Source organism: Clinocottus analis, unplaced genomic scaffold, assembly GCF_023055335.1.
Source record: "Clinocottus analis isolate CAN_PGR_092001 unplaced genomic scaffold, fCliAna1.0.p SCAF_1, whole genome shotgun sequence".
NCBI lineage: Eukaryota > Metazoa > Chordata > Actinopteri > Perciformes > Cottidae > Clinocottus > Clinocottus analis.
This window is the reverse complement of record NW_027175820.1, coordinates 4,531,984-4,604,072: the sequence shown is the minus strand read 5'-3', so window position 1 is coordinate 4,604,072 and position 72,089 is coordinate 4,531,984. Positions and strand designations below refer to the sequence as shown.

The following is a 72,089-nucleotide window of genomic DNA, read 5'->3' as shown; positions in this document are numbered from 1 at the left end:
CCTCCTCTGCCTGTGTGTCGCTTTAAGCCTTTGGTAACTTGAGTTCCCAAACTTTTTTATTTATTTATTTAGTGTGTGTTGACCCACTTAAATGTAACTGTAAACCGACAAACTGGGTTGTACAGTAGAGAAGGGGGGGCAATTTCCAATGAATTTTTCTGTCAGTAAACAAGGTTGTTTTCATTGCTGCATGGATTCCAGCTGCTTGACGCCGAGCAGGTTGACCGCACACACTTCAGTAATGAGCTCTATTTCCGATGCACTTTGAAATGCGAGGCTGGATTTCCACCCGTGTTAATTCCATGAACTGAAGTTAAAAGAGAAAGACCAGACGTCAAACATCAAGACGGCAGTAAGCATTGCCCCGGAAAAGTGCATCGTCAGCAATCGGCTGCTTGATGAAAGATATTATTGTAATTCCTCCTCCTCCTCCTCCTCTCCCTCCAAAGAAATAAGAAGCTTCTGCTGACTTCAGGTGAAAACTAAAACACCCACCTCGCCGCGTGTATTAAGAGTATAAATGGAGTCCTCTAGGAGCACGAATAAGATTTGGAGGTCATTGGCAGTCCTGTGAACGGCGACGGCGTTCTTAAGCTGTCCTCGGCGCATCCCGTGGGCCTTCCCGGAAAAGTGCACATCCCGCATAACAGATCAGTTGACCCTGTCAGCTGTGCCTCGCGATGATTGACACGGCTCTCTGCGAAAGCTGCAGCCTCTTACTAGTGCTGACAAGACAAGGTTTCGCTCCTCCTCCCCCCCTACACACACACACACACACACACACACACAAGTTCCTCTACCTCACCGAGTGTGAAGACCCTTCAGTCTTTTCATGTTGCGATCAAGTGCGGGGAGACGTGTGTGAGCCCTGATGGATAAGTCTTCGTTCCTCGGTGAGCACTGGGCTGGAAATTTAATACAAAAATCCTGGAGAGGAAACAAAGCAAACATGAACCATGATATAAAACAACCATTTTTGATTTCTATATAATAGAAACTTGACGTGCATTTCACCGCCCACGTTCAAAAACCCCGTGGCCTCGGAGCAGCCACTTTATACCGACTCTGTTTTGAGGCAAGCAACAGAAACAATGGATAATATTAGCCTTCCTCTAAACAGTGCATTTGTCTCAGAAGCATTTTCTATAGGCCTTAAATTGTCTCACCATTTCTGGATGTCTTTATATGATGTTGAATAGATTCATTTACAAGAGATATTCTTTTGATAACCCAGCTTTATATATTTACTACTTTATAAACGAGACCAAATAAATGCATTGAGGCGGCGTTAACAGGCTATCTCATTCTTTTCATTTCATCAATTAAACATTAAATATTTAGGCTTTCCTTTTTTTTTTTTTAGCCCTCTCAAACACCAATAAAAAGGCAATAAAATCTCCCCCACCGAGTCTCTGGGAGGGACTGGTCTTTTGCACATGGTTGAACAGAAGCACATTGTCGTTGTGCAGACTAAGCTTGTGCCAACTTGGCATTGGCGATCCCCAATTGTTCTTTTCCCAATGCCCACATAAAGGAACCATAATTGTTATAGAAACCCCAAATCTGCTCCCTCCTGTGCATTTACCGCAACATTGCTCTGGCACGTCTTGATGACGATCGTTGTTGGTCAGCACGTGGGAATCTGCTTCTTAAATTTCAAGCAACACGTTTTTGTTTTTTTTTCCATCTGCCCGTCCTGGCAAGTGTGCTGCGCCATTGGACAAACCTCATCATTTGGTAGAGCGGGTGCTGCATTAACGACGCCTGACCGTCCTTACTGCGATGGCTCCAAACCCGACCCGCCTCAGCTGTACTAAGAATAGCCGAACAAGTTGCATGCCATTTGCTATTGTCTTAACAAATACAGAACTATTGCTTTTTTTCGAGTGTCTGAGAGAAGGCAGACGAACCTCTGACCCACAAAATACCATCAGTCATGAAAGTTCCACATGCAGATGAAATCACTAATACCCTGTTTTACAAAATGAACACGATGATCTGATAATACAGACAATTTTCCAACCCCAGACACAGCAGGTTAGGCTAATTTACTGTGTTTCAGGGCTACACGCCTCTGTGTCTCTCCGGAGTCCTTTTTAATCTTTCCACAACACACCTTTGTATTTTTCTTTTATCAAAACACTGCTCTCGGGTAAATATGTATTAATGAAAAGGCCCAAGGAGACAAAATGGAATGTTGTACATTAACAGCTTTGTATCACAACATGCGGCTGCTTTTTCTAAAATCAAGTCCCTTCGCTCCATCAAGAACTTTAATGCCATGCAAATTGTCAAAGTGTGTCTGCACCCCATCGCATGACAAAAAACATTATTTCCAGTTCCCATTGCCCTCTGAGTGCAACGGTACGAGGCAGCCTTGTGAGTGAGTGACTCCCCGAGTTTCACACTTACCCGTTAAATCACATCTTCTGGCTCGGAGCTTACTCCACTCATCTCTTGGAAGTCAGCCACTTTCAACATTATATCCTTATCTTAGTTAGTGGAGCCCACCAGGAAAAGCTAAGACTGGCTGTTTTAGGCCATGGAGACTTCCGCAGTCGGATGTAAAGTCGTCGAGAACATCTTCTAACTCCAAAAAAAAGTTTATTTTATTTTTGCAACGCCATACAAAATACTTTTTTTCCCTTCAATTTGAGCCTCATGTCCCTTCAGCCTTTTGTTCCCTTAGCTCTTATAAGTTCAGTAACAAGCTGTTCCAATATGGTGTCAGCATGTGTCCCTGCAGTACATGAAAGGCACAAAAATACTGAGTTTGACTGACAAAATGACTACGAAGAGAGAGGCTCGATGCAGTGAAGTTGCAGCCTTTAGATCGGTTCTAAATGACAACGCCATAATTGTTTTACTTTAATAGAGAAAAGTTAAAGGCAGCAGCTTTGGCTTTATCCCTGAGGGAATGTCGAATAGAAGATTCTCTGTGTTGCCATCCCAAATTTTAACAGCATTTACCTCCAGCGATTGTGTATGGTGCTGCATCTGCAGGGTGTTGATGAGACAGACATGAATATGTCATCATAAAGAGACTCAAAGACCACGCACAAATCAAATGTCCTTTCTTACTCTTTATCCAACAGTCAGTTGTATCCTGAAAGGTATGCTGCAATGCCACACTGTATCAATGTTCTGCCCAGAAAGATGAGATGGTTGCCTCGCGGGGCAAAACAACCATTTAAATCCAACATTTCCACGGACTGGTCGGTTGTTGCTTTTGTAGACACGAAGGTTACAAATCCCGTAACCCCAGTTCTATAAGCACAGGCGGAGCCATCTAAAGGACAAGAATAACTGAACTTGGTAGAGGGCTCCATCTGGCCCCATAGAAGTAGAGTTACAATGTCATAACCTCTGATTTCACTTACACAGAAGCCAACTGAACTGGGTAGAGCCCTGGCCACACCCTGTAAGGGTCAACACACAAGGAGCCAAGCTGAGTCCAGTGGAGGGCGGAGCCTTGAGTGAGTTGACACAAACAGTATATATTGAAAGAATGGCGCAGTCGACTCCTGACGTCCGTGGAAAAATTGGATTTAACATTGGCTTCACCTCAAACAAATAATCAGAGATCATTAAAACATCATATTAGAATACCATTAGAATTACCCAATTACCTTAATGCCAGGCACTTATGTGAAAGTCATAATTCAAATGATTCCTTATTGCGCATAGAGGGCATTGAACACATTACACTTTTTGTCAGGAGGAGAGACAGAGTGCAGAATATTTCCTTCCTCGTCCATACTTGTTGTAGTGTTTTGGAGCGCATGGATTGTCTTCCTGTTTGTCCTGTACATCAGCGGTCCCCAACCTTTCTTGCGCCACGGATCGGTTTTGTGTCACTCAATATTTTCACGAACCAGCCTTCACGGTGTGGGCAATAAATATGACCTAATAAAATGATACGACCGGCATAAAGCAATTATAAAGAGCATAAATATCCAACTCACCATTACGCAAAATTAGTCAGAGCTGTGACTTCTCTGCAAGGAGCCGGGTCAGGGTGATGGGAGACACTTGACGTGTGTACTTTATATTTACGGTCTACTCCGTAACTTAGACCTTTACGTCCAGTCTACTGCTTAACTTAGACCTTTATGTCCGGTCTACTCCGTGACTTGGACTTTTTCCAAGTAGCTAAAATGACGTGGCCCAGATCCGGCTTCAGTCCGGCACGCCGGAAGAAAGACGGTTGACGAACCTGTTGCCAACTCGGCATGAATAACGCCCCAGAATTGGGCTGAGCACACTGGCCCGATTCCGGCGGCTGACATCGCCGTCACTGGGCCGTAATCAAAACTAACCAGCCGGCGCGCCAGAACAAACACGTCGGCCTGGGTCCGGTTGCCCAACCTGCGGAGATTCAGTATGAATGACGCCCCAGAATTGGGTTGAATATTAAAAAGTATTGTTTCTGTGTCATGATCTGAAATCCCGCTTCACAGAGACAAGATGTTGAAATGGAGGAAGGTTTCAGAGCTTTTTTGGCGATCTCAGGATATTCTGCCTTGATTTTAGACCAGAATACCGGCAGAGTTGAAGCAGACTTTTAACTTTCGTTTTAGGGGTAACGTAACAAGTTATGTCAAAAGACTCAAACGCATGGATGGATGTATCTGGTCCTTTTTCAAAATAAAACATTTTCCTGATTTCTTCAAAATAAAACATTATTTATGTATTAATTTAAAATTAATTTATTCTTTCTGTGGGTTCTGGGGGTTGGGAACCGCTGCTGTATGTGATAAACACTACACTGAGCAACCAGTTATCTCTGTCTTCTACCATGAAAACATCATTGGTGATGGAATATGATCTATAGAGCACATTTATTTAATTACACGCCACACAAAATATAAGAATATTGGCATAAGCATAAAAACGTAGGTGGCATGAACAACGATTTTGATTCTGATTTTCTTTTTTTAAATGACTAAAAGGAGCTCTCAATTTCCACTTATTGTTATTGTAAAGTACCCTACTGCCAACTAGTGGATCTTATTTTTGATCTTTAACAGTTGGTTCCCCATTTGACGGGTTAATACATATTTAATGTATGAATATAGTGTGGTACCTCACGCCCTACAAAATATTATGCTTGATCCCAGCTAACTGAACCTTAACTTATTGCCTTAAATATTTCCTATTTCCTGTTTTTTTTTACATTTTAAAGCCGTAACATTCACCGAGACTCTCGGAGGAAATAGGATTTTGAAAACATTACCTTTATTGTAAGTGATTAATCGTTCCGTAAATCGACTCGAAACAGATGTTTTTGTCAGATGACCTCCGGAGGCTTTAAATTTCGAGGCATCGATGAAAGGAGCACAGAAAAGAAAATTGGCACATAAATTCCAGTGTTTGTACAGAAGAAATTCTGATGGCAGTAATGCTGGCATTACTGTAATTAGTCTTCAGCAGCACAGCAGGTATGTCTGCCTCTTCAAACGACAGCTGTCCCTTCTGCCGGCCCGTAAATGTCTCACCCATTACATCGCTGCTGCGTCTCAGTGGCACAGCGAAAAGTGTTGAATAAAAAAACATTTGGAACTGTTAACCACAAAGAAATGTGGGTCTTTGTTTCTCAACCTAAACAAGGACTTAACTACACTTTGACTTCATTGCGTTATATTTCAGCAATTCATTTATAATTCATCCTTAATTACTCAGGTAATCTAATTCAGATCCAGGTCTCTCGTCTTCTTTTTTCTTTTCTTTTTTTGCAGGAGAGTACACTAGAGGGAACATGTAGAGGGAGAGAGAAAAAAAATCACACACAATCACATGGCATCTATAAATAAGTCAACAGTTCAGCTACCCATGGGTAAACACAGATGTCACACTGCAGAGTGTGTTTAGAGTTAACTAGTCTTGACACCGAGTCTGGCAAATAGTAGCTTTAAAAGATATGGCTGGAAATGTTCTGTATTTTTTCCTATTTATAGCAAATCCCAGAACACACTGTAGCCTGTTCATCGGGTGCCAAGTACCATGGACCTTCAATTACGGGGGAAAAAAACACATAACTCAGCCACATCGTTGCACCGGTTGACGTTTTCTTTTCTTCAGTACGATGAACTGCAGTGTATTTTCAGTCAACGCTACATTGGCCTTCCTGTTGCTCTAAATACTCGGTATAGTGCAGTGAATGTGTTTTAATTCAAGGCTGATAGTAGTCCACAACAAATGCAATATTTACTCCTCTATGAGTAACATTTGCTTAAAGCTAAAGTGTCCAGCTTTTATTTACATCTTAAGTAAGAAAGAATGGGCTCGTGGCTGTGCTCGAGACGGAGCGTGGAGAAGAAGTCTGGAATTACTGCGAGACGGAAATAAACATAGTCGGTTTTAGACTTTTTAGTTCCTCGTGTTGACAAAAGAGACAACTCTTAAATACGGCAAACAAACTTTCAAAAGAGAAAACCAGGCATCTTGGACAACATTAAAAGTGGGAGAATGTAGTCTTGCCGGAAGAACAGCTCACCTTTTCTTATATTAAACCTCATATGGATCTGCAATAGTAGGCTTATGTGTAGAAGATATGTGTAGTAAACACATATCTAATAGTTTATAGTAGTTTGATGCCACATATTTACCTTAAAAAAACAAAACACTTTTATGAAGTGGTACTTTGACACTATGCATATTTTTTTTCAGGGCAAGGCGACCGTGTGTGTGTGTGTTTGTGGCCACATTTACACATAGCCGGGTATTTAAAGAAACAGATATTTCTGCCCCTTCGTTTTCAAAAATAACATCGTACACACAACATCGTTTTCCAAAAAGTTTCTGTTTACATGAACCTGCATAAAAACGCCACCGAGTGCCGTCATAACTATGCCGAACCTGTAGGCGGCAGTAGAACGAGAAGGGTAAAGCCATGTAAACCAATCAGAATCCTCAGAAATCTGTTGTTTGGAAATACAAACAGGTCAAAAGGGTTTGCATTAACGCATTAATGAGCACTAGCTAAATAGCATCCATGATCAGTAAGCAAACTGTAAACAGAGGACGCTCATATATGACATGATGCATTTTTAGTCGCATACGGTGACGTTTGAGGACCTAAAACTCCGTTTGACCTTGTGCACATGCAAACACAAAAACAGAGTTTTCATAGCTCTCCACTTGGGCCTGAGTTTTTAGAAATGATCGTTTTCCGTGATAAAAGCTCCCTTTTCGTGTAAATGAAAGGCCAAACCGCATGAATATATTTGCGTTTCCCCCCCGTGTAAACGGGGCCTGTGTGTGTGTCTGTGTGTGACTCTGTCTGTGTGTGTGTGGGTGTCTCGTCTCCCTTGTTTTTCTTCTTCAGGTGCCAATCAAGTGATTGGTTGCCACCTGTGCAGACCTGTCATGCTGCACCTGCTCCTCAGCGTTCAGTCTGGCCAATCAGCAGAGTGGGGACCGGTTGTTCGATGCCCGTTAACACAATCTGATGTTGTGATGGTTGGTGGTGAGAGGTTGAGGACTGCACTCTTTGCATTGTTTCAAACACAAAGCTATTATAAAGTCTAGATACACTAGGTGCATGTGTCAGCGCCCCTTTTGTGTTTCCTTTGATTTGTTTTCAGAGGTAAGTAGTCAGGCCTTTTTATATTTATTCATATTTGTTTGGCACAACCACACATGTGCCATTCTCTCCCACTTTATTGAAGGACCTGTTGTTCCCTACACTTAAGAAATTGTATCTTGTTAAACTTTATTCCTACCTCTTTGATTATTTCCTCCTTTTTTTATCTTCGTTTGTCAACTATTTGCCTATCGTGGCTGCAATTAACCTCTTTTGAAGTGAATATAAGATAAAAGTAATGTTAAACTTGTGCAAAACAAAATAAGTGCAGATACATGTGAGGATGGTTAAAATGCAAAGAATTATTGCCCCATTAGGATTATAAAATCAAAAACATCTCCCCCTGTGCCCCAACTGTAATACCTCCCCGCCCCACTAGAGGGGCGCGCCCCACAGTTTGAGATCCGCTGCCTTAAACTAAACAAAAGGTGAGGTAACACAATTGGGGGCTCGTCCGGGATATTCCCTGGAGAAAAAAGAGAAGTCAGTCAAAGGTGATGAGTCATGAAGAGCAACCGTGTTTTGCAAGTTTTGACTTGCAGGACTTCATTGCGAATCGAAATTTGAAAAAGTTGATTTCTGCCACCAGGATGATGTCTCGTGCATTGCATCACACCTTAACATTTCAGGTCAAAAGAGGTTTGTATCCTGATTCTTTTTCCCCAGTATTCTCAGTTCGAGCACATTGTTGTGTACCACATGAAAGCAGAGCTTTAAAAAGAAACAGGAGGAATGCAAAAATCTTTTTGAGACTCCTTTCAAAGGCGGGAGGGGCCCCTCTCTTCAGTGCATGGTCTTATGCCCACTCGGTTTCAAACTCCTCTATTATGCTGAATCGCAGAAAAAGGATTGCAGATACTCCAGTTTTTTCATAAAGATAACTCCTCACTTGGTTTTTACCTTGGAGGTCTGAACATTACAGGGAGTCTCAGTTAAGAACAAAGTGTGTGTGTGTGTGTGTGTGTGTGTGTGTGCGCGTGTGGGTGTGCTTTTCAGTTAAGTTTTCACCTTCAGTCTGAGTGCGGCCACTTGGGAGGATGGCTAATGTATTCATCCTCTGTCCAAGGTGTCTATTTAACATACAGTCGGCATACTGCTCACTTTTGCATCTTTAATTAACAATCTGCTTCGAAAATTCTCTCCATTTCTGACTTATCTATGCTCAACCATTTTTTTTTTTTCACCGAGCAAACAGCTTGTTAATCATTCCAAAAACCACAAAAAAAAAAAAAAAAGTTTTCTCATCGGCACTCAGCGTTCCCGTCCTCCTACGTAAATGTCAACATCCACAGCCTGTATTTCTGCTCAGGGAATGAAGAACAGAGCAAAAGGTGCCAAACCGTGTGCGTCAGTAAATAGCGCACGCCTCTAGATTATTCTTTTGAGTTCGGCGGTAGCGGTACTGTACTTATCGAACAAAAACAATAATAATTGATGATAAAAAATGTGTTTTCTTGTTGGAAGTTTCCAGAAAAAGTTGAAGGGATCAGTGAAGATCTCCCCCGCATGCTCAGAGGTGTTGTATACTTTCAGTTGAAGGAGGAAGTCACAGTCTTCCCTTCACAATGTGATGCAGTGCGGTTAGCTCCCGGATTTGGCAGAGGCAGTGGGAGAAGCAGGCAGTTATGAAAGAGGTGGTGATTGATTTTTATTATATTGGCTGTGTAGAATCACACCGCTATAATATCCCTGAGGAGGGCGGACCTCGCCGCCTGTAGGAGGAACGCGTATACGGCGTATCCACGGCAGGATCTCCCAGCTTTTGGAGGAAATGGCTGAACTCCTGGAGGAAGGAGTGGGGTTTTGTGCAGAGGTCGTTGACTTGTATTGTGTTGCAATCTTTACACTTTGGACAAGTTTAATTCCAGGGTTTTCTGTCGCCGCGACACATCTCGGCCGCTCTCTGCCAGCGGCTCATTTTTCATTTCCACCTAATCTAAACCGTATCGTTGGTAAACTTCAGCCGTGTAACTGGAGGATTCTCTAAAACCTCTGCGAGGGAGTGGTATTGAACGCAGATAAGGTTCTAGCTTAAGATGAGTTATACGCCCCATGCTGTGGGACCGCACGGCCCGTTTCTGTCCCTCGACCAATTATATGTACTTTGAGTGTAAGTCAAGCTGCTAAATGATTGAGATAAAGTTGTGCAAAGAACTGCTTTTCTGAACGTTGCGTCATAAAACTGTTGACTCAAACTTGGAATGCCGGTGTAAGAAGAATAGTTTGTTTTATTGTTACTCTTTTGAATCCCCCATCAAATATTTGCATTTAGAGAAATGACGACGACAATAACCAGACCAGTAAGTAAAAGCATATATTTTTTTCTGCCTTTTCTGTCTTTAATTGGACACGGAGGCGGCAGTACAGGCACAGATGGAGGTGTTTGACATGCAGAAAAGTTGCAGTTGCATTGTAACGAGGATGATATGACGATGGCGTTATTGTTATATATTGTCTCTTTGTCCACCTCTGTGCAGCGCAGCTATAAAGCAGCTGCCACCTTGTTTCGATGTTCTCCGGCTGAAACTGGAGAACTCTCGGCTCCGGGAGAGATGCGGCTCGTGTACGTGGGCAGGCCCTTCCAGCTTTTGCTGTAAGTAAAAGCTGTACAGTAAATGGTAGAAAGATTGCTATTGACGTATTTATAAAAAAGGAGATCGAAGCTTTTCGCCATCACGTTTGACCTTTCACGAAATTGAAGGCCGAAGTAATAACGGTAATATTCCACAACCTCTGGAAGGCCATTACCTCTGTTCTGAAGCTCTCCATTGGAGAAACTTTTATCTTTTGTTATATTTAACCTCTTAAAAAGTCTACACGGCAGCATACTGATGATCAGCTCAAGTGTTTCAAGTGTACTTGTTAGTCTCTCGCAGGTGTCGGCGCTCCCGTAGTCCGGCCTTTTATCAAACCGAAGTGTCCATACTGTCCATACTGTGGATACTTTATAAATGCTCGAGCCTCTTTATTTGTCTCCGTAAACCAAGCTTGCGGAAGTTTGTGTTGTCGAAGCTTTCATCACACGCGGCATGTTGATCGTCGGTGCGTTGCTCTTCAGGTGTTAATTATGTTCTCGCTTCAGGCGCTCGTCGTTAGTCGAAGTTCCTCCGAGTGGTGAAATGATGGGACCGGAGGTGATGAAGGCTGATGAAGACCTCTTTTCTCAGGCCACTTGTGGCGGCGTCACAGATGTTGCACCTGTTAGAGAGCGGGCTGCACTATACTGCAGCGCGTCAAACCAAATGAAGTGCTTGTTAACCGGTTCAAACTGGCTGGTTCATTTGCATATGAGCTCTTTGGAAACGGCAACATGACATTTAATTAATTCTATGGAGAAATCTTTCACTTCGAGGCTGTGACTTCCATGTACCCGTACGTGTGCGCGCAAGAGAGAGAGGAAGGGAGCGTTCAGCCACGCTGGGAAACAAAGTGCTGTCACATACGATGGCGCGCGCCAGTAAGCGTTGCTAGGGTGCCATTAGGAACCATTTTGAGAAATTGACAACCAATTATTGGCTTTTGGTTGCCATCAGTGGCAACTATGACTGGACAAATGTATCAATATTATGTTGATACTGTGATGTGAAACGAGAGATCGTCTTGGATTTTGAATAGTCAACTTTTCTATTGCATAACAATAAAGTGGAATATTATTCTGAAAGTATCACTGTTGATCTATTATTTGCCTTAACCGACTACCCAGTCATTTTATCCACATTTCAAGGATTATTTTCTAAAAGAAATCTCATTGTATACACCGGACAAAAAGCAGCTCTCGTCCTCATTGATGAAGGAGCGATATTAGTTTTATGCATTCACAATAGGAAGTGTTGCAAATATTCGCTATGCTTGAATGTGAAAGCACCATTAGATTTTGTCATGATTATGAACTTAAATTCATCATATGTAGTCATGATCAACTTCTGCTCATCAGCAGAAAAAAGAGACAGTCTTTCGCTGAGTTCATTTGCCATTTTAGAAAGGCAACATCATGAATTTGGCGTTCGACTTTTCTCCCTTCTGAAGAGGAGCGGGCGCACGCAATTATCTTGAGGACTGACGTCTGGTTAGAATGAACGAGACCGTTTGAGGGAGGATCCACCTTAGTGGAACCGACATATCCTGTGGTCAATCATCTCGTCATGTTAAGCTGGATAATAGGACATTTGATCGGCTTTGTTGAACCACGTACGTGGAATAGGGCCCAGGTCTGTCCCGTTGAGATACATTGACCTTTTTTCCAAGCAAAGCCTGGCCGAGACAGCAGCATAGAAAAGTGTCAACAGTCACAAGACACACAGAAATCACATAACACAGGTAAAATATTAAAAGATAAGGCAAAAGGACTCAAGCTCTGGATCCACACCAAAACAAGTGCTTCATACTGCACCAAAACAAGTGCGGTATGAAGCCGCTCCAATTTCTCACACACGAGTCTTCAAAGTATCAAGGTTGATGAGCCCCTTTAAATTTAAAGTTTTTTGCAGTGCATTCCAAGCAGCAGGTGCAGCGAACTTAGAACCAAATTCAGAGTGAACTTTGGGCATAACTAATAAATAAGACTCATTAACTGCTCTGGGGAGACCCAAGATAGCCTTATGAATAAAAATATGCCAATGTATAAGGCGGCATGCTGCCAGAGATGGCCACTCAACTCGATCATATAAGATGCAGTGGTGAGTGAGGGCTTTATAACCAGTGACAAACCTTAAGGCACCATGATATACAGAGTCTGGGGATCGCAGACAGTTTGCAGGGGCATTCAGATATAAGGGATCACTGTAATCACGTACAGGGAGGAAAGTGGTAGCAACCAACTTTTTTTCTGGTAAAAAAAAGAAAAACATGATTTGTCACTTCATTTTTTTTTTTACCATATTTTCTACTTTGAGAGAAAGTCAATCATTAATTAAAATGCAGAGATACTTGTAACAGGTCAGAAGTCCAATTTCATCCCGGCGCAAATGCTGGGTGGAGACACAGGCACTTTCCTGCCATTGGAAAATATCAACAGTTTGGTTTTGGCGGCATTCAAGATAAGTCTTAGTTCAATGAGCGGATTTTCCACAAGGTTAAAAGCAATTTGTATGTTGCCAAGGGCCCCGGCAGCAACGCTTACGGCAACAAGGTCGATTATGACGAATGATTCTTTCAGCGGTTTTTATCTATCTCGTATCTGTTGCCAATGCAACATGAGCAGGAAGCTCATTGACTGCAAGAGCCGGCACCATTGACCGGCTGATGGACCCCGCCATTATTAAGATGTATCACTAAACATTACCCAAAATATAAGATTTCAGGGTCAACCAAAAGCTGATGCCTGGTGTTGAGCCCAAAAGAAACAACAACAAAAAAACAAGAATTGTAATGACCAACAACATCATTACTTAGGCATATATTATCACACAACACTAAACAAACAACATCAAAATCTGAAAGAAATGCATGATTACCAGCCACTTAGCCGGTCTGGCTGCCAACAATTGAGAATGCAAAATGCGAAACATAATAATTATTGTCTCTACGGTTAATCATCTCATTGCTTAGCACATCAGCAGTAAAAGCAGCATGTCGGGTTGTGTTAGTTACACTAACTGTGTGCCCCCTAATGCGTTCACCACGCGACGACAAACAGTTAACAACTGGCGAACTGCAATTATCTCGCCAACGGTGCCTCTCTGAACCCCAGGATTTCCTCCGTCTCTTTTGGGAAAATGAGGGAAAACAGACGAAGCACTTCAGAATAAAAGCCTCGGGAGATAACTGCACTGTCTCCTTCCACTGCCACAGATAAGAGCTCCGTCAGGAGCGGCAAACCTTTTCCAACCGTTGACGAAAAAAAAAAATACATATGAAGTCGGTCCTCGCTGCAGAAACCTGCACGGCACCCGCACCGGCTTCTCACAGGCCACATTTCTCACTCGTGCACGTCTCACCGGTGATGAAAATTGGTTTTCCAAAAAATGTGCAGCAGTCGGGGGGGAACTCAACAATCATACTAGCAGTTTCTGAATGTGATTGAGCATTTCCTCCACCCCCTATTATTTTTTTTCTATGCTGCACAACATGCTAGAGGAATCAAGATGATGCTTTTTCTATACGTACAGTCTGTTCTCAATATCAGACAATATACAGCAGCTTCATATTTGTTTTCTCTAAGATTTCATTTAAAAGTGTTGGCACCAAAGTTCTTATTAAAATGAGAAAATAATCATTTGTTGAGTGGTTTATGAAAATAGGTTTTACTATGTGGTTATTTCATATAGAAAACATATTTTGATATATAACACAGGGAGGTCCATAGTATGTCTGGGTGCAAGATTTGGGTCATATCGCCCACAAGGTAATAATTAATAAAGTTACAAAGATCTTTCTAATTGGCCAACATCAAATTATGAAAACCAAAACAAATCAATTCCTTTTTCTGGTCTCTTTATGTATGCTATGTGACAAATTAGATCACATATGTTTGAGGAATTTCAAAAACTCTGTTTAAAAAATGTTCAAAATGAGAGTAAGTGAGGTAGAATCTGTCAAGAACAACGGAAAACTAACACATTGTTTTTTTTATTTCATCCAGAGCTAGAAGGCCAAAATGGCCGTGCACTGGTGATGTCTGCCTACCCACATACCCTCCCACATAATTTGCATCATTAGAATTACACACAAAATTGGAACCGAACACCTTTTACCTGCCAATGGCGATAAAAAGAAGCGCACCAAATCTGCCAGCTGTCACCTCCGCACACACCGGCTCAAAGAAGATCGGTATACGGGTGATATTTTTCTCTCCAGGGCCATGATGCATTGCAGCACAGATTTATTTTTCTCAAGGTGATCACACTGAACCTCAGCGCCGCATGTGCACTTGGCGGTGGGGAAAAAAAACAAAAAACAAAAAGAAGAAAAAACCGCCAGTAAGAAAGAAAAGGGAGATGTAATGTGTATGTATACAAATGTCAAAATGTCAAGGCATGTAATCCTTTCAAGAGGTGATGAGGTCTTTGGTTAGAGCTTGGCGCCACTCCAGACTTTATAACAAGAAAAGTGCTTACTCCAAGTTCCAGAGGTGAACGGCGAGTTCTGATTCCACTCTCCTCTCACTTTCACTCTCCTGTGCACTTACTGTCCTTGTATCTCTCTCTTGTTCCCTTTCTCTCTCTCTCTTGTTCTCTCTCTCTCTCTCTCTCTCTCTCTCTCTCTTTTTGGTATCACTACATATGGATTTACAGTTGCAGTGTACAGTGCATCCACAGTGGCATCCTCCATTTTATTTATTACAAACCTTAAAAAAAAGGTGTTTTCCAAAGGATGTATGAGTGCTGAGGTGATGCGTGTGTGTGTGTGTGTGTGTGTATCATTCAGTTTAAAGTTGTATCGCAACAAATCCGTGATGCATAGGCTCCCTAATGAGAGCCGCATCCTTCACACAGACACTGTCAAAACATTTTAAAAGCACGGCGCTCTCGGAGAAAGAGGCGTCGAGTAGAGAACCCAGCTAAACAGCAGAGCGTTCGTACTGAGGCGGTGTTTGTACGGGCTGCAGTACCTGTGATCGCTCTTCTAAAAACCCAACACATTTGTAATTATTATTTGCTCTAAATTATAATTGGATTATTTTTTTCTCATTGAAAGACTCGCTCAAGTGTGTTAAACTATTGTATTACATCAGTTCGAAGGAAATGTCTTTTGTTTTATTCGCTCTAGAATTAAGGTGGGAGAGACTGTCCATATATGAGTACCCATATGTGCTATGTATTTCATTCCAATGTTAATTTCCCTGGTTATTTTGGCATAATTTCAAGTCCAATAATTCCCTTTTGGTCTTCCTTTGCAAACTATTCTTGATAAGCGCACACTTTGTTTGATATTCGATGTATTCCTCCACTGCCTTCTTTTTTTGGCGGGGTTTATATTCCGTTCGACGTCTGTCCTCCCACCACAGATCTGTCTTCTTCCACTTACAGCGACTGTTGCTAGGCAACAGCTCATGGCTGCATTAAAATATAAATATTTACATAAAAACAATATTACATTTTTTTTTTGGGGAAGTAGACTATTGGATATAAGTTGTATGTGCGGTGCGTTCAAGGACATTTCCACCGATGCAGTAACTGTAATCGGGTGCTTCCGTGTGGGAAATGTAGTTTGATTACATTTGCATGTGTGTGTTAGTAATGTGTGTTAGTAAAATACTGATCATAGAATATGGATTATAGAATATGATTCTATTATCTACTGATCATAGAATTTGCATTACTGTGCAGGAATACAGCATGCAGCATTCATAAGCGTATGCTTATGGAAATAGCATACGCTGCTATTAGAATGCCTCCAAATCCCACATTTTCTTCGAAAAATTATTTAAAAAAATAAAATGTAAATTGTCTCTCGCCCCTTTCATGCTCTACACTTCAGCGCCTGTGTTGAAGTTGAACATCACTCGGGGAAGTTTTGATACGTGACGTCAGATCGACCTGCCAAGAAACCGATGCAGCCGTGTTTCTTTTAACAGAAAAGATTGCAAAGGTGAGGTGGTTTTTTTTTCTATTTTATCTCTGTATTGTTTGACATCCAGTGTGGCTTTGTGTCATCTTGCCTTAACTTGTGTAATCCCACCTGCTGTAGCATAGCAGTAGATTGTGCAGCCTCATATTACCACTGTCGTTACGTTTAGACTTTATCAGAATCAGAATCAGGTTCAGAAATCGTTTATTGCCGGGAATGTTTTCACAAACGAGGAATTTACCTCGGCGGAAGGTGCAACATTAGACGTGAGACGTTAGTCGAGGCAAACAACAATCAACGGCCAAGGACAACACGGTGCAATGTGTATTACATTAACAATGAGTTTAGAATGTTTTGTTGTTGTATTTTACAGAATTCTCGACAAGAATGGTCCATTTCTCAAACGTTTTAAATCCTTTAAAAGACAGACTGCATGTGAGATTCTTGAGCAGGGTCTTCCTGGACATACTTCCTGGCACGAGTCTCTATAGAGTGTCGGTCATTGGGCCTTCGCCCATGAATACATATACAGTATAGGTGATCAGGCCTTTGCCCATGAATACATACACAGTATATGTGATTGGGCCTTTGCCCATGAATACATACACAGTATAGGTGATCAGGCCTTTGCCCATGAATACATATACAGTATAGGTCATTGGGCCTTTGCCATCGGCGCCAAACAATTCTTGAATGTCCAATCACATTACATTTTAGCCTTCACACTTGAACAGATAAGCTTAAGAGAATTCATTTTAATCGGTATGTTTTTTTTTTCTCCTTCCATTAATTGTTGCCATTCAGCATTTTTAATTATAATCTTTAAGTAGCAAAAGGCCTTTTAACTTTACCTTCCCCTCCCGTCCCCCCAGTGCTGTCAAGTGGTGTAACTGTCGCAAAGACAATCGGATCGCTTTCTGTCTTCCTCAATGCCTAAAATATATATTACTAGCCACACATTTGGCAACGTATTGAGACCATCAGGGGAAAAAGCAAGAAATATATTAAAATGTATTGAATCCCCTGACTTCAACCAACACAAATGTGTGACGACGTCATCGATGACATGACTTTTAAAGACTTCTGCAGCTGTAGTTGGCCAATTTCATTGGAAAAGAGTTGCCAACACTGCACGGGCGACAGCGCATTTTGTTTTCAACAGCACCTCAGATTGTTCCAGCGTCTTCCACCACTTCTGTTTCTGGGGAAAGTGAAGGGAGAAAAAAACTTGGGTCGATATCGCAGCTTGAAAAATGGACGAAGTGATTCCTTTGTGCCTTAAATGGAGCCTTCATGTGCTTCTCGGATCACAGAAATTGCACGGTGAAAACGGTTCTTATGGGGAAAACGCAGATGGCGCCGTTATTGCACCGCCATTACTTTGTGCAATCAGCATTCAGCTCATCATGATAAGTCAAAGATAAAAAACTTCTTTATTGCCACTTTCCTACTTTTTATTTGATTCATGTGTTGTCTCTTTTGGTTGTTGTTGTTTCCTGTGTGTCTTTTCCTGCTCCCATGCCATCCATGACTGATTTACATTTTAGCACGACAAATATTGTTACTAATACAAATATTTAATGGTTTCTTCAGCAGGTGCAGAGCATGTCTCTGGGTCAGGGAGGGCTGTCGCTAACCCCGGCACGTGACCTCTCGGTGCACAGCTTACTGAACCAACAGTTTGGCGTTCACGAAGTATGCGAGGGCAGGAGTGCTGAGCGATAATTCATTTTGTCTTTTGCCGCCGTAACGACATGAACAGTCGGCGATCCCGGTGGTCGCTCGCCGCTGCCGGATTAGAGCTCCTGCGTTCGCGGCCTGCCAGAGCGGAGCCGCAGACTGTCGTTTCAACGGCTGAGCGGTCGGGTCGCCGGCTGCCAGCTCATCAAAGCTCGGAAAAGGGCAGAGAGCAGCGCTGCCACTGCCAGACGTGTCTGCCAACGCAGGTAAACACATGTTCAGCACGAGACACGTCCCCGTGCCTTCGAGCTGGCGGGGCAGCGGTCACACACTCTCCCCGCTGACTCCTAAAATCACAAGCGCACACAGTCATGAGCGTTTTGGCCCAAACCCCCCCCCCCCCCTCCCTCTTCCTCCCCCGAGGGGCATTGGCATTGTCTGTCGATGCATCGATTCATCTCCAAAATCAATGAAATGTCAAGTTCACATTGATGTGAAACCGAATAGAACACATCTAAGAAGCCTGAACCGGAGGATATTCGGGCCTTTTTTGTTTCCATTTTGGCTGATAAAGGTAACAGTTAATCAGCATTGCACCTACACAGTTGTTGTGTTCTCTCTTCCTTTGCAGCTTTTCCCCTCGTTGTCAACCTAGATGCACAGTGCACAGTTTTATGACGATGTCAGCACTGCTTGAAACTATGCCAGAGCTGCAACACCAGCACGGCGAGGCTTAAACGCACAGTGCCTTCTCGCTGTGCTTAGAATGCGTAAGCTGCTGCTTGACTCTCTGACTTGTCGGCGCGACATGTGAGGTCCTGTTTTGGTTTGTCCTCCGCCGAATGTGTCAATCTTGTCTTGTGTGACTCGCTTCCAATTTGTCAGCACCAATTAGCCGGGGCGGCGCTCCCTCCGCTCCCTTGCACTCTCCCAAATAAAGCAATTTTGATTTCGATACAAGCCAGAGGGGGTTGGGGGAGGGGGAGGGAGGAAATAATTGCCATAGTGTGCTCTACAGGCCATTTAACATTATGCATTGCTTGTTTTGTTGGCTTGCATGTAAATACAGCTGAGTAGTAGCTTAGATACGGAGGAAACAAGTGCAGCACAATATCTCCAATAGGAAATATTGGAAACAAGCCTGAATATATTCTCATCTTATTTTTTTTTCTCCCTTCCTTTGGAAAATGCACTTTAAGCGTATCCCTTGAACAGTCCTAAATAAATAAAAGCATTATTTTTTTTTCATCAGATGATACTCCAGCCTGTCAGATTTAGCCCGCCAGTGTCTTTTTGTCTTAACAATCACACAGACTACTACAGATTAAGGAAAGCAGATGTCTTCTTGCACCCTAAAGGGCAACATTGGCTGACATCGAGAGACCCACTTTTTCTTTTTTTTTGAAAGCTCTCTCTTTCAAGGAGAGCTAATTTCTGGAGCTGTAACACACACACACACACACAGTTTAGATGTTTCAGCCCACATGAGCCGCAGAGGCACGTCGAGTCGCGTATCACTTCCAGGCAGCAGCCACATGCCTCCGCCGCCGCTGCCAGTTCGCTCCCGTCAGCCCTCGGATAGCGCCGGATGTCTTGTAGGTGGAAGCGTGATTGGCTGCTGTCAAGGCAACGCGCAGCCATTTCTCCTGCCTCCTAATTGCAGTTTGGTAGGAACGACTGCCACACGTCCCCCGTCCTCTCTGCCAGCGTGGACCGCATGTGCCCCCGACGTCGAGGTCTCTCGAGTTGTTTTCACTCGGCGGTGTCTGTGTGATAACAGAGGGGAAAAAACATCCAGCGCCTATTCAGCCGCGACTGAACAAAAGTCTTAAACGCAGCGTATAAACTGTACAACTCGCTATCTGTGCTGCGACACGGGGCCTTTGAAGTTGGAAAGACGTTACCTTCTGAATCTGTTTTGTTTCTCTCAGCTTTTTGCTTCTGTCGGGTATTGTAATGAATTATCCATTAACTAGCATATTAATCAAACCCCCCCAAAAAAAGCATCTGGTACCTTTCTTTCTCACACATACACACACACACACTGCCGCGTGCAGAGTGAGCATTGAGGCCACATGAGCGTTTTTCCTCTTCTCTTCTCCATAAAATCATAATACACTTGGCTCCCTCTCTTATCCAGTCGGTGCAGACTAATGTCTGCAGCTACTTTGAGCATGAAGCTGCCAAAACTGCGAGAGATGCCAAACTATCAAAGCCTAGAAACACAATTTTAGGCCTTGGCCTACATCTGTTTCACATTGACTCACTCTTGCTGATAGAAATGTGCCTCCTTCAGTGACTGAATACAAAACTAGATTTTGCTGCTTGTCATTCTATTTCCTTTTGTATCTCACGAAGGAATCTCAGTGGAAGGTCATGTGCCCTGTATTCCTCCCATAAAACAGGATATACGCATGCGGAGATAGCGGTCTTAAAAAAACGGAGCGTTTTAAAGCTTGCTTTAAAAATCTTACTGCACCCCCGTTTCCATCATGTTTATTTCAAACAATATTGGTTGACATTTCATTTGATGCTTTTTGGTGGAGCGAGAGAGAGTGATGGAGGGGGAGAGAGAGAGAGAGAGAGAGAGAGAGAGCGAGAGAGAGAGAGAGAGACTAGCATCATACGTCACCTGGCAACAACCAAGTTTCTCTCTCTCTCCCTCTCTCTCTCCACCCACCTGTGTTCTGTACAGGTGTTATTAGATTCTTGATTATAGACAACAGCAGTCAAGTGGATTACCATCTGTCTCCACCGCTTGCTGGTGATCCATTTAACCTGGCGGTTCTCCTCTGAGCACTAAGCCCCCTGAACAGAACTTTTCTTAAAAGGGGACATTTGCACGAAACAGGCTAAAATCTGCATCTGGTTTGGGTTTTGTGCTAGTTTGACACACACTATAAAGTATAGGTTTAATGGAAGAGAACATGTTGGTTTATCCATAACGCCAGAAAGTGATCTTGACTTTTCTCAGCACCGTGTTCTGGTTTGGCACAGCTTTCCAGATGGGACTATAGCAAATAGTTATTTATTTTTATAAAGAAGATCAATTAGTTTTTACATTTTTTAGAGATCTTAAAAATCTACATTTGAGTAACTTTTTAATACTAAGTAAGAGTAATCAAATTGTTTGCAAATTGTTTCCTTATCAGGCATTTCATACTCAGCTTCTTTTTTTTTTTACCAGTGCATTTATAAAAGCTTTAAAGTAGTCCAGAAACATGAGATATGAGTTTGCAATTCCTCTTCTGCACTGTGTTGCTTTCTGTCATTCTGAGTCTTCACAGTACATTTCATTTTTATTTAGAAGAATTATGCAACGGACAGCATTGACCATGAACACGTGTAGTGTGCGTGGGACAGTTCAAAACTTCAGCAGCAAATATGGTATTTACAAGGTCTAAAAAAAAGTATTCACCCCTCCTTTGATGTTCCACCCTTTGTTGCTTTTAGACATGACATCGTGGTCAATATCATCTCGCTGTTTTGACAAAAATTTGCAAAAAATAAGTGAAAACGGATTTTGTCAATTAATAAAAATGATAAAAGTCGGGTTACAAGCCGCTAATTCCTTTGGTAGGTGTCCCTGCTAGCTTCCCGCTGTTTCCAGCTAGTGCTGCTGCTAGTTCTCCGCGAGCTCCGCGGGACCAGCCCCGGCTCAACGCCCAACTTGGGCAGCGGGGACAAGGGCAGTAGCAGCAGCAACAGCAGGGAGCTAGCAGCAGCGGTAAGCTAGCAGCAGCACTAGCTTGCTACAGTGGGGACACCCACTGAAGGTAGGAACGGCTTGCAACCTGACTTTTAATGTAGTGTGACAGAAGTGTTTGCGTAAATATTCACTCCCTTTAAAGTGACTGACCTTATTCAAGAGCGGTCCAACAAGTTGATACCAGCAGTGTATCAGTGAAATGGAGATCAAGTGATTTTAGTATGAAAACACCTGTGTCTGGGAGGTCCAGTCTCTGGCTCATCAGCATTCCCGCTCCAATTACAACTCGGATAAAAGTTCATGAAAAAGTAAACGCCAGGAGATGACTACAACATTTTTTTTCAAATTTTAAACTCATTGGACATCCCACGGAGGGAGTAAGGCACTCGAGTCGTCCGTCCTCACCAACTGATTGACCGGGCAAGAAGAAGACGGATGAGGGAGGCCACCAGGACACCGACGACCCCTCTGAAGGAGTTCAAAGCTTCAGTGGCTCAGACGGGAGAGAAGCTGTATGGGGGGGCGGCGAATAGAAAAGCCACTAAAAAGCTCATGTGAAATTCTGCCTGAAATTTGCCCAAAGGCATGTGGGAGGCTCCAGGGTCAAATGGCTGAAGGTTCTGTGGTCTGATTAGATAGTACTAGACGCTATATTTGGCGAACATCAGCATAAACACGCCAGCTTCACCGTGAAGCGTGGTGGTGGCAGCATCACGCTCTGCTTCTCAGCAGCAGGCCCTGGAAGGCTTGTGAAGGTAGAGGGGAACATAAATGCAGAAAAAGATCGCCAAATCCTGGAGGATAATCTGACTCAGTGTGCAAGAGAGCTACGACTTGGGAGGAGATTTATTTTTTCCAGCGAGACAACGACCCCGAGCATTCAGCAAAAGCTACACAGAAATGGTTCAAAGACAACAAGGTGAATGTTCTGGAGTGGCCGAGTCAAAGCACAGATCTCGGTCGAATTGGGAGTTTGTGGCTGGGCTTGAAAGGAGCCGTTCACCCCCGATCCCCGAGCAACCCGACAGAGCTCGAGCTGTTTTGCAAGAAGAATGGAGGAACCTTGCAGTGCCCACATGTGCCAGCCTGATTGAGACGTATCCAGACAGAATCAGGGCTGTGATTGCAGCCAAAGGTGCTAAATACTGACCTGAAGGGGTTGAATGTTTATGCAATCATTTATTTTACCTTTTATAGTTTTAATTGATTGACTGTATTTTGTCCAAATTTTTTTTCACTTCATGAAAAATAGGTTTTTCATGTATAAAAGCAACAAAAGGGTGACACATCCAAACATCATTTTCATAGGCATTGTACATATTGTGGCTGTTATTATACAAGCAATAAGGTACTCGAGGCAGTACTGTATTTACAGTTCAAGGGTTTGCCTAACAACACCCTTGAACAGGACATTATTGACGATACAGTACTGCCTCGAGTACCTTATTGTTCAATTAACCACTAGTAAAGTCCTCTAGGAAAAAAATATTATTATTCTTAAAGTTAAATCCGTTCCCTCCCATCTCAGGAATATTAATGACGTCTGGTCTTTAAACATCTTTTACACTTTCTCGTAATGTTTCTGATGGTTCCTATTATTCTGGGCTTTGTATAAACCTGTGGTGAACCTTGAGTGGACAAACTGTCTCATATGTCAGATGACTTTTTTTTTAGCTGTTCCCCATTGCAACCCTCTGGTGGTGTTTTGCTTTTAGTGTATTGTCTGAATGCCTCGGTTCTCTTTCCAAAAAGTCAGCCTCTGTCGCGCTGCTCTGTGTTGTTGTTGTTTATTTATGTGCCACAGGTACCTCCACCATCTAAGACTTGACTGTCTACTCATAAACAGAAGTGTTTTTAATATATATAAAATAATATCCTGAAATCAAATGGCCATACTGTTTGTTTTCCAGATTTTGCTATTTTTAAAAAAAAATTTCAGTAAATGCGGCGTAGTATCTGAATTTTCAATGTCTAGTGCTTCACACCAACACATGAACGCACCGCACACAGCCTCAAAGCCTCAGAGGAGCAGCCTTGGCTCTTATACCCCCCTCCCTTCCCGCTTTCTTCTCTCCTTGTCAGATTATGCTCACAAGTACTGGGACTCTGCCCTCTCTGGATACAGAGCTACATCCGAGTGTGACACATTGAAAATGGAATGGAATAAAATGGAAGTTCTGCAAAATAAAGGAGGGCGAAAAAAGAAGAAAAAAAATCCAATTCTAAACCTGCAGAAAAATGAATGATCGTCTGATTCACTGCTCGTGAATATACTTCCATCACCCCACATACAGTACACATACTAATACCGCCTGGCAAACGAATGAGATTACCACTCGGGTTTCGGAATTGGGTGCAGCATAATTTCCCCGTATGCCTGAGTGTGTCATCCACTGAATAAATAGTAATCAGTTAGCCAATGAATTAATGATCCCTTTGTTCGAGGCTGGCCATACATACCATTAGCTGTCTGAATGAAACCTGCACCAATTGTCTGATCCCATTTTTTGGTGAAATGAAGCAATCCTAGAGGCAATGTGTGCTATATGGATAGTGCAGATTCCATAATGAAAAGCACGCTCTTCACTAAAATGTTTTTACACAAGTTGTGTGATTGTTTCCTGCAGAGATTCAGTTTAATTGATTGAATGTGATTTGATGAGTGTAATGTCGGCTTTCACTGTTCCTGACAATGTTCTCAGAGGTTCTCCAGGGTTCTTTTTTTTATTGTATTAAGTCCTAAAACCTGGGAGTGTGTTGGCATTTTTTATAATGGAAGTCAATGGGTTTTTGTGAATGAGTTTTTGGTTAGATGCCTGAAATAAGGGTTATGGTTAACACAAGGTGAAGAAATGTCAATGTGTTGTTTACCGATACAAAATAAATGCCACTCTAATGCATTTTTTAGCCTTCACGTGTCTTAAAAAATGTCCACTGGTCCGCCTTTACCACCTCGTTGTGTATACTCGCGCTTATGTGAGTCTGACATTAGATTTGTACTACTACCGATTGCATGCACGCATTAAAAAAATATGTATTTCTATATTTTTTAAAAACTGTAATCATAAATTTGAGAGCTTTTTTTTTTGGAATAATCCAAAAATCCTGTTGGCTTTCTGTCTGAGGATCCAGTTCTATACTATTTTGCCGATGACCTCCAACAATCCGTCATCTTTCCATCAGTCTGTTGTGCTGTCAGTTATGAAATTCTCAAATTTGCCCACATGAATAAAATGATGTCGGACAGATAGAGTGATTCAAATTTGATAAAAGAACCCGACTTCCCATGTATGATACGGAGAGATCAGTTCCTCTTCCTCTCACTTAGAGATCCACTTCCCTCCTCTGACCTCCATAAAATAAGCTCAGTGCATTTCTTCAAAGCACATTCTTCTCAGTTCAGCATTCTGGGAGCTGCTTAGTAATCCGTCTTTGTTCACAATATTTTTATGCAAGTTTTCACAAGCTAAATGGGACAAAAGGCGGCAAAATGATGACAACTTCCCTGCGAATAATACATTGTATGAAATCTATTGGAAAAAAGAATTGCAATTTTTATTTGTATTCATGTACAGTATGAACTACAATCTCAGGTATCAATAATTAGAACATCATCCTCAGAGAAATTAGTTGGACTCCTTACAAGCACAGTCTCTTGTTTTTTTTTCTTGTTTTTGTTTAGTTTTTTTTGTCTTTTTTTTTAACAATTGAAGCACATGTAAAATTATGATCTGAAGATCTTTTTTTTTTTGCTTTATGTTTTTGAAAATATTTTTTTTTTCGTAGAAATTTAACCATTTGATGACTATTCTCTCCAAAAATGAGAGAGAATATTCCCACATACAGTAACCCTCCCTATACATAGACAGTTGGCAGAATAACACACAAGAATTTGATCACCTTGGCTCGGGGGGGTTTCGCACAAATAAAATCAAGCTCACTCTGCTGGTATTTCAAGTCCAACATTCTGCGGGTCAGTCTTAATTTCATTCTGGCATTCAAATATCTCTCCTCATAAAGCCATCCGGCCCCAGCAAATACCAATGCAGAGATATTCCATTCATTATGAATAGCTCACAACCCTCATCCCCAAATATATATATATAAAAGAAATCCCAAACTTTTTTTTTTTATCACTGTAGCCAGCGTCAACATTGAATCATTAAGCCACCAAAAGCATTGAAAAGGATTTGAGCATTGAAAAAAGAAAACAGTGGAAAGGGAAAGAATGGTTTCACTCCATGACGTGACCATTGACTGCACAGTTCTCATCAGTCATGACGCTCAATGAAAGGCTGACGATGATTAGCTTCCCGCTCCGCCGTCTCCACCTCGCCAGACACGAGTGTATTTCACCTCCACCGTCTTTGTCCGCCTTTCTACCATTATTGTACAGATTCACAGAACACATTTAGGAGGCTGACTGATAGGAAGCCTTGTGTGTGTGTGTGTGTGGGTGTTGGTGTGGGTGTGAGTGAGTGACGGTGCTTTATTGTGCTCACACTTCAAGCGGCGTTATGGCTGTCTTCACCGAGATGAAAATCAATAAGGCGGGAGGAGCCGCCGGACAGCCGCGTTCAATTTTTCACATCACGCCCGCGATGCTTCATTTGAAAAACTGAGTTTGGCGCGACGGGTCAAATGTCATCGGGACCGTTTTGCAAATAGACGCTCCGTTAAGGCGCTCTTTTTTTTGTCGATAAATCTCTAACATTTGTGAAAATCGACCGGCGGGAAATTAAAATATGCTCGTTGCACGGAGACCAAAGCGAAAGGCATCTACCTCTTCTTACTTTCTGCACAAGGTCACTGTTTCCATGGCGACAGTCTGATGGCTAGTTTTGCCTCCTTATTCCTTATCTCCCCACTCCTCTCCCTTCATATCTGTAATATATCTATTTGAAGACCCCTGATGGCCTTTATGGGTCCGCCCCCTCCTCACTCCCCCCCTTCCCCACCTCCCCACCTCCCCACACACCGTTCCTCACTTTTCATCCCTGCCTCCCTCTTCCTTAAGCCTCCCCCCTTTGAAAGACTAAATGAAAAAAAAGAAAAGCGTAAACAGGAGTCTACAGGAGAGACGATGTTCCGATGGTCTATAAATGATGCGACATCAAAGTAGACGTTTTTTTCTCTTTTTTTTTTTCTCAGACAAAAATGAGACTGAGCGAGGTTTGCTCCCGATATCAAAGGCCTCTTCCCCCGGTTAGATGTCGGGCACGGGGAGAGTGAAAAAGTCTCCCGCTGTTCCGTTATCAGCTTTCCTCTGTTCGTCTGCAAATGAACTGCTGATACAGATTAATGAGCTATAACCCATCTCCTCTTATTTTGTTGCAGGTTCCCTAACTGCCTCACTGACTACGTTAGCCCCGGTCTGCGTTAGCCTGACAGGGTCACACCACATTACAAAGCAGCCTCATTTGCCTCTTTATCTGTATAACAGATGGACCATCAGCGCCTGCGCTCGTGTGACCCCGGGGTGATGGCAAGGTAACGCGACACTGAGTGGACGTACATCATTACTGGGTTAACAGGGAGGCTGCAGACTGCAGCCGTATGCTCCCCCTCATTTTCCCCGAGCAATATTCTACCGTCGCGCGGCACACGCCGGCGGATAAAACGAGACAAACGAGACACGGCGAAGGGGGTGAGGAATGTGCGAGCTAAGTGACGGAGAGACAATCAAAAGAAGCGAGAGGATGAGGAGGGAAGGAGGGCGAGGGTAGACGGGGAAGAGGAAGCACTCAGACAGAGGCAGGGAGGAGGAGGAGAAGGAGAGCGAAGTAGTGAAGGTTCAAGTGTAAAGAAAAAAGGTAGGTGGGATAGAGGAGGTGGAGCGGGAGCAAGAACCTAATCTTAATTAAAGTGAAGGATGTATGGCTGTTGTTTAGGAGCCACGGGGGAAATGCACAGTTGCTAATTTGGCTGCTCCGCTCCTCAGGCATGCTGGCTTTACTGTGATATCAACCGGAGCTGTGTCATTAAAAGATCCAATTTTGCATTGAGTGACAGCAAGAATATGATGGCGATGAACACAAACCCATTTTGTGTTTTGTCCCTCGTAAACCTCCGCCGAAAATAGGACGTGGTGTGCTCGGACAAATAAATGCTCGTAAATGCTTCTAAATGCTAAAGCAATGCCCTTCAACAAAACACATTATCGGGTAAAATCTAAGTATTAAATCAATGGCATTGCATTCATTTTTTGTTTTTAAGGCCAATTCCTGCAGTGGTTTCACACAAGCCGCATTGGATAGATTCCACATTCACGTTTTTTCAACCATTCCTTCCCTTGTGCAGTATTACACAAACAGAGAGAGAGATAGAGAGAGAGAGAAATAAAATGAGCTAAAAAGCTATCACAAAATGTTTTTCTTCATTTAGCCACTAGACATACTTTTAATAAATAATCTTTGTTTTTGTAAAGACACTTGTTAAAGTATCACATGTCGTCCCTTTTGCCAAATGCTGATTTATCGCCATCAACTTTGTCAGGTCAAAGTCATTTTGACTCCTTTTTAATCTCCAGGTTTTGGTCCATTGTACTCCGAGTATGAAACTGCTGATACTGGATGCTGAAGTCAAATTCAAGATCAGATTTGGGTCTCTTGTACATTGTCTTTCGAGCAGGCTTGAATCAGTAAAGGTTCCTGTGTGGCTGAGCTGTGTAGGGTGCTGAGCATCGGACCATGGTGGTAAGAGCTCTTGTAGCTGTTGTAGTGGTTGTAGTGCTCCAGAGGGGGCAGCGATAGGTGCCTCTCCATGGCAGCGACACCTGCGAGCTCTTCTTCAACTGTTATGACCTCCATGGAGGACGCGGGGCCATCGGGGTCCTGCTGGTTGTGCTGCTTCCTCATCTTGTAGAAAATGACCAGCAGAACAGCAGCCATGAGCGTGATGGCCACGAAGCAGCCGATGATGATCTTGGTGGTTTTCATCACCTCGTCCAGGCCATTGAGGGCGCCCTCTCCATCCGGATCAAGAACTGGAATTGTGTAAGTCCGCTCTGTGGTCCTTGTTGAAATGGGAGTCCCTCTCGTCGTGGAGGACGACGTCCAGCCAAATGGGGGAAGCGGCGTTTGGCTATCATCCCCCGGGGTCTCAATGGTCTCCACGGTGACTGTGGTAAAATAGGTCACCCCGCTGTTTTCCACAGAAGTGACATTCAGCACAGCAGAGGCAGAAATGTTGCCTGCTGTGTTGCTAACCATACAGGTGTAAGTCCCAGTGTCCTGCATTGTCACTGTAGTAAAGTTCAGTGTCCCATCATTGAGCACGGCCAGACGCACCTTATAAGCCCCGTGTGTCACCAACGAGCCGTTTGGTGTCAGCCAGCTGATGGATGTCAGCGAGCTCGTACGACATTTAAGCTCCGCCGCCATGCCCTCTGTCACGTTCAAGTCGCTGGGCGGCTCCACGATGACAGGAACATCACACTGGAAGTAGCTGTGGTCCAATTCCCCAATGTAGCGACCTTTAAAGACTGCGGGCGAATGGCAGCGTGCGCAGCAACTGGTGTTGGCCGGCACCGTCTCCTTCAGCCACCAGCTGAGCCACAGGATATCACAGTTGCAGTTCCAAGGGTTGTGGTGAAGGTGGACCCGCTCCAGGCGATGCAACGGCGTGAAGAGGTCGTGTGGTAGAAAGGTAAGGTTGTTGTGAGCCAGGTTGAGCTCCACCAGTGACTGAAGGTCATCGAAGGAATTCCTCTCGATTGTTTGGACCTGGGCGTGCATCATCCACAGCTTCTGGAGGTTCACTAATCCTAAAAATGCGCTGGGCTTGACGACGGAGAGCTGGTTTCCCGACATTTCCAGCTCCTCAAGCCTGACCAAGGGTAAGATGTTGGGGATCTCCTTGAGGTTGCACATTCCCAGGTTCAGGTAGCGCAGGTTGCTCAAGTCCTTGAAGGCTCCATCAGAAATGTAGGAGAGACGTTTGAGCTCACCTAGATCCAGCCTTCGGAGCGAGGGGACCCGGTTGAAGGCATAAGACGGTATACTTTCGATGGGGTTGTTCCGTAGCCATAATTCCTTTAGCTTGGACAAGTACTCGAACGCTCCATTGGGGATTGTCGTAAGCCGATTATCAAAGAGCTCCAAGGTGTTAAGACTAGCCAGACCATTGAAGGCGCCAATTTCAATGTTGCGGATGTGGTTTTTGCTCAGCTGCAGGATCTCCAGATGGCGCAGGTGTTTGAAACTGTCCACCTTGATGACCTGGATGAGGTTGTCCTGGAGGTTCAGGTAGCGAGTGTTGGTGGAAATGCCATCTGGGACGTCCCGTAGGCTGCGGCGGGTGCATATGACTTTGCTGAACTGATTGCTGCATGAGCAGACGGAAGGACAGGTCTGAGCGCGAACCAGCCCAGCCACCACCAAGATCTGGAGGGCCAAAAGCAGCACAAAGAGGGGGTTGGACAGCGCCCCCTTCAGCCTACGACCTCTCATTGTCTGGCGCAGGAGGGAGGAGATCATTTTGTTCAGCATTCATAGTTCATCTGCTGTTTGTGTTCTCTGCAGGAAAAAGAAAAGAGAGAAAAATTGGGTTTAGTAACCACATAAGGTCGTCAGAAAATGAACTGACAGAAAACAACAAATTGAAGATACAACTTGGTGCTCTGGGGTATTTTAATAGGCATCACAATTCCCCTTTTTTTCTCTACAAAGAGTTCAAACAATTCATCAAAAACGTGTCAACAGATTAATTGATAATGGAAATAATAATTAATTGCAGCACTAATCTAATTAAAACGCTCGAATGTGCATAGAATGTTGAAGAAATAAGAGCAAGATGAATTAACGGCTTAATTTAATTGTCAATGTCACTGCTCTGCTGTAGAATGAAAACTTTTTTTGTTTTTTTGGCTCTCTGACCCTTGGTTGTCCCAGATACACAGATACAGATTTACATATATATATATATATATATATATATATATATATATATATATATATATATATATATATATATATATATATATATGTGATACACAAAGGCTTCGTCATCGAACATTTAACATTGCAATTTACACTTCTATAAAGAATGTATGTACAACAATAATGTCAAAACAAATGCAACCTGTAAACTGCATGCAAGCAAACAACAGGAAGACCAGCGATGTAAAACACAACGTGAACAAAGTCATTGATAAATGTTACCCGGTGACAAAACAATGAGGGTCATTTTTCTCTAGTGCGACATTTTACTATAATAATCTACATCCGTTTCATTGCCTTTGAAATTATTCATCTGTGACTCATTTTCTGGGGTTACAAAAACAACACTTTTCATTGATTCATGATTAATTCCTTTTTTTTCTCACTCAAACCAGTATTGCAGAGCTGTTTACATTTCATTACGATCCAATTTTATTTGTCACACCAAAATCTCTCACAAATAGTGTGATTTGATGGAGTGGATCGGCCTGATGTTGCCCTTGTGTAACTATAGCAGGCTTTTCTTATCTCCCAAATCAAGTGACTGACAAGAAACTCGTTACTCTCTTATCTCAGATTAGATTAAATTGGATGAGATTAGTTCATTCACCCTAAGTGTCTCAGAATATGCCTGAGTGTGCTCAAGATAAAAATAGGCCGAGACAGTCATACACGTACAGTGCGGCGTGCTCCTCCCACTTCCACACCGCAGTGTCGATGTGTCGCTATCACCCCTTTATCATCTCCTGCCCGCAAAGACGGCAACCTGCAAATAAATCAATACGCGCTGTATTCCAAACGCATCATATATGCTGGGAAATTATAAAATGTGATAGCATTGTGTCACGCTGTTCTATTAAATGATACAGTCACTGTTCTTCAGTGCAGTCAGCTACTTTGCCAAGAGCGAAGCACTCTCGCCTAGTGCAAGAGACATTAACCTCGCCTACTGGGTCCTTACGTTTAAGTATCCCCCCCACGTCTCTTTCCAACTCTTCCATCTCAAGTTATCTGTTAATCATCTCTTTCCATCAACCCACCAGCAAAAGAGAAAACGAGTCTATTATGACAGGTGTTTTCTAAACTGTAAAAATTGTTAACTGAGGTGGAAATGTTCTCCGGTGAGGATGAGTGGCTGCCTTAATCAGTAGAAATGAGCCTTTGCTTGTGGATCGGCTTTTGCATCAAGCCCAGACTGCCGGGGTGCTGGGAGCCTCTGCCGGGGGAATGGAATCGAATGAGGCCTTCCGCTGTCAGGGGGCTCATTTTGTCTGGCTGGAATCACAACAAAGGAAATGTCATACATGGAGAACACCAACTATCAATAACTCTTTGCTTTTCCACCGGAATGCTTTAAGAATAATATAAAAGTGCAGTTGATTCTTGTTTTTTTTAGTTCATTGTATGACGCTTATGATAGAAGCGTCAGCTGAATAAAATGTAATGTAAAGGACCGTCAGCAATGAGCAGTAATTGTAGCTTTGTGCACATGCCTTCTTCATAGAAAATTATCCCTGAATATATTTCATCAGCGCAGAATGCCTCATGAAATAAAAGGATTGCCGAAGGAAGAAAAAAAAAAATGGCTTCAAAACATATTTCCTCCCTTTGTCAGCGCAACACTGAGTGGATTAATTCCATCTAGGCACGCTCAACATGTATTCAGAGCCTCTGAAAGCAGTAGCCGCTTACATCTAAAATCCTGCCAGCAACATAAAAAACACACCCACCCTCACTTTGCTGCTCACTGCACCAGCAGCCACTGGCATTGTCTCTACGCCGCCGCTGCGGTTTGCCAAATCTGTTTGTTCTGATGGGTCTGTGGGAAAAGTGCGAATATAACTTACGTCTCAATCAGGGAGACATAAGTGCAGAGCAAGGAGGCTTATATGAAGTCTTTCAGAGCACTTGAACTACAATGTCGCATGTTTAGAGTCGTGTGGGTGCAACGACGTTCCAATCCAACTTGGCCACTCGCTGTTGCTTTGGACATTCCCCACACACCAGAGGAGCAAGCTCGGAAAGTCTTTGATGCAGATGACCAAATGTCTACAACTGAAGGAATTAGGTAACTAGTCCCATGGCACTGAATACAAGAAGAAATATGTTAACACTGCTCCACACAAGTCAAATTGACAAAGATTATACATTTATGATGATGAAACGTAACAAGAAGTGTTGCATTATTGAGCAACTTGCTTTGCAGGCACATTTTTTATTTTTTATTTTTGTATTTTGATGTTTGTCTTGGCTTGTTGGCCTATTCAACATTTCCCTTCAGAGTTCTACGTGGGGGGATTTGGACTGTTTAATGTACAATAAGAATATTCAAACCAAGCGGCAAAAACATGACAAACGTCTCAATTTGCATGTTTTATCAATCAGACAGAAAACGTGTGGCACAAGACTTTGAGACAAAGGCCAAATGATTGAAGTGACATTGTTTATTACGCAATCTACTGATCAGCCATTTGCACTTGATCTGGTGGGTGTTGAACTGATAAAGTGGATAAAAGAAATATGAAGAAATAAGATGCGGCAAGTCCCTCATCGTGATGGCAAAAGACGCCCGTGGCCACTTAGCTGGCTCTCCGTTGAACTGAATATCCTTCTGCTAATTCATCCATCACATTACTCATTCATTACATTTGCATACGTTGGTCACATGTCTTGCCGTGTCCTCGTTTGTGCCGATGCTGTAACCTCGCATCTGGGTTCAACGAAACATATGTTCACCCATCGGCTTCCTTTGGGTGAACATATAGCAAACAAGGTGCGATCGTATCCCGTCGGATTCAGAACGCGGGGATAATCGTGTAAATGTCCAACGTAAATATGGTGAATGCCACCTGTTTGTTCAGGGTAATTGAAAATTAGCATAATTTATGCCCCGATAATTACACATAAGGCTACGCATCCTGCCCCATATGTCTTTTATTGAAGTCCTGCTTTCGGAGATCCATAAAGGAACAGCGTCAGCAGCCTGAATTAAGGGCCCTGCTAAAGCCAAGAGATGTGGGAACATAAGCAGCGCTTTTAATGTGTCACCTGAGGGCCGGACTGTCAGTGACATAAAGAAAAAGGAAAGACAAGTCGCCACAAGCAGGCGATCGATGACTACAACGAGAAGGCGTCGTATAATTTTAGTCGTTTTGCAGTTTGAGACGTTTATATTGATGAAGAATCATACAAACGCCAATCGCGGTGATATCGTTAGGCTCGCGCACAATTTGAATTATATTAGCCGAGAATTAAAATCGCAATCAAAGACCATCATTGTTCTTATGTAATTCATATAGGGTTTTCAAATTTCAAAATTGCTTAATCAAATATACAATCAATTAGTGGAAAACGTAGGCTTGGATAACGACACACTAATTGCACGTGAAAAGCCTGGGCCTCTTATAAATTTAATTTGTACTTAAGAGAAAAATTGTAATTAAGAGAAAAGTGCTGTTGAGTTCCCGTAAATCACTCGTACGTGCCACACATCTGTTCGTACCAGAGGTTCCTGCGGGAGGCCCGAATGTGCTGAGGAGATAAATAACAGTTATGTCAGGGTTTGAGATTATACCATCATGAGCTCTGATGAACATGTTAGCATAATGCAGTGTAGATTATAAACAAAGGCCGCCGCTAAATAGCAAACAAACTTAACACAAGAGAAATTGTTAAAAGGTTAAGGCCGGTAATATCAAGATTTGTATTTATTGTCCACAAATCCCAGAAAGAGACCAAAACCAATGCTGGAGTTGGTCCATCTGTCGATACTTCCTGACTCTCCCACTGCGCCTGTGGCACGCAGCCCCGGAGCTTATTTGTTACTATTGAACAGCAAAATCTTTGGAAACAGGTCAGAAACCCTTTTGTTCTGCTCCGTAGGCACAATACTATACCCTAAAACAGATGGGAACTGTAGTTCACTCACACAGGAGTAAATGGATTACATGGGGACTTTTTCTGGCTGCAGACAAACACACATTTGGTGAGTCTGTAGAAGTGACTCAAAATAAACTACCCATGTTCGTTGCACTGAAGGAATGTCACACACTGCAATAGATATTTTTGTTTTTTTTTGTTTTTAGACAATAGTGGAGATATATGGAACAAAGGAACAAGATATATTGTGCTATGCCAGACAATACTTAGTAGAATACATTTATTGTTTGGTCTTTTTTTTTGCATTTGTTGACCAAAAGGAGTTCAGATGAACAATAGAATAATGCCAGCATACTCTTTTAAAGTGGTTTGGAGAAAATTAAATCAAAAAATCTTCAACAATTCATCAACGAAACGATAAGTTGAGCTACAGAAAATGAGTCGGAATCTATTTTCCTTATTGATGAGTCATCTGAGTATTTCTTTTCTCTTTTCTTTTGTTGTCTGTCACCTGTGATAGTGAAGTGAATATCTGTGGGTTATGGACTCGTAGTCAGAGGAAAAGACGCAGTTTGAATACACATTGGACTCGATAATGGGCATTTTTTTCTGTGACATCTTCTCGACAAAGGGACTCATTGAAAAACAATTGGCTGATTAATTGCTTGTGGAAACGAACTAAAACAAAACAAAAGGTTTTTGCACATCAAATGCAAGCAGATCAAAGCTGGGGTCGGTAACATTGGAGAAACCATCCAAGAGTACGATGGATTTTAATAAATCATCCAGCTGAAAAAACCCCGGCCCAGTGTTGCCAGCTCTGCCTAAAAGAAAGCCCTCGATCCAAAAGGTCGCTAAATCTAGCGGGAAAACGTGGCATCAGCCCTCCAACCAAAGCCACTCATCCAGAAATATCATTATGAAAATAAACATCTCATATTGTAGGAAACAGAGCTTTTCCAATCATTTCTTTCGGGTCGAATGAATAGCCACCAAATACTTTTCTTTTCCATTTTTTGTTGTCAGTGCATTACATTTCTTGATTGCTGTTTGGGTGTAAAGAGATTCAACAAATATATATTAAATAACACTACCCTGGCTTAAAGCAAATAACATGTGTTTCCTTTTTTTTATATGAGCTAACAATTGTCTCACATTCGGGAAGTAGCTAAATTTGGCCCAGTATGACAAATGGTCTTTGATGATTTTCTTGCCATGACAGATTAATACAGCATAATTATTAAGATTAAGCAAATCCAGTAATAATCATTTGAATGGAAGACAACGGCAGCGTTGCTTTAAGCTTCCAATACAATGTGTGCTGCGGTTCAAAATCCGTGTGCAGCTTTCTGTCTGACATTGGGGGGAGGTTTTCTTCTTCTTTTTTTTTTTTTTTTTACATCTTGCAGTGGAGCCCATCACGCCGAGCGGCCACCAGCGCCGCTGCCTCATTCTGACAAGCAGACTGAAGAGTGCTACACTCTCCGGCTCTGCTCCACCTGGAGAAAAGAAGGAGGGGAAAAAAAAACGAGAGAAGGCAATTCCCCTCCCCCACCTCGGCCTCAGTACGCAGAGTGCTGGTGTTAGAGAAATAAATCTAGCTTGCTGTTGGGTGCTGCTGACTTATCAGCCAAACTCTATTCTTCTAACAGGAACAGAAATGATGGCCCTTCCGTTGACTGGAGGAGTCTCAGAACAACAACACGAGTGCATTTCCTTGAACATTTCTCTCTCTCTTGTTCCCTTGGGATGGTGTTATCCAACACATATAAATATATATTTATATATTTTAAGAGTTGTCACTGGCTTGCTTGCTGCAGCCAATTTTAAACTGTGCCTGTAACTAGGGTAAGCGCAGGCGGTTTAGTCTACAGACCCTTACTGCAGCTGTCATAATGCGTCATAATGCTTGGTATATTGTCACATTTGGTGCTAAAATTACATTGTGTTGATGTATGAATATATATTTGATGTATGTCTTTTATTTGCCTTTGTCTGGATGGTCCAGTTTGGTTGGGTCGGTTGTTGTAGGAGCGGTGCTTTGAAACAATCGATTTTTAACACCAGTCTCATTTAGTGAGTGTTTTAATCGAGGTGTGCTGCCTCTCTTTGCTTCACTCGCCTTTGTGAAAAGAATCACAGGCCACTGCCGCAGCTCCACAGAAAGAGGAGGGTGCAAACCAGATTCCAGCTGTCGTTCTGTTCTTTAGCTTTATGCACTCTTTGTGGAAGATTACTTAACTTAGTGGAATGCCACAAGAGCAACGTGGGAATCGTTTCATCAGCTCCGAGTGGAAGCGTACATAAACGACGTCTGTGCATTTAATCAGATGATCCAAAGTACAACTGGCGGCATCCATAATATTTCATTTTCAAGGTAATGAAAGTAACAATCCATCCTCCCGAAAGTACCCAAGTAGAACTGTCTGCAGGCACAATATTTCATTTCCATTGGATTCAAGGTAACATCATTCTGATCGTATGAGGGATATGTGGAATGCATGAAACATAACGTCTTGTTGAAAGATGGCTGCAGACATGAAATGGAAAAAAAGAAAACATATATAAGCAAGGTCATACGGGTGGGTTATGCTGAAGTTTTTTTTTTCTCATCTGTGTGGAGATAAAGTGCTTCATGAATGGATGGCTGCCAAGAAGGTCAGTGAAAGGTGGAATGCTAAGCTATAGGGTGCAGGATGCTATGGAAACTGCAGCCGCACTCCAGATTTAATAAAGCTGACCAAACCAAAAGTGTTTACTCGGTTGCTCACCCTCACAGCCGAGGTACGTTTAAATTCCACATGCTTTTTTTCCAAGTCATTTTGGACAGGTCAATAGAACATCGTAATTGGATTTTCCGAGCGCTTTCACGTAAAGAAAATCTCAATTGGCCCCCTTTTTAATTTTAAAGCCGCCTTAATCGATTGTCGGATCCCGGGGGGCACAAAAACATGAAAACTGCACGGAGTGCCTTACTATTGAGCCAAAAGAGGCTCAAACAGCTTCATAGAACTGCAGGGTTGGCTCACAGTGCTCCGCGATACTCCGTTTACAGTCATTCCATAAAAATATATTGATTACATTTTTGTAAGGGAGAAAAAGTTTCATGCCGAGAGTTCAAGTTCAAAGCCCAATAAAGGTGTATGGATCAGACTTATAGTATAGAGCGAGAACCCATCCATTCATCCATCCCTTTTTCACCCCCATGAGAGCTGGGCTGTCAAAAATAAAGCCAGAGGGCCAGATCCGGCCCATCAAAGAGGCCAATTCGGCCCACTGCTTGATCTGGAAAAATGTGTGAAACTCCTATTTGTTAACTGAGAATTGTGCTGACCTAAAAAGAGAATCAAGTCATGCGCTCAATGTGCTATTATAGACCCCACAAGCTTGTGTGCGGGGCGACATGACAGCACCATCGAGCGCAGGCTGGTGTTCATGGGAAGCCGATGTGCCCGTTGTGTTCAAAGCACCTTCCGGCGCTCGAGGAGTATAATATTCGGAGCCACTATCAAACCCATCGCGGCGTAAAAAAACAAGAACTTGCAAGGACAGCTGAGAACAGAGGAGACAGAATGATTTGTTGGCAGGTTTGAGGAAACAGCTGTTTGCTTTTAGTCGTAACCGAGAGATCAGCGAGACGTCTCAGGCTGTTCATCATCTGTTTCGTGAGCGGATTGTTCGTTAATTGAGAACAGAATGTACTTTCATGCAGTACTTTACGCTAAAAGACAGGCACACATTTGGAGGTGTCGTTATCTATAGATTCTCATGCGATGGTTTGCACTAGTTCGGCCCACTTGAGATCAAAACGAGCCGCTTGTGGCCCACTAACAAGAATGAGTTTGATGCCCCTGCACTAGCTCTGTAGGGTCTGCCAGCGCAGAACGGTGTTCATGCGATGTTTCTCTTAACATCTCCGTGATAAAACGGCACAGAAATATGGTTCAAATGCTACCGGACTCTCCAGATTCTTAACTTCCGAGTCCTTGTGAGATCGTACCTGATTCACACAGCGAGCTCCGAGCCTGTGACGTTTTGTGTCGAGCTCCGCCTTTCGACGTAATTTGTTGATTCGTCCGTTGACATTTTGTGTGTGAAACTAACAAATGGTGCCTCATTATATAGAGAGCTGAGATTGTTCTGCAAATGTTGATACAACACATGGGTATGTATCTCATATGCAAATGACCTCAGACCTCAGGAGGCGAGAGTCTGCTCAGTCCACTGACTACACAATATACGGACAATAGTCAGTCCTGCAAAACTCTTTTCACCCAAGTTGTTGACACGCTTTGTTAAGCTGGACGTGAGGTTAAAAGGCCTTTTTATTAGCTTGTTTTGGTCTCTCCGTCGTGAACCATGAGGGGAAAAAAGCCGGCGGTGCGGTTGACCCTCGGACCTGAGCTTAACCTCCACCGTCCCCTCAGGGCAGCACCGCTTCCAGATGGCACGGACGCATTATTGAAAATCATCACAATTTTAGATGACCAGGCTCATTTTCTCCCTTCTGTGATGCAGCGATATTACATTTTTTTGTTTAAAAAAAAAAGAAGGCAAAATTGAGAGCAATCAAACTGCCATCTGGAACTATGGGCAGGCAGAGACTCAATGTGAGAGCAAAAACCTATAGACACATTTTAATTTGCTATGAGGCAATATGCTACGCTATAATGGCGGAAAAACGGCACAGAGGACATTTGTTTTAAAATGAATCTCTTGTTTCTGATGAGAAATGTGATGCTATCATTATCCATCCAGCTACTTTGCCCCCAGAGTGATGATTGCAGTCTGGGCTACTGCACTTTGACGGGCGTGTTGTGTTTGCGTTTGTTTATTATACGGCTTTGAAACTACCATGACACACTCTTCAAACTTTGTGGGGAGTGTAAAAAAGCCAAAGCAGAGAGTGGACAACTCTGCGGCGTTGAACTGTTATATATAAGAGAGGTTTAAAGCTAAGTCTAACACCATATGTGTAATAATATTCTGTAGGCGCACCTCATTGGCTTCAAAGCAAGTGAAAGTAAGACGTATAGATGTCTACATCCTATATCAATCGTCATGAGTAGGAGCAGCATGTGTACTTGAGTGCAACTGTTTCTCTGAGAGTTGCTCTCGTGTGGCCGTGTGTTGTGGTGTTAACAGTATCACATTATAGAAAGCTCAGAGTCCCCGCCTGTTATTTCCTGTGCTTTAATTTCAGGCAAGTAGGGGAAGGTTTGCTATCTTGTGCCAAAGCTGCAAAGAGGGAGAGGGCGCGAGGGTAAAGAGACACCTTTCAAGTGATAATTCAATTCCTATTCACGTATTACCGTACGCTGCCTCCATTATGATAATTGCACGAGCTAAATAATCTGCAGGGACCTCCGTGTTTGAATGCACTCTGCCAAGGCTGTGTCTGGTCTCTGCAAAGGGATTAAGACAGGATGCCCTGGGTGGCAGACTTACTGAATGCGAAGGGGCGCTCTTAGCATTCGTGTCACTCGCCTCGGCCCACCAATCTGCTCCCATGACTGCGCTCCTGAAAAAGAAGACCTCGCAAAAATCGGCCTGTGGCAGACGGAGAGGGGGGCGGAGACAAGGCCGATTGGACCGAAAGGAAGACACAGACACGCTGAAGTATGTCAGCGTGACTCATGGTGGTTTGGAAGGTGGAGGGGGAGCGACAATCTTCGTAATTGGACACACAGGTTTAAACTAATGCTCACACTGGGGGATTTTGGTGTTGATGATCAGAAAACTGTGGGAACACATGCAGTGCAAGGAAAGCAGGTGGCAGCGGCGGGGTTTAGCTAGGTGAACGCACACAGCCGGCAGCGAGCGCCGGCAGAATAATGATCCGCACCGACCCTGTAAGCCGCCTTCTCACAGGAGCAAAAGAGATCGCCCCGTTAGCGGCGAGGATTTGTGCGAGGGCTGCTGTTGGAGGTGAACATGTTGTACCGCCAGCTAAAAGAATCCAATGTACTCGCGACACTCTTTTAGGCCGAAATAATTAATGAAATCAGAAGGCACCGCATCGCAGCGGTGCCCTTGTTACATTTCATGCCTCATCGGTGGAACGTGGCTCTTTCTGAAGGTGTTAATAACATATTGAATGCGAGTCATCTCATTTTTTGAGAAAGTGAGCCAGGTAGTTGCGCTTTCCTGATATAACGCGGAGGTTTACATTTTTCTTTCATGGAAAGGGATGAAAAAAACAACATTTTAGGACGCAATTTTTGGAACATTTAGATTTCTCCCTTGGAAATACGTCCAAAAGGCCGACACACACTGTCAGTCATTGTCTACATTGGGAAAGACAACAGTGCTACATTAAACAACTACCCAATAGCAATGTAGCTTAAATAGCCGTCTTGGCAAGGTTTGCCGCTCCCTGCGAAATGCAGAGTGCTCGGAGGGATTAGTTCACTGAAGTGTCCCCTGTTCAGTCACAGCTATTTGCCAATGAATTCCGGCCATTGTAGTTTAGCAAATTGGCTGAATGTGAAAAGTTGGAAACATGTTCTCGCTGGAGGTTTTTGTGTTCACATCGGGGTGTGAACAGGATAACGACAAAAGACGGTATCATACGCGATCGCTGCCCACCGCCGTGCTGCCGTGTGACTCGTCGAGAACCCTTCCTGTGGATTCTATGCTATAGCTATCAGGACGTGAGAAATCGTTCACACGTCTCTAATAAGTGCAATGATGAGACTGGAATGTAGATTGGTGTCGGCGCGGCCTCGCGAAGAATTTCACACCGATTGGATGTGTGAATCTGAATCATGTTTGGGCCACATTCATGGTGTGTACTTACAGTAACACATTAGTTAAAGATAGGTGGTGGTAAAACGGCTTCAGCTGGGTGCATTAAGCCCTGTGAAGTTATCATTCTGCTTGTAGCAGTCGTTACGATTACTTTATTCCAGTCTTTAAAGGTATAAACATACTTGACCCCTTGATATTGTGGCTGTCGTCTTTCAGATGTGTGAAAATATCTCAAATCTAAAAGATTAAAATAGATCATTTAAATTTACAATTTCCAAATGCACACTCACGCATAAAAAAAGTAATGTAATTACACACACACACACACACACACAAAATCATTAAATCAATACACCTAAACAGGTGCAGCGAAGCCAAAAAGATGAAGCATGAAGCCATTGAATATTCGCCTCATTCATCCCGATCCTGAATCAAACTCCTAAACGTAGCCGGTTTCTTTGTTTTGCATGTTGGTCCGACTTTGTTTTTTACTTGACTCGACCGAATGTCCCAGCGAGCGGTGCAAACCAATGTGTTTATCTTGGAAGGGGGAAAAAAAAAGAAGTGGCAATCACAGAAATAAGATGCTCCTCCTGACGTGCCCGAGTTGACTCGGTACTCCTGACCGTTGGCATCAATGTGTTGGTGAGCAGAACTTTCAAACATTTTAAAGTGGACGTTACCGCTCTGATGGATTAATTGGACTGAGAGGTCTGGTTGGGTGTATCCGCCCTGAGGCCAGACTCCAGCAGTCGTGATCGGTTCAGAGTCTTCAAAAAGGCCCAAGATGAAAGAGGAAACAGTCTGTGAATAGTTAATGGGCTTTTAGTTACATCTCCAAATATTTATTCACTTTTTTTGAATCCACATGAACAACTCTTCTCGTCGGCATCATAGACTGTTACTAAGACGTGGGCGTAGTCATTGTGACGTCACCCATCGGTTTGGGGACCGCCGTCGCCATCTTGGATTACAGCCGCTGCCAATGTCGTAGTTTTTTAGAACCGTTAAAGGGAAGTTACCATATTTGAAATGACTATATAGGTCTCTGGTAGCGGCAACAAACTGTCAATCACAGCAGCCCAGGCCTAAAGCATATCATATTTTATGGTATATTCAACTTTAAATGGAACATATTTACTAAATGGACATCATGCTGTATTGAAGAAGACTTGAAACTAGAGATTGAGACATAAACTCATGTTTACAATGTTTACTGAGGGAATAAATCAAGAGAGAAGTAGAGTCATTTACATAGACTTCTATACAACCAGAGTAGTCGCCCTCTGGTGGTCAGGAGGGAAAATGCAGCTTCAACACATGAAGCATAGACTTCTACACAACCAGAGGAGTCGCCCCTTGGTGGTCAGTAGAGAGAATGCAGTTTTAACAAATGGTGTATAGGCTTCTATACAACCAGAGGAGTCGCCCCCTGGTGGTTAGGAGAGAGAATGCAGCGTCAACACATGAAGCATAGACTTCTATACAACCAGAGGAGTCACCCCTGGTGGTCAGGAGATAGAATGCAGCTTCAACACATGAAGCATAGACTTCTATACAACCAGAGGAGTCGCCCCTGATGGTCAGGAGAGATAATACAGGTTTTAAGGCACTTTGGCATCGGTTTCACTCCGCAGAACCGGAGGTTGCCACCTGATTAGCATACATTTAATCAGCTGCACAGCACTTTAAAAAGAAAGAATCTCACTCCTAATGCTGGTTACTACCCTTATGTTAAGTCTTTCATAAACGAAAATGTTTTGTGTTAACTGTGTGCCACATTGATCTGATCTTCCAAAGTCAACATATGACCGGTTACTAACTATCAATTAAAAAAAAAAAAAAAAAAATGTCAATGGAGCATGGCGCATTCCTCAAAAACCGCCTTACTGATCTTTGTTAAGCAAATATTCTGTGGTCCAGCACCGCTAAATACACGAAAACACAGAGTCTCTTTGCAGGTTATCCTCACTTCACTAACGAACCACGCTGTGGAAGGAATCCAGTGGAAACACCGCGGTGGATGTGCATTATTCTTTGTCTTAGAGAATAAAGAGATGGATTGGTTTTTATTCTGCAACTCCCAAAACACAAATTCCCTCAGACCAAGATTGAACTAATAATTACCAACCTTTGCCATGAACTGAACACACATCCATTCATCTTATGATCCCATATCATCCTGCACACACACACACACACACACACACACACACACACACACACGAACATTGAGGAATCCCTATCTTTGGATGAAATGCAAGCTTAAACCCCCCTCGCCGTCAAATTGCTTGAACAAGTGACACGTGCGATCCTTCGACCCCCTGCAGTGCGACCCCCTGCAGTGCAGCTCTCTTTTCACTCGGCTCCCTCCGGGGAGGTCAGAGTGTCGAGGTCATCCTCACACGGAGCGTCCCCTGGATCTCGGCACAGCGAATCAGTGGGGAACCGCTGTCTTGCTCAAGGGCAAGGGGCGGCGTGTACATTACGAGCTCTTGCTTCGCGTGGCGATAATGGGAGGAGCTCAAATCTGTCGCCGGCTTAAGAATGTCTTCAAAAGAACTTCCCGACATAAGACAGGAAGCTTCTGGAAGTTGACTTTTTATTTGAAGTGGATATTAGGAGAGCGCCATTAGGCTGTCCTACTTCGAAAGGCAGGCTGTTCACCTCTTTATAGAACAAAAAAAAGAACAATGAGGTTCTCCTCAACTATTCTTCTTTAAAGCAGATCCCTGCCGTCTCGTATTATACGGGTGCCACTGGTGCTAATTAGTATCTCAAAATTTGCACAAGCGGATCCGGAGAAATTTGCCATGTTGAGCGTGTGTTGCCGTCTCATTGTCGGCATTGCGGGACTCCATAAATTCCTTTTTTCGTGAAGCGAGTCGTCAATCCCACTGCAACGATTCACGCCTTGGAAAATGAAATTCCCTTCGACCAGATTACTATAATTATCTGCCTCACGGTGAAGGGTGAACAGAGGATTAAGGTCTGTTTAAAAATAACCACCATCAAATATATTTGGACTCAATAAATGAAAGCCGCAGAGCAGACATTTTCTCAGCGGTGTGATTTTGATTTCTCTCTCTCTCTCCCTCTCCCTCTCCCTCTCTCTCTCTCTTCTCCCTCCTCTCCTCTTTTCCCTTTCTCTCTGTTAATCTGCTTTTGATAATTCGCCGGCGAATGCGTGACGCTCGCTGGGACGCCGTCTTAAAGTCAGCCGCAAATCAAAGCGGGGAAATTGCAATTATTCAAGTGGCAGTCAACAATTTTGCAAAAGATGGATGCGCGCGGAACAAACGGTCTCTCGTAAAGGCTCAGATCTACCGAGGGGATCGCAAATCACCACCGTGAGCCGCGCTATTGTTCTGCTTCGCGCAAGGTCATCTGTGGTGGGCCTGGGATTTGCTGTTTTGTTGCAACACAAGCATTACGCGTCTCTTTAACTTTGGATGGTACACTGATGATGATGATGATGATGATGATGATGATCATTACCTCAAATTATTGTGTTTTATTATCCACCAAAACCAGCTGCTGAACAAACTAGCTGGGGTGGCGCTGGGCAATGCTGCTGATGGCTGATTGATTGTGTGTATCCAGTGTTGACAGCTTACAGTAGGTAGTCCATCTTGTTTCTCCTTCATTATTTGTTCATGGGGTGAACTCTCAGATGGGATGCTAATAAGCGGATTAGGATTGGTGTTGTGCCAGAATTTGTGTCTTCCACCCCCTCAAAAAAAAGTGTCTTCCTGTTGGTTTGTCCTTGTTTGCCCTTGGTATTTGTTATTTTCTATTTCCCCCCCATCACATTACCACACACGCCCGGTGAGTGAATGGCTTACAAACCACCGTAAATTACAGGATCATTCACTGGGCCGCTTACCTTCTATTAAATCCAAGCACATGTGTTCATTTTAAAAGGGTTGATTTGAATATAATCCACGAAAAAGTATACAAAATATAAATATAATAATGCTGATGTAATTATTGCACCCCACACATAATTTAATGGGGGAAGCATCTCTCGCCGCATGGAGCAGCCTCCTAAAAACGCCACCGTGAGATACTCTTGCTAAATTGTGGATGCATTCGCAATACTTCCGTTTTGTGATTTATCACTTGGTCGTTATGTAAAGTTAACATACATAACTCCGCTGCTCAGCACGCTGATGAAGATGGTGATGGTGATTGGTTAAGAAATCAAGACACTCATTTACTTTTTTTTTATCTTTGACATTAATTTCACCTTCAGTTGTTCACGGGAATTAATCCCAATGCTCTACGGTCCAGACATCATGTTACGCTACATGTGTCTTTAGCCTGTTAACCTTGGTCTTTAACAGCAAGTTAACATTACCCGGGGTTATCTTTACACGTTTGATGCTGTTTATATATAATCCCAGGAAGCCTGAGGCGAGGCTGTCCCGCCACTGTGCTGCTGATTACTGTTCATCTGAGGCGGCCGGCTTTTCTCCCCTTTCATGTGCGATTGTTTGAGTTAAGCATGTAGCCTGCATGACCCCGAGCCATGTTTGTGTGTATGCGGTTCACACATGTGCATTTTGCACTGCCAATTATTTATGATTTAATAGCATGAATTTGTTTCATGGCTTAAGATGATGCCGGTCAGCGACGGCGTTTAAGTCCAACTATTCTCACTTTTAAGCGCGTGCACGCGATGCTCGCAGCTAACTAACCATCTTTGATGAGGCGCTCAGAGCAACTGAGGGAGGTGGAGGGAGGGCTGGTGGACGGGTGAAACCAACGCAGGACTTTCAGCCAGAACACCAGTCCAACATCCGCTCTTCCTTGAGCAGTATTTTGATCTCCACCAATCCTATTGAATTGAACGAGGAGGTATAAACACCACTAAATCACTCAGTGGGCGGGCGGGAGTGGAGATTGATGGGTCCCAACAAACAGCGACCGGTCTTCGACCCTCGAGAATTCAATGTTGATTCATTTGTCACCTAACTTGCATACTTCATAGACTGCTCTCTGGTTGTTTAACCCAAGAGGCAATCTTTTCCGAAGCCTAAGTCTAAGCCTAAAGGGTTTTGTTGCCTCAACCCTCAGTTTCCTTTGAAGATGGAGGTTTATTTGGAAAAGGCTGTGTGTATAACTGTCACTACCTGTCTGACCTCTGTGTGCTGCTGGGCAGGGAGAGCACAGTTCTTGTTTTGAAAAAGAAACAATGAGCTGAAAGATGCCAAATTGCTCCTGACCGCTGAGAGGAACCGTCAGAGAGGCTGCGTGACGCCTCCCTGACAGTTCCTTTAAGCGAGATTATCGCCGTTTTAAATAATTCAAAACACTTCCATCCATTTTCTGTGTCACTTGTTGCGCTCAGTGCCTTTGGGGGCTGCAGCCTATATCCCATCATGCACTGGGGGAGAGCCAGCCTCGCCAGTCTATCCCAATGCAAACACACTTGCATAGGCAGACACACAGACGGAGCCGCCGCGTCATGTAACCTGCACGTCTGAGCACAAAGTGACGCAGACGTGGGGAGGATCTGTATTCCGACATATGTATTTATATCTAAACTCCAACGATTTGAAGTTACGCTCGCTGAGCATGCTGAGCACGCTGAGCACATAGATTACATTGTCTTACCCCGTCTCACTCTGCATGTCTGCAGCTCCACTGCACCTTAATCCTCCAGCTTTTTGAATCTCTTTCCTCGAAGCACCTATCTCCCCCCCCCTCCCCTCCCACTCCCTCCTCCCTTGAGAACCACTATCTGTCTCCCTCTATCCGGGAGCCTTTCTCTAACTCTGTCTCATTCTCGACTCTCATCACTAAATAATTCCTTACAGAGGGAAAATCTAATCAAATCTGAATGAGAGTGGGAAAAAAAAATATATAGCAGAGGTGGGAAGAAATTGTGTGTGTGAATCAGACTTGGAGAGAACGGGGCCTAAAAAAAGACGGAATCAGAAAGCAACTTTGGCAGTGTGTGAGAGGGTAGTGAGAGAATTGCAAGTGCATTAGCAGTCAGAGCACTTAGTGTGAGGAATCCATTCATTATTCATTAGCTAATTCACCATGTATAGTAATTAAAATCAGGGCCCGCTCCAAAATGGAAAGAGCTGTGATAGACTGCTTTTCTATGTACAATATTTAAGAGGGCTGTTTTTCAGCACTCATGCTCCTGGCTTTTTTTTTTCCTTCTTCTTCTTCTTTTTTTTTTTTTAATAAATCATGTGTTTCTGTTTAAATGGTGCGACTTGCTCCCCAGACACCTCTGCTGCACTCGGGTGGCATCCTCCTGACACCAGAATGAATCCAAAATGTGTGAGTGTCCAAGGTGACCTATAAGTAACACAGGAACCGTGACCTCTTTATCGTCCAGCATTATGTGAGCGACTCCATCATGTGTTCAGATGGACTTTAAAAAAAAAAGTATTTCACCCGTTTCCTTGCATTTTGTTCATAAATTCCGACACCATGTGCGTCAAAACGCAATCACGCTCGAGTTTACATCTATTATGTCATGCCCCAATAAAAAGAAGAGGAAACAAACAACCAGGTGTATTTGTTTGATCCTGAAAAACACTACGAGACCGAAATAATGTCATGTCAATTAATAGCAAACTAAAATAGGGCGTGCTGATCATCCCTCTGTTCGGTCTGTGGGGAAAAAGAGGTGCTCCTTTGAGCTATATTTGAACAACAAAGTTCTGCGTGTTGGCCTTGTTCTGACAGCGGTAGTAAAAGGTTGGAGTCAAAATAATCCCACAGTACGTGTGTGAGTGTCTGTGATGTGCTCGTTTATTCTAACCAATAGACTAATCGTCTCTCTGGCGGGTGGCTCAGATCAATGGATTTAACCTACATCTTCTTTTTTTAAAATTTAATTATCTGTTGACTACAGTCAAAAATCTTCCTCTGGGTTGATGTATTAGAATCGATCCCGAATCCAACCTGCATGCAGATGGGTAACAAGCCCCCATAAAGATACTGCAATCATTTGTGTGTTAATCGTTACGTTAATCGCAAAGGCAAAAACACGGCGACACGGAAGTCAACTGCATAGCCTCCGATCACTAATTTAAAACGCATCCAAACCCTGAAAGTAACACCCACACGCCGACATCTATTGTTCTCTATTGACAATGCCTACCACATAGTAGCGGTTCAACGTATATCCAGGTCATGAAAACTTTAACATCTGCTGTGCAAGCACTCGGTGTCTCGTAGGTCTTGTAGAAACGAAAACTCTTGTTCAGCAGAGAAAATGATGCTTCTGCTTTTCTTGGAGCAGCAACAGCAGCTTTTTTGGGGGGGAATAAACAGGGGGGCAGTTTGCATGAGCAGCGACAGCCGCGTGAGTGAACGCACGCACACACACACAGACACGCACACACAAAGAAATGCCACCTGCAGACTGTCGAATTCCATACAATGTACGGAAAATTGAAATAACTTTTAAAGCAAGCCAAAAATAGAGTGTGGACTGTGATTGCTTTTCCGGAGATGAATAACACAGCAGGGATAAAGGGCACAATGATGAACAAAACAGACGTGTCCTTTTTTTTTGGACAAAGGAATGATGATTTATCACCAAAGCTAGAGCCAAAAATAAAATGAAAACAAAAAAATGTCATCACATTTAGACACAGGAGGTGTCTCCTAAACCACAGCAGGTGACTGCTTTGTCAACAGAAAGCTGTATTTCACAGCGTTACATTGTGTAGCTCTTCCATTGAGCATTAATAACAGACAAACTGTTTCTATAGAATCCAGTGATGACAAACTGCACGACGGCGTCTTGTTGATGTGCATCATGTTTACTATGACAGATGTCAGGTGTCAGGTCTTTTCTAGTCTTGCATTAGCCAGACGTATCGCCCCAGCTTAAAGAAATCACCTTTTTCTGTATATAGAGGGGGAAAAAAAAACGCGCTGGCTTGGTTGTAGTTCTTCAAATCAATCACAATCGTCTTGGGCGGCGCTAAACACAGAATGCGGCGACTGTGACCTTGTAAAGTAGATTGGATAAAGCCGGCCAATGGCGGCCTATTTCAGACTGAGCATTCCCGTCTTGTATCCGATAGCGTGATGGATCTGAAGGTCAAGACAAAAAACAAGCAAACGGGAGGGTCTGCTGGCGAGCCTGTCACCGATCTAATGGTCAGAGCCTTTCAGTCCCATGACGCAGCGTTGTCCGATGTGTTGTCGATAAACATACAACTCATCTGTCGCTCTACACATTGATCTTGTTTCAATACTTTTCCGAAGAAAAAAAAAAGAAGCCTATTGTGTCGATCGATAGCGACTTAGCAAGGCCCACTATGCTGCTGCTGCTGGCAACCCAACCAACCAAGTTCTTAATAGTCTTTACACGTGGACGACAACTGCTTTGGGACCTTCAAAGTATTTCATACAAACAATTATGCAATTGTTGTATGTACATTTGGTTCATATGTTTGGAGTCCAGCTTCCTGGATACACAGATGAACTCATTTATGGAAATTGCTAACATTTTTTTTTTCTTGAGTCCTCGCTCTGTGCTGGTTTTAACATCAACAAATGAATAACATGAATGGACTCATATGCAGCCCTGTGTAGTTTTAAAGCTGCCATCGAGTAGCCTTTGGTGGTTGTGCTTTTTAAGGCACACAAAAATATGTTTTCAGCCACAAAAGTTGCAAAGATTCTCACTCAGTACTAAATGTTCTGCGCGAGGTCTACAACGAACAATTATTCCCATTATCACAAGACACATAAAGCAACAACATTCTTACAATTAAGTAGCTGGAAAAAAGGAAGTGCAGTTTTCACAAACAAGGATTCTGTTTTTATCAAAACTGTTTTGATGTTCCGTCTAGTCCCAAACCATTTCAACTCTAGTCTTCACCTTCAACTATCGAACATCCGCATGGAGAGTTCCACCATTATGTTCATCAAAACTGTACCACACAGTTGCAGCACTTTTTCAATAGAAGGTTTGAATAGAGTCGTCCAAGATGACTTGGAGCATCGTCAGTCCGGGATAAATTGTTGTATAGCCGAAGCTGCTGTAAGCTATTTAATGAGCTGAGTGGACTAATCGGGTAAACAGTTCTAGTGTGTCGGAGGTTTTTATTGTGAAAGGGAAGGGGAAAAAAAGAGCGGATCTCTTCTGTGCTTCCTTTGTCGAGGTTAAAAAGGAATAATAAGGTTTGCCTACGGAGCCTCCGTGTTGTTGTACACTGTAGTGTGCGTTTTGAGTACAACTGTAATAGGTTGAAGCCTTTATTCAAGATGCAAAAAGCTCAGAAAACCTACGTTTTTCGCCATGTGATATTTGTATTTTGTGTGAAAGTATACCAAAAAATGTCAGTGTAATCTAAAGGCCGATGTGTAAAGGCCTCCTGATTTAAGGATTAAACCTTCAATTCTACATGGAAAATTACACGTGTGGATTTTGTCAACTGGATTTCTTGTTGTTTGCCACAAAACTCACGCCCCAAATGAGGAAGAACGAATGATTTATTAAATCAGAAGCCAATCCCCGTTCTGTTTTGTAGCAGCTCATGTTACACATTCACAAACGCTTTTATCCTTCATATTCATTTTTATTCAGAGTGAATTGTGTCTTCAATTAACATATCCGGTCTTGTGTCACGATTCTAAGTGGATGAAAGCGACTGGCGGATGAGTGAATGGAAGATAGAGGGAAAGCGACAGATGTTGGCTGAAGTCACTGTTGCTCCTCTCTCTCTGCCCTGGTGTAAAAGTGGGTGTTCATCCCCTGAATACAGATGGCATTACACAAGCAATCCTCTAAACGGCTGAGACACGCTAACACGCTGCTGTCTGGAATGGCCCGCGTCTATCTGCAGCGCCTTTTCCAAAAGCCAAACACCTCAGTTAATCTCACAGCCAAGAGCCTCGGTTTAGGACACGGTTCAGAAGACATGTCATATTACCTTTTACACGCACTTGGTCGCTCCAGTTAAAGGTCCTGCATTGCTTTGTTTTTCGGTCTATTTTCTGTGATGTCAGTGAGTGGAGGGGACACGCAGTCAGTTATGTAGAAAAATCGGAGCGAGTCTTTGAAGCTGCCCGACGGTAGTCTCCACTGGAGAATCAATGCGTGATGGAAAATGTTGCTTGAATGCACAATCATCTTAATAAAATTGAATTTCGGTGTGGCGCCTTTTTCCTCCGGTCCCCTCCCCCGTGCCTTGGCGGTGGATTGGCCTGAACTTATGATAATTAACCTTGAACACCGCAGGGGAAAGGAAAAGGATGGAGCCCGCAAGATTTTCAATAATTAAATTATCCCTCCTGTTGCACATCTCGAAGTCCACTGCCACATCCTCAGCCTCCCCAGTCACTGATAGATCAGGTCTTTGTTGTGCAAATTCCTATTCATCGTATCGTACCTCACCATTCAGACAGTTTTTGCTCTCCAGAGAGCTGCACATGAGTTTGCAACTGCTTCATAATTGAATACATTTGACATGCTAAGTGCTTTACATTGTTTCACGACGCAAGCAAAGGCAACGCACATGTCTCTATGATTACATTTGCCTAACTTGACATTTGGGATGCAAATATTAATGTTGTTTTTTTTTTTTTTTTACCCTAGCTAACTAATCATTACCTGTCTAAATGAACACATTGCATGCAGGGGCGCTGTGGTTGTGGGGTCTGAAAAGCCGCCCAGCGACTTTGATCGCCTTAATGTTAGTTAGCAGCCACAATAGAGCAAGCATGCATGCGTTGAGAGAGAGAGAGAGAGAAAGAGGGAGAGAGAGAGAGCGAAAGAGAGCTATTGATGGATGTATCAATTTATTTATTTATTTTCCAGGGACAGTGCACATTAATCAACATTTCAAATTCCACCTCAATGTAAATGTGCCAGCTTTAGATAGAGAGCTCATTTTCATCTGTAGTCCCTGCAGGACCGGATATTACACGCCAAATATTATCAGAACAATGCCACCACAAAAAACACTTCAGTGCAACACTACACTGTACTATATATATATATATATATATATATATATATATATATATATATATATATATATATATATATATATATATATATATACTCATACCTGCTGATGACAGTTGAGGGTCTTAGCCCTGAAGCTAGCTGTAACATGCATTCAGGCTTAAAGTGGATTGACCTTTAAAGAGGACCGGATGTTCTCCTTTAAGTGACATGCTGCTCCTCATGAGTTTTGCTTAGCTCTAAAATAATAATTATATGTATTATTTTTCTCGGTTAACGGTTAAACTGTTCATCTTTAACATCCTTACTTGACATGTCAAATCAGGTGCATATTATAGGTTTTTGCAAAGAGAGTTGGAAATTGTGTGAACAAGACAACAAATGTTTATGTATACATTTAAAATATATATATATATATATATATATATATATATATATATTTATATCTTTCTAGAGATATATAAAGATACATTTACTTTTAAATTAGTATTACTGCACAATCCCTTCAATATTCACATTATTTTGTTTCATAACTTTAACATTAAGTCCAGAATTACAATGCATTGCACACGTTACTGAAGCCTCACAGTGTCTAATGTTGTCGCACTCTGAATGGTGTTCTTTATCTTAACTATTTAAGAGTAGTGGCCATTTAGGAACCAGTGCCATGGGGCAAGCTGCAATTCAGTGTAAGTGCATCGGTTCAGGGTGAATTTAGAAGTATTCCTAACATGGTTTGGTGAAAACAGGGACAACGGTCCAGGCCCAGGCCCGTATTACTCTGAGGTGACAGTGGGGCCTTTTATCCACCTCAGACTGATCCAGAAACCGTTTTTGATGGATAATTTACGAGCCCCGGAACAGCTGTTTTTTTTCTCTCTTTTTTATTTATTTATTTGAACATCATACGCAATAAGCAATGAGAGCCCAGTGAGTGGAATTCATCATCCATTCCATTTGAGAAGAGTGTTGGCTCAATCAGGTGTAGGGAGGTTTCATGTCCACGTCTAGTAAAGCAGAGAGCTGCCAATCATCCGCTGAACAACCTACTTGATAAAGCACTTGTCTCAAGGTAATGCCAAATTGTGGGGTCCACTCTGAGGAAAACAAACCATTACAGGAAAGCAACATGAAAATACCCAGTAGCTGACTCAAAGTATGCATGCAGCTAACATCCCTGTTGTAACATCGGTGCAATTACTTCCTGTTGCGTGTGTTTTTGAAATGAGAGTCTTGAAGAATTGAAACGATGTATGTGTAATTATGTGAGGTGGAAGCATCTCCGCACTGAAATTTGTACCCGAGGTGTGAAATTATATTGAGTACCTTCACAGCATCCTTTCTACAGGCCATTACCAAATATTGAGCGGTGATACTCACCAGGAATTTCATATTTTCGTCAGCAACCACAACCAATCTATCTAATTCACGGTCAATTCTAGACAAAGGGTCCGTTCAAATGGATTTCAGGCTCACAAAGTCATCGCATTGCGATTGTGACCTTCGGTTTAGGGATCAACCCTGGAAGAGATGAGGCCCACTGCGGTGTGAGACACTGTGATCACCTAATGTGCCATAAATCCACACCATTACAGTAATTGACCAACCGCATTGTCATCAGAAACAATACTGTATTTTCTCATTTGGATAATGTAAATGAAGTGTTGTTGTTTGTTTTTTTTAAATGACTTTGTCCAAGGTAATTTCTCCGCAACACAGAACAGATTGTATTTACAACAGCTGACAGTGACAACACGCTGTTGTCGTCATTTTTAGTTTTTGCTGACCTGAATGTGATGCTATTTACACTGTGCATCTAATGATTCCATTGTTATTGCTATGTCTCTCTCTCACACACATACACACACGAAAAACAATCATAGTAGGTTTGAAGGTTAACAAGGATTTCTTCCATCCTAAACACTGTTTACACAGACACACTTGCTCTCTCTCACTCACTCACCCAGACACACACAGTCAGTTACACATGTACAGGTGTCTCACGGGGCCTCCCTGTAGCGCTGCCCTTTCCTCTGGATATGCTCAAACAGAATACACAAGCTTGAGGGCTTGGATGGGGGCCAGGCTCGTCTCCTCGATTTTGGGTCATAAACGCGGCCTCTGCCCGAGGACCTCGGGGCCTTTTTAAAAACAGGGCTCAGCTTGATTGGACACACTTCTGTTGCTCCGTTCCGACTGCCGGCAAGCCAGCTGATCAGAGAGGCAGAACAAAGCCGGTTCTCTTACAAGCCGGTCAGCTCTTAACCTCATACAGTAAACAGAATATAAATATATGAATTAAAAAAAGACTGTCTCCGCTTCAGTGCTGCTTGTGGAAAACGGCTGTGAAGACAGCGGCCCAAGATTGTGTACCAAAATAAAGGGGCTACATAGAAATAGAATAGGAGCCTGTAATAATAAGCTGCCCAGGGACTACACATGGAAATTAGCTCTCTAGCTAACTCTGGCACACTTACGTTGCGGTGGAAACTGAAAGGTTGATTAATGTGCACTGTCCCTGAAAAATGAATAAATTATTTAAAAATAAAGAAATAAATGGAACTGACATTCCCATTCAAATCAACATGGCAGGATGGTCAGAGTGGCGGACATGTTTATGTGTGTTGTTGCCATTTGTGACCACTGTAGTAAGCTAACTTCCATACTAGCTAAAGCAAGTCGCGGACTCCCTGGAGGTGAGGTGTTGTGCCGTGTTGTCTGAAACAAGCTTCTTTTCTGGAACAAGTGTAAAAGTGTTAAAGCACAGTGGAATCAACCAGCTTGCTAGCTTACTAGAAGGCAGCTAGCTAGTTTGCTAGCTTGCCATTTCCACCATGCTTCAATGCTACCATTGGTTACAGAGAATGAGCCGAACAGCAGCAGCTGTGTGTCTGAGGCCCCTCCGCGTCACTCCCCACTGCTCTGGCAAAGCAAAAGCTACCTAACAAGCTAATTAGCCAGCCACCCAAGAGAGCTGCGTCCAATTTCTTACTTGCTGAACTACGACAACAGCGTATGGCCCCACTGTCGTGTGCTTCTCCATAACAACTGACAACAATCGCCAGTTCATTTTTGGAGTTGACAAATGACCATGGCAACACGGTTCAATGTCTTTCTTTTTTTAACTCCCATTCCATTTCTATGGAGATAGATCAGGCCTCCGCAGCTCATTTCAACAGGTCCATAGGACGGTCCCTATAACATTCTGCATATGGCCTTGCTCACGCTGGTGTTTTGAGCGTCTAATTTGTTCATGAATAATACAACATGAACCATTTGGCTCATGAATATGAAATAGATGGAAGGAGAGGCTCTCCTCGTAATCAACAGTCGACGCACACAGACCGTCGTCAGCTTCGTGGCTCTGCAGCAGCATTTCCTCTCGTGCATTTAGCCGATCACAGCCGATCATAGCCTCAGCAGAATGTTAGTGTTGGTACAAACTGTCCGTGAATAATGTGTGAATATAGCGTCTTTTGTCGCCAAGGATATTTCAGTGGATCACAGACGTTCTCCCTCTCCTTCTGTCTCTCCTTTTCGCTCTCTCTCATCTTTATGCACAGACAAACGGTATTTACAGTGTGACAGCCCTAATTCCCTGGAAAACCAACTTCTTATAGTATGCAGCAAAAAAAAAAAAACGATTGTAATATTTTATTCACTGCTGTTGGATAAACAGTGTGCTCTCTGTAGGAACAACAGTGAAACATGATGCGGAGCCGAACTGCTAATGCACCAACAATCTCTGCCCATTCGTTTACCCCGCTTCAAGCCACATGGCTCTGCTCCAACATGGCCATATGCCCCTTAGCCTAGCTGCTCTACGCAATATTAAATGACTCATGATACGGAGTCTACATGTCTTCACTACCCAAGAATGAGAAAACACGACTGGGGGATACAATCTAGTGAATAGCGATATGGATGCTTGTCTGGCTCAAATGAGATGTCAGTTCAGGGCTGCTTCACTGCCATCATCAATTGATCTGTTGGCCTGTTATTTTGTGATAAGTCAATGATTTTATAAAAAGAAGTATGATAATTCAGACCCAAAGATTAAGTTTAAAAATGTCCTGAAATAATTGACATTTAACAAGTTGAAATGAGAGAATGTTTAGCTGTTGCTTGCTGGAAACTTTTCTCTCGTTATCAATCGTTACAAAATAGCTGTCAATTGTCTCTTGGTCAAATTTAATTAAATGAGTCTTTTGATTACAGCTTCAATCGACAGGAACTTTATCAATAACTAATCACAGAGTATCAAACATAATAAACAAAATATCAAACATTGCATGGTTTTGGCTTATTAAATTTGAGCATCTCATTTTTTTTGTCTCTTAGTGAGTAAACACAGTTGGATAAGAAACACAATTCAAAGACCTCACTTGGGGTTTCAGAAGATTTGACTGAATGACAACTCTACATATGAAACGAAAAAGTAAATCAGCAAGTTGCAACCCGAGATGCGATATGAGCTCTTGACAATGCATTATGGAAACATGCACGCTACCTAAATGTTGGTGTAATTTTCATGTTTTAGTTTATTTGAGAAGGTGCATGCACCTCTTTGGTTTTGTATGAACACTTTTTCCTTTCAGAAGCAGTGTTTGAGCCCATTATATCAACACCACAATACACGTCTATCAAGCCAGAAAAGAAGGCTCTTCTCAGCACCTAAAAAGATTGAGGCAAAGCCCTCCCAATGCGTTGCTTTCACCTGCACTGGCTTTGAACTTGACTATAAAATGGCAGAATACTCACATGGCTCTGGTGGAGGTTGGATTGTGCTTTGTAGTTGTGTAGCAACATAAGCAGAAGCTGCGCAGACGTGTTAGTGGGTGGCTTACAATATATATTCATCGTGTCCCACATATAAGCTGCTTTGCAGGATATACATTTGCCCTCTGGTATTAGCTAGTATAAAAAGTTGAGGGGAGGTGTACAACTTTTAGTCACACTAGTGGCACGGGCGCCCATCTGTCTTTTCCTCTAGCGCCACCATGATATTGACATCTGTGGTTTTAAGTTCAATGTTTTGACAACTATTGGATGAATTACCATGAAATGCTGCCATTACTGTTCTCATCAGAGGGGAGGGGAAGCGTAATTTGTCCAATGCGGTGGTTCGTGACCAAATACCTATAAATCTCATGACGTCTCAAAAGCCTGAGCTGCACTTTATGTTTAGTGCTGATAAGCAAATGTCACCATGTTAACACGTGAAACATAAATGTTTAGCCGTGCAAGCGTGTGGATTTGAACGCTGACTTTAGCATTTAGCACAAAGCACCACTGTAATGTTCAAATGCACAAAACAACAACTATAAAGAGTAACTCTGCCAAACCCACTGTATTGGCAATACATGGCTGTTAAGCTAAAACAAAGCTCTTTCTTTTCAGTGTTTGAAAAGTGGACATTTCAGCGAAGAAATACCTTTTTTTCCCACCGAAAACCAAGGCTGTCTTCGCAGTACTTTGTCTGACTGGACACACACGACGTGTGTATTTCTGTAACCAAGACATCCATGCATCCTTATCTAATCAGATGACAGGTATTGCTCATTAAAAGACTGCACCACAAGTGGTAGGTGGGTTAGTCAAGCAGCGCTACCGTCTCTAATATTATTAAACGGCCCTTATTGTTTGTCATTTTCATTACCAAAGGTGTAAATGAGATAAAGACTTAGGACTTCCCCTCAGCTGGTGTCCGTATTCCCTGCATGGTTAATTAAAGTCCAGGCAGCAGGTGCTAGTTAGACAAGCTTGCAAAATATAGCTTCAGCTGCGTATCCACAAAAGACATTACAAGGAAAACACTTACTGGGCTTCAGGTGTAGTGAGTAATTAAAGCTGTGACAAATGATTATTTTCATTATTGATTAATCTGCTGATTACACTTTTTTTTTATTAATTATGGTAAGACACTTTAGGCAAAAACATTTGTTTTACATGAACTGGTCAATTTGGAGATTTTTGGCTAATCTGCTTCAACAACACGCCGCCCTCTTTGAGATCAGTGAGGAAGAACGGCATCCAAAATATTAATTTAGGTGTTTATTCTCCTACACAAAAAATTAGCATCAAGTAATTCCTCAAAAGAAAAACGTATTGTCTTAATGTAAGTAACCAAAAGGGAAACTTTCATGGAGATAGAGATTAATGGACGTTTAATTGTAGCATCCTCAAAATATTGTAATTGTACAATACATATCCATAAATCTCCACTTTAGTGGCTCTTACATACAACAAACGTTCCAGATTTATTCTAACCCATATTCTGAATATTTTCACGGAGGGTATTGTGTGCTAATCTTTGCAAATCTGCAAACTTAATACGATTGAAAAACATAACATTTAGTTCCACTGATCCCAAATAGAGTGAAATGTGCTATTGCCTGGGAGTTAATAATTATTAGTATTTTTTAATCTATTCAGTGTTTTCATTGAACTCTACTTGATGATAATTTACTAGAATTCTATATCGAATTGCATATAGATTTGTAATTAACTCCCTTCAGCTCTCGTCCCATAAAGCTCATTCCAGTGCAGTGAGAGGTTTTCATGGCGGCGGAAACGGAACCGTAATGGGCGTGGTCATGCTGTTTTACTCCAATAGATTTCATTCTGAATATTTTGCTCCGACTCGGTTCGTAATTATGCTTCAAAATGATCCAATATTACTACGGTACTTTAGAGGAAAATAATGGTAACTCCGAAAAAGAATTACTATCTGTGTCATGTGCTGAGGTTTTCAGATCTCTGTGACTGAGGTTTCTGCTGCCATCCAGTTAAACAAACATCATAGAATTGTCTTTCTTTGTAGTTTTTGAAGCATTGCAAAATGACATTAGAAAGAAAAAAGATAGCAATGTGTCCTTCCAGAAACAATACCTAACTCTGTCTGGATAACCTAGAGGTGTATCATATTTCTATTCTGCTACTATTGATGATGGTATTTTCTCATTCATGGCATATTTTAGGGATTGAGAGAAGGTTTGTTTTAAAAATATGTTAATGGGAAACATATCAAGTAACAATAGTTAGCCTATAGGTCTTCTAGGATTCTCATCTTGCGGATCCTCAGATCCATACATTTTATAAACGTTCAGTAACTACGATGAATAAAACATGGTATTGGCGAATCAATAGCAAATCTTTGATTTTATTCGGCAGCAAATAACGTGATTGGCACATCCTTTGTCTTCAGTGATGTAAAACAGTTACAAGTAAAAGATCAAATTGTGGTATAACTGTCATTTAAGTACTCTAGCTGCATTAAATACGTATCCAAGAGTTGATGCACGTCACAACAAATGAAAGAGACCTTCTGTTGTTATTGAGAATGCAAGACACAAAGAAATGCTTCATAGAAGCTTTACTCTTTCTTTTCCTTTTGAATGTGAAGGACAAAATGCCCTTGTGGCAAAGAATGAGGTTCACCAATTATGTATTAGTACAAGGCAACAAGGGAACAAGATGTTCAAGCAGCCTTGTTCAAGCCCAGAAAACACTGTGGTTGAAGAGAAATGTTGTCATAAAAGGGGGGAAAATGTAGCGGAGGCGAATCTGAGCCACACACTAAAGAGGCATTCTTGTCAGACTTACAAGATTCCCTCCTCGGTTTAGTAGTGTTTGACTTGGCGCCAGTTACTGGGGCTTCATCTTTGCCAATTAAGCCAATCTAATGTATTCCAGCAACTGGAATCTAAGCTGTTTGCCAAAGCATTAATGAATGAGATATTCATTTCATTCTTACACTGATTTGGTAATTTCCTTCAATGCATCATGAATCAATTTCAGTTCCTCGTGAGTTGCAACATGAAAGTCCTCTAAGTAATGTCAAGATATTCTTATCAATTACATCGGAGCAAAATGAACTGGCAGGAGATAAAATGTATATTTATATGTGGGGAATTAGATAAATAGGGTAAAGTTAGAGAGAGGGAGACAGAAAGAGGAGGGGGGCATTGAACATGAGAGAGATGGAGACTCATCATGACTGTCATCATTTCAGCTATTATCCCTATTTCTCCAAGGGAATATCTCAGTAAGGCGGAGTAAATTTGTGGCTGATAAGCTGAGACAATGAGATTTGCCCGGGCTTTGTGGCAAAGCCCTTCCAAGGGCTTGCTTTCACCTACACTAGGTTCAAACTTCATACATGCAATGGCAGGACACTCACATGGCTCTCTTTGGTGTCGGTTAGACTCTGCTGTATGGTTGTGATATGAAGCGGGAGCTGTGCAGACTTACAATAAAGATGAGTTGTGTTGCACAAATAAGCACCCCGTAATCTTTGCTGTGTAAAGTTTTAAATATTCCTATCTGCCCTCTGTGGTGTCAAACATTAGCATGCTCACAAGGATAAACTATGATTTTGACCATGGAAAGCATTGTTTCTGCTGAGCATCAGCATGTGCATTGTCATTGTGAAAATGTTAGCATGCTTTCTTTAGCATTAAGCTGCCTTCAGAGTCATTTTCAAGCAGAGCAGAGCATAAGTGTAGCGCGTCTGCTGTAAAAAAAAAAAAAAAAAAAGAAAAGAGTAGAGTAGGAGTAGAACAGACAATGAGCAGTTTTAGACGATTATCATTTAATGAGTGCAACACAAAGTATGTTGAAGGGTGCCGGAAATTGCTGTTGCAGCTTTTGGAGAAGAAAACTGACGCAGCTCCGCAAATGTGAGGCTGACTAGTTAGCTTAGTAGCCATGTAGCTTCTCCTCTTTCGGAGCGGCAGGGAGCGAGGCCGATGAACCGTACAACCTAGCAGCCCACTGATTGTCTCATTTTCTTTAATCGCACTAAAGTAAAATTAGCAAGCTACCTAAGTAGCCATGTGTTTGCTAGTTAGCCAGCTAGCGAACTTACTAATCATACTTTAATGTGAGAATGAGGCATCAATCGTTACATTTAACTAATTTACTCTGTCTCAACATGCTTTGTACATTATCACTCCGCAGCTTGTTTAAATATTTTACTACAAAACGGCCCCTCAATGATTCTGTGACTGGACGTGAGTCGGTTTAGTTTATTTGGAAGTTAGCCGGCAACGGTCGCAATGGGTTGAACGAAGGCTTTTATTTTTTAAATGTTTGTAGCGTGCTACTTTGCAAATAATTATTTGTGGCAGTTACAACATGGATCCCAAATGCTGACCAAGTTGATGGTTACAACCACGTTTCAATCTGTGCACAGAGACTTCCCCCGGCACAGAGCGTGTCCCCCATGCAGCATAATATTCTTCTTTTTACTGTCCATCCATATCACCAGCATGTTCCAAACCCTCAATAGCTTCTTGATTTGGCAAAGAATTGACAGAAACATACTGAGTGTACAGATGGTCAGGGGAGAGACAGATTATGCTGCAAGAATTTAAAAGTTTCCCTGGACATTTTTGTTACTTTTTTTTCACACTCTGCTTTTTAAAAAATAATTTTATAAGTCATTGTAACAGCTGTGAATCCCAGCTGTGGTCCTCCATGAAGGAACAAGAGCCACCTTCCTAGCCTCCACTGTGAGAGAGTGATATTCAAAACATAGGTTTACAATTTCAGTTTCTTGTTTGTCTTAAGGACTTGCCTCAGGAGAGCCATGAATAGACGTTTCACCCTAATTAACATTTGTTTTGACCAATGCATGTCATGCAGTTGGTAGCATCCTGCTTAGCTATTTGTACATACCTTGAATAGGGATTCAAACACATATTTCTAAATCCAGTATTGAATTTCTTTTTAAAATGAGAATTGTGTTTAAACCATTTTATAGGTGTTTTTTAGACACAATTTCACACAACTCAGAGTAACTGTACTTTACACTGACATATAGCCATTGAAAATAGAGTTATTATTCTTTATACGTATCGACATCAGCTCTAAAATAGCTATTTATTTTGTAACTAAGTTAAAGTACACCGGAAAGTATGATACTTAAGGTTCAGTCTTTAGTATTGGGAATAAAAATGGCTTAAAAAATTAATAGCTATGTATGTAAAAAGATTGTAAATTTAGCTTACATTTAAGCTAAATGTCAAAACATCTTTTAACCTGAAAATCAATACCATACTTTGTGGGAGATGATTACCTTGCCAAGTGTTTTCACTGTTTTTGCTAATAAAATAAAAAGCACATAACAGATTCAATGAGGGATCGGTTTGACTTTGAACTTGACTAATCAGAAGTGTTTTATCAGCTCTGGATCTGATCCAAAATGAAAGCCAGCTCTAAAAACACAGCTCGACACGTTCCCAGGATGTACTTCCCATGATACACAGCTTTCTGTGATCTGCTGTAAGCTGTATCAACCGGTGTGATATGTCTCAATTGTATTCATGTTACTACGCTCTGAGGAAAACTTTTGAAATGTACAAAAATAAAAGCAGCGAAACTGTTGTATAAAAGCCATAATTGCCTTCCGAACATTGTTTACTGTGATTATACATTCTTCAGAGCAGTGGGCGGCACTCAGCTGTGCCACACAACACAGTGCCACCTATAATCACAGCAAATAATGCTGACTCGAGCGTTATCGCTGAACTCTACGTATACGTGTAGGCTGTTGGGAATCTGTAGAGGAATCTATACCGGCATTATGGAATTTGCAGAAAGTGGCTGGTTGCTGAAGAGGCAAAATCGTGGTACCCGTAGCCTGAGCATACTCTTTCCATCAGAAGCTCTCACTGGAGTTGATGGCTGGTTGCTGCTGCAGGCCACAACAGACACGTAGTACACAACACAGATGGTGAAATAAGGCACCAACGGCTACAGTCAAAACAGTGAATGTGTCATCATGACATGTGTGCCATAAGTTACTTTTTTTCTTCTTTTTTTTTTATGCAGGCATCAACACTGTCACTCCACATAAGGCACACTTAGCAGTAATGAACTGTAGTAGGTTGGCAGGGACACGCAAGCACATACAGCCTTTTCTCAGATCACCACTTTCATATTTGTTGATTTAGAAATGCAGACTTGTGAATGACACAGAGCAGGATTCGCTGAATAATCCCTCTTTCTGGTGCACAAAGGCATAACTTAAGCTGCTCTAGTGAATACTAAGTCTCTCCAGGCTGGCATGCGTTGGACTCTCTCACACCCGAGCAGTTCAACTCGCTCAGATCGACCTGTCTCTCGACTCGACACAAACACATGTTTTTTTTGAAGGTACCACTGGAAAGCTACAGAGTGCTATCTATCAAAATGGAGCCGACTGGAACGCAGCCTTATCTCAAGCTGCATCCCACTCGCTTATTTATGTCACACCGAGATATACTGTACATGTGCATATACAGAAATGTGCACACTCCTTCTATATTAGTTTAGATCCAAAGCACAGGGCTGGAGGGGTTGTGCTGATTTTCACTGCATCCGGACAGAACATCGGGCATAATTTATCGCCCAATCCCCATATCACTGGGAAATATGCAGTAGGCCAAAAATGCCAATATAAATGTATGAAAACAACAAAACGGTGGCCTCATATAGAAAAGTATATCCCTCAAAAGCACTGACTACCGCCAGCATTAATCGCCAAAAGTATAAGTGCAATGCCGAAGATAGTAATTTGAAAATGTATTGGCATTTTCACTGTTGACGAATCGAATCCCAGTGGGGCGCGCTCACATGCACCAGCGGCGTGTGAAAAGTGAAGCCGAATGTTGAAGCGCCTTGAACTTGAATTATTTATAATGGCCATGAGGAGGCTACTCCTCTGGTTGCAAGAAGAAGTCTTTTTATATAGAATATATGAGAAAGTAACTATACTTCTCTTTTCATTTATTCCCTCAGTAAACATTGTATACATGAGCCTACGGTCTTAATCTCTATTTCCAAGTCTTCTTCATTACAGCATGATGTTCATTGAGTAAAGTATGGTCATTTAGAGTAATTTGGAGCATAAAGCAGGGGATGCTTAAGGGCGGAGCCCCCTTGTGGTTGACAGGCCGTTACCACGCCGTCGGCTGGTCTGGGAGTTGTATGTGTTTTTAGCTTCACCTCTTTAGTGTCACTCCTGGTCGCAAAAAAAGCCAAGATGGCGACGGCTATAATGCCGAACTAGAGGAGAACTTCTTATATGTATGTCGATGAGCGGGACAGAAGGTCATTTACAAAAGACAAGGGAGGAGGGGGACAAAAAGGCAATCACATCTGAGCTGTTGGAACCAGCTATTATGTATTTGGCACTTCGCTTGATTAATGACATGTGTGTGCTATTTTGTGTTCATTAGTCATTTACCTGCTAATTGTTATTGAGTATATGAGTTTTGGAAATGAATTAGGAAGTCTGAGTTTGACTGACAGGTCATTGACATCTTAAACATTGACTGGTCCCTCAAATTAATCCATGATTAGCGGCTCACCATGCTTGTTGCTATGTGTCAAAACCTCGGGTAGAGCTCATTATTTCGGTTCCTGTGGCTCTCAAAGAAGAAATCTGTGACTTTTACAGAGGCCTCATTGTTGAAGTGCATTGTTTGCTGGAGTCTCTGCAGTGCACATACATTGTTTGACTTAATGATGCTCCACTATTGGAAAACGGGGCTAAGTTGTTGATGGCAGGAAAAAAATGTCGAAGCGACATCACCAACTGGTAAGAACTGGCGCACGTAGTCCTCAAACTGCGATGTTAGTGCATTATTTCTAGATGCGAGAGAGACAGAGAGAGATAAATAAATAACGAGAAAACCAGCATGAATCAACTCTCTACAAATGTCTGTCTGAGGTGTAAGAAGGCAGCGTGTCACAAGAAATTTAGAGAGCGACATTGTGGTGGAACTGCATTGCATAAAGCCCTTATTATACGTAAATTACCTCTTTTACGCAGCAATTTGTGCAAGAACAAACAGTGGTTTACTGAGGAGGATGGTTGGATGAGTCACCGCTCACCCTGTTCTGAACCAGTGGTAGACTACATGTGTGTCACGCATGAGAAGAAACCTATTCGCCCAAGTGCGCCTTTCCCACAACGAAGGCTTGTGTCTGGGCGGTTCTGGTGAGTGGTCCTGGCACGGTGTACATATCCATTTGGTCTCTTAGCAGGCAGGTAAATGCCAAAACTGCAGCGGCTGTCAGGGCGAAACACATTTATTATGCTTTGCTGTTTTTGTCCTGATGACTGAGGAATATTACAAGGTGACAAAAGCGAATCCGCAGGCCATGACGGGTGCCTGAGTTATTCGGTAGGCATGGAAATGATGTTTGCCCGCCTGGCAGTAATGGTCACCAGTTCTCAACCAGGCAGAACAGCACACTGGTTGTATAAACAACGTTTCTGACACCCCCTTTTGAAATCCATGGTGGAACGTCTCAAAGCTGTGTGCAGCAGCTCAGGTGGCTCATGTTGACCCGCGGCCCTGCTGAGACACTTAATGGAGTGTGGCCTTAATTTTTTTAGCAGTTACAAGCTTAAATGTAACTGTAAAGCTGCTGAAATGAGTTTTTTGCATATCATATGCAAGTGAAAACATAATACCTTGACACTTTCACACTTCAAATTATATTTTTTTCTGTGTTTTTAGACGTTTAAAGAGCCCTTTGATCCTAAGGAATGAATGACCCAATATCTCTACAGTTAACAGAACCCTATGCTGCGTTTAAGATGATTCAGTTCACCACTTAATCATTAAAACTCCCAATCAAGCAGGCTCCAGGCGATCTCAAATGGGTAGCCAAATACTGTGATCACCAACCGTAAATCGACAGCGCCATTCTTATTAAACACTCCCGAGTTTGCTCTTCATTTTTTAGAGACAGATTGTAAAATCGCCAGATGTGCATGCGAGAGTGTACACTCGAGGAAGAGCGGGTTCAGGTTTTTAAGTGCAGTGCTTTTGCCTGCAGAAGCACTGTGGCAATTTCAGATGCGATGTCTGCTCCAAATGCAGCTCCCTCTGCCCATTTCAGCCAACACACAAGTATTTTCAGCGTCAAGGCATTTCAGCACCTCCCACTGATGGACAGCTCCTATTCACATTTCCAACACACAAAAAAAGAGGAAAAGAAATGAGGCTGTATTGCCAAAGCAACGTCAGGACTTGATTTTATTTTTTTAAACTGCATGCATTTTGTACTTTTGGTTAACCTGTGGTAGGGAGACATGACAACGTCATTCATATCACCCATGGGTGGCTTGGCCAGGGTTTCGCAGACATACTGGGTCAACAAGCAGAACCACAGAGAAGACAGGGGGGGTGGGGGGGGGGGGGGGGGGAGGTGTGTGCATGAGCGGATTCTGCAAAGTAAAGCTTGACCTGAAGCCTTTCTGCTTCACCACATCCCCTTTCCTGAGGGGCAGCCAGCCCACCTGGCCAATCCGGCGCTCTTGTTGCTGCAAACGTGTATGCTGAGAATACCTGAACTGAATTTGAATTACCATATGACGTAGGCCTTTTTTCGAGCTGTAATGTCCTGCTGGCAACAGGGGCTACCACAGACCCATACAGTCTCACGCGCTCAGACACACAATGTGTTGCACCACCCCGAAAACACACACACACACACACACACACACACACACACACACACACACACACACACACACACACCTCTTCAACCCCTTTCCAGTCCCTATCAATCTTTATCCGTATATATATATATATATATATATATATATATATATATATATATATATATATATATATATATATATATATTACACACACACACACACGCATTCTGAAACACACACACACACACACACACACACACAAAATCGCTCACGCTCAAAAGAGGATGCGACAGCTAAAAGCTACTCATGGAGATGGGAAAGGGACATATGGAAAGATAGAAAAAGTATCTTTCTGTCCGTTGAAGTCTGTGGATTCTGAGCAGAAATCGCCGCTTAAATGGCGATGAATCGGTTTGCACGGGGACACACAACAAGCACGTCACACCGAATAGCCTCAATTGGAGTGAATTCAACACACAGACACACACAAAAAGAAGAAGAAGAGATACTTACGCATTTTTTCGAATGAATGAGGTTGAGAGCAGTGGAGGAAAAACCAGCAGGGCCCCGGTCCCCGTTTTCAAGATTTGCAGCACGAGCGAGGCACAAATCTCCATGTGAAAGGGGATTTTTTTTTTTTTCCTTTTTTTTTTTTTTGGAGGGCTGCTGCAGTCCGCGTCTCTCTCGATCACAAGTCAAGATGCTCGCCTGCGAAAAATGCCAAACATTCAGAAAGAGTTGCGCCAATCTGCGCTGCGGCCAGCATCCATCCCCCTCGGATGCCCACTGAGCGCCGATGAGGAGCAGCAGTCACCCCCTTGGGCTTGAAGATATTCCTCTGGACTGAGGAGGAGGAAACCCTGCAGAGTTTTTTTGATAGGGGGGGAAGATCAAGTCTGTATAGGCCCTTCTTTCTCCCCCTAAAAAAACAGTCACAGTCCAAAACGTACTCCCACCGGTGGTTTTCCTTTTGGAAAGATCGCTTGAGTGAAGGAAGAAAAAAAAAATTACAACCAAAGTGGACTTATTCTTTTGGATTTGGCAACCACGCGGATCATTTACTTAAAAGAAATGAAGCAGATCAGAGGACAGGCATGACAATGTGTTGCCCGTGTAACGCATGGTTAAGGTCAGCGCAGATGAGGTGCAGAAGCGTCCTACACACGCGAAAAAAAAGAAGCCCTGAGATCGCCTATTGGGTAGAATTAAGGATATCCGTCCCACTGCAACCATCACACGCGTCGCATCAGGACAAATGGGTTGCCATAGGCTGCTCTACCAAAAAGAAAAGAAGAAAAAAAAATCGCACGCGGCATACAGTATGTTTCTATCAACGGGAAAGATCCACGGGATGCTATTTGTCCCCGCACCTTCAAAGCAATCCGGTGTATTGATTACATAAGCGCAGCTATTACTAATAATTCCGCTTGTCAGGGAGTGTGTGTCCGATCCGGGTGGTGTGGCATCATCATCATCATCATCATCATCGTCACCATCCGTGTGTTGCAAATAAAGCGGCTTTTTTCTTCTTCTTCTTCTTCTTCCTCTTCTCGCCACCGGCTTCCTAATGGTTCCCCCGCTCGCTGCAGTCCATGACTTGAATAGCGAGCACGTTGAAATCACGGTCTCCAGGCACAGATCTGCCGCGCGCGGGCGGGCGGGCGGGCGCGTGAGTCACGTGTATGTGTGTGTGCGTGTGTGCGCGCGTGTGTAATAGGTAGGTGTGCGCGCGTGCGTAGGCGTAGGCGCGTGCTCCCGTATTGCCCGTGGACCACTTTAACTTTGACCACTTTGCCCGCGCGTCCGTCGGTCCATTTCAATCACGCAGCGGTCGTTAATTATCAGGGATCAATCGCATTAACGCACGCGGCACGGGGATCTGATATCTCCACGGGTGTGCGCGCGTGTGCGTGCGCTTGTGTGTGTGTGTGTGTGTGTGTGTGTGTGTGTGTGTGTGTGTGCGTGCGGGTGCACGCGCGAGCGATTCAATTGTTGATGAGGTATGGTTGCCACCTACAGGCGTTCGTCTCTATCCAGTCATCCAAAACGCACAAATGCATCCCCATGCAACACGTAGAGCTGCTCATCAGTCCTCCACACTGATGCAAGGCCAGAGTGGTGTTGTGCATGTTGGACACGTGCACATGGGTCCAACATACACCGGCGACAAAATAAATCAGGATTGGACATGTTTGCGCTCAACCAACATATTCCTTTTCACAGATGCTGTCAGATGCAGACAAAAGTAACCAAGGTAACTCCAACCAGCGTAGCTGAAACCTGCTAATTCCCTTTGCTGGCGTTGGTCAGATGAAGGAAGGGGGAAGCTTCCCTCACTGCAGGTTGGCACTTGTGGGCGAGGGGGTATAAGTCACAAAAGGCTTGCAGAGCTTCGGGCAGACAAGTAAGTGTGCATTCATTTCATGTGAGAAGAACAGCGTGTCTCATTAGACAACATAATGGACCACCAGTCGGCGACGTGACAGACTAGAGTCCAGTTCGCTGAGGCCGCAATGCTTTATGAGATTCGAGCAGACAGAGAGAACACGAATGAATACAAATCAGTCGTGGTGGGATTGTATTACATGCTGTTTTGATTGCACACGCAACAACAAAAAAAATCTAATGAGAGCTGAGTGAGAGCCTATAAAGTACTCTAAGTAAGTAATTACAGTTTAGGAAACTATGGAGAGGATACACCAGAATACATAATTGGAGATGAATGAAACAATGAACCAGATGGGTCCATTGTGGGCAGGAGAGGGCGGTGGGGGGGGGGGGGGTCACTGAAGGGTTCGCTTGGTAAGAAAAGGATATAAGAGCCGTGACAATGACCAGATATTAACCCACCAACGGCAGATTTTGGAGTGATGTGTTGAACACCTTCATCAAACACCTGACAAATGTTCTCGAGGAAATATTTTGCCCATGAAATACCCGAAAGTAGTGAGAGATATCATCAAACTGCCCCTAGAACACTCAATAGAATTTATATAAGAAGAAAAGCAGAAAATATCACCGTTGCAGAGGTTGTAATCGACGTATCTTTGGCACTTCAAACTGCAGCCACACTGATGGCTCTGTGAAGCTGTTATGCTATAAAAAAAAAGAGAGAGAGAGAGAGAAAGACACTAGATCACTTAGATAATCCAAAGTGTTGGACCATGGGACATGTTTGACCTCGGCGGAATTCAAGGGATCAACGAAGTTCAGAAAGACCTTGCCTGGCAATCCGTCAAACATTTGCAAGCGTCAACCTAACCGGGAACCACGAGCAGGTGGGAACGTGAACCAAGAGTATCGGGAATTCTGGGTAAACCAAGAGCGACGGAACCAACGTTAGCCGCCGCCGCTAGCGTGGCTAAAGAAACGCCGGTTTGAGATTTGAGTTTCAGAGGAATGTTCTGTTGATTGACTTCTCAAACAATGAACTACCTTTCAGAAACATGGCGCTCCAGTGCAGCTCAGAAGACGGAACACGAGGAAGGTTTGATTGTAAATTTATGCAGCTCCATTTACCATTTACTTATCCATCAATCTGTCATAATATAAACACAGGATTCTGGGATTTGTCTCAACTCCCTCATCTACAATGCATCCTCCTTTTCTTCTTTTTTTTAAGGGCGAACGCTATAATCTAATGCATGTATTCACTGGATAATGAATAACTTTGAGTTTTGCAGAGTTTCATATACAACCGAGATGAAGAAGTGTGTGTGGGAGGATCCTAATAAGACCTAAAAAAAAGTATTTCTGAGTGAATCAAAGTCAGACTCTTAACCTTAGAAGTGAAGCTCAACCGTGTCCTTGTGCATCTGTTTGTCATTGTTAGAGCTCCTTTTTTTGAACAAAAGATTGAATAATTCATTTTGGTCATTATATGGTGGACAATGCCGGTTCATGCCATCTTAAGTCCACTTTTTATTCAGTTATCAAACCTCAGTATCTTGAACTAAAAGCAGTTCAGACTCTCGTGAAACATTTTAGTGCTTCTTACGTGTCTGTGAAAGTCAAAACTTTCCTTCTCATGCATAACCACAAAAAGTATGCCCGCAAAAACCAAAGCCAATTTCCCAAAGATTAAATGTAATCCCGGTCTAAGAAGCGAAATCGGTGAAAATCTCATCTGAGCAATTTTTTTCCCCATTTAAAAACTGGACCTTTCGTGGGGTTTCACTCCACCTATGTTGAGGCATAATTGGACTTCACTTCAAAACGATATTTTCCACATACGCTGCACTAATATTAATGTGCCAACAGTTACATAACTGCCGGAGTTTTTCCACAGTCTCCCCCTAAAAACACTGGAGATACATTTGATGTGTATTTTGTTATCAGCGTTTTATTCGCGCTTTGATGAAATCTGAATTTTAATTCCTGGAGATCTCCTGAGCAGAAGAATTAAAAATAAAAGGCGCGCGGAACAAAGCGGGAGGGATGCAAACACCCGGCGTTGCTGTAAATGAAAGCCTCAGCAGATCTGCGCGATCAAATCAATGTCAACCACATGCTGCTTCCACGGTGTGCTCCCTTATTACAAAGCTTCTTTCCTCGCAAGGACAATATTTTTTGTTTTTGTTTTTCCTGATCCAATGTGAGGTCCTGGGACAGGGATGTTATGTGTACAGATTGCAAAGCCCTCCGAGGCAAATCTTGGAGTTGTGATTCTGGGCTACACAAAATAAACTGAATTGCATTGAATATAAAAATGCCGTATTTCTTCCATACAACGGCAACACTCCGTGTCGATGCCGACGATTACCAGCCCACAAATGACAAGTGCGGTAAATCAACACATGGAGTTTGAAGCACGTTTGACAGCTTGACAGCTTCTATTACTTGTGTTTTGTCTGGAAAAGGCAAAGTTGGAAATGCTTTTGGACTCGGCTTGTATTTCTATTCATTTTTATAAACGATTCCATCAAATATGTTCGCTTGGAAGTTGTTTGATTAACTGACTCTTGATGTATGTTAATAACATTTTTGACAAGTTTAAGTTATAGTTTTTGATTGGATGGATGGGATGTGTCGTTTTTAACCTTTATTCAGCCAGACGGATGAGCCTCTTAAATACTTGATCAAAAATACTCTCAAATACTGCCTATGTCAACCAATTTGCTCTGGTCTTCTAAATGCAAATGCGGCCAGATGGATTTTTACGCACAAGCATTCTTAGCCGACGCCTCTAACATGATTAGCAGAAAGCACAATGTGGTTCACATTTTGTCGCCTTCATTGAACCTCAGATAGTTTTCATTTAACCGCTCGAGATGTGATAGATATGAGAGCGAATGTTTAAAATGTAAATCGGCTTTATGCTTCATTCAGTCTTTGGGGAGGGAGGAAGAAGGTTCCTCTCGCTGAGTTATTTAGACATCCTGGCTTTAAAGTCTGTCAAACAAATTGAAGGACCCAGATGGGTAAAGCTATGTAAAAGTGTTTAACAAATTATAGGCAGAGATGGCTTCGGTTGATTCTTTTCATCCCTCCTTTTGGTCCACTGCCATTTTTCTGTCAAAATAGATTTGGCCTCTATATTTCTTTCTCTCTGTGAGACATCTCTTTCCCCCATCTTCCTTCTTTTTCTATCTTCCTCCATCAGCCTATTGGGATCGCTGGATCGGCTGCTGTAGTAGCAC

At 42.7% G+C, this 72,089-nt stretch overlaps 1 protein-coding gene across 1 annotated transcript; it reads right to left on the bottom strand.

The window, feature by feature from the left end:
- Positions 1-26,471: 26,471 nt before the first annotated feature.
- Positions 26,472-68,082, bottom strand: lrrc4cb (leucine rich repeat containing 4C, genome duplicate b). The gene is made up of 2 exons (XM_068577136.1): positions 66,964-68,082; positions 26,472-29,998 (listed from the first exon to the last, which is right to left on the bottom strand). Exon 2 carries the CDS (start codon positions 29,969-29,971, stop codon positions 28,076-28,078), a length of 1,896 nt encoding a protein of 631 aa, XP_068433237.1. The 5' UTR covers positions 29,972-29,998; positions 66,964-68,082; the 3' UTR covers positions 26,472-28,075.
- Positions 68,083-72,089: the final 4,007 nt, after the last annotated feature.

Coding starts and splice junctions, on each gene's coding strand:
- lrrc4cb (XM_068577136.1), bottom strand. CDS start 29,971: ATGCTGAACAAAATGATCTCCTCCCTCCTGCGCCAGACAATGAGAGGT.